The 72,089-nt window shown below is 31.2% G+C and overlaps 6 protein-coding genes across 13 annotated transcripts in view; 2 read left to right on the top strand and 4 right to left on the bottom strand.

The window, feature by feature from the left end:
* The window catches only part of LOC108731252 (uncharacterized), a 304,231-nt gene extending 297,615 nt beyond the window's left edge, over positions 1–6,616 (bottom strand). The window contains exon 1 of one of the 2 annotated variants that reach the window (XM_018461481.1): positions 6,112–6,616. In XM_018461481.1, coding sequence (XP_018316983.1) covers positions 6,112–6,183 — 72 coding nt within the window. In that variant the 5' untranslated portion in view covers positions 6,184–6,616. The remainder of the gene's footprint in view (positions 1–6,111) is intronic. The other variant, XM_018461483.1, reaches the window with a different exon arrangement.
* A 17,971-nt stretch (positions 6,617–24,587) lies between these two features.
* Positions 24,588–33,295, bottom strand: LOC108731250 (transcriptional repressor CTCFL). Its single transcript, XM_018461480.1, has 13 exons — positions 33,221–33,295; positions 31,901–32,071; positions 30,521–30,744; positions 30,028–30,428; positions 29,569–29,738; positions 29,139–29,275; positions 28,526–28,676; positions 26,612–26,753; positions 26,210–26,482; positions 25,954–26,090; positions 25,598–25,719; positions 25,242–25,467; positions 24,588–25,087 (listed from the first exon to the last, which is right to left on the bottom strand). The coding sequence occupies exons 2-13, from the start codon at positions 32,025–32,027 to the stop codon at positions 25,032–25,034; spliced, it is 2,166 nt and encodes a 721-aa protein (XP_018316982.1). The 5' UTR covers positions 32,028–32,071; positions 33,221–33,295; the 3' UTR covers positions 24,588–25,031.
* LOC108731201 (uncharacterized) lies at positions 32,466–33,317 on the top strand. Its single transcript, XM_018461400.1, has 2 exons — positions 32,466–32,896; positions 33,042–33,317. Exons 1-2 carry the CDS (start codon positions 32,600–32,602, stop codon positions 33,315–33,317), a joined length of 573 nt encoding a protein of 190 aa, XP_018316902.1. The 5' UTR covers positions 32,466–32,599.
* A 1,610-nt stretch (positions 33,318–34,927) lies between these two features.
* LOC108731248 (motile sperm domain-containing protein 2) lies at positions 34,928–38,101 on the bottom strand. The gene is made up of 9 exons (XM_018461476.1): positions 37,811–38,101; positions 37,362–37,508; positions 36,859–37,036; positions 36,367–36,736; positions 35,967–36,042; positions 35,775–35,884; positions 35,487–35,690; positions 35,225–35,359; positions 34,928–35,137 (listed from the first exon to the last, which is right to left on the bottom strand). Exons 1-9 carry the CDS (start codon positions 37,890–37,892, stop codon positions 34,955–34,957), a joined length of 1,485 nt encoding a protein of 494 aa, XP_018316978.1. The 5' UTR covers positions 37,893–38,101; the 3' UTR covers positions 34,928–34,954.
* Positions 36,475–44,345, top strand: LOC108731249 (uncharacterized). 3 transcript variants are annotated; one of them, XM_018461478.1, is made up of 4 exons: positions 38,110–38,288; positions 38,887–38,946; positions 39,409–39,580; positions 44,291–44,345. In XM_018461478.1, exons 2-4 carry the CDS (start codon positions 38,924–38,926, stop codon positions 44,330–44,332), a joined length of 237 nt encoding a protein of 78 aa, XP_018316980.1. In that variant the 5' UTR covers positions 38,110–38,288; positions 38,887–38,923; the 3' UTR covers positions 44,333–44,345. The 3 variants fall into 3 exon arrangements, with proteins under 3 accessions (XP_018316981.1, XP_018316980.1, XP_018316979.1); XM_018461479.1 differs by lacking the exons at positions 38,110–38,288; positions 44,291–44,345 and adding an exon at positions 36,475–36,542 and having other exon boundaries at positions 39,409–39,778; XM_018461477.1 differs by lacking the exon at positions 44,291–44,345 and having other exon boundaries at positions 39,409–39,778.
* On the bottom strand, positions 41,113–66,780 carry whd (carnitine O-palmitoyltransferase whd). 5 transcript variants are annotated; one of them, XM_018461472.1, is made up of 15 exons: positions 66,397–66,780; positions 46,131–46,286; positions 45,871–46,007; positions 45,496–45,772; positions 44,963–45,286; positions 44,545–44,744; positions 44,274–44,478; positions 44,071–44,178; positions 43,945–43,970; positions 43,674–43,739; positions 42,547–42,658; positions 42,172–42,441; positions 41,944–42,093; positions 41,644–41,853; positions 41,113–41,465 (listed from the first exon to the last, which is right to left on the bottom strand). In XM_018461472.1, exons 2-15 carry the CDS (start codon positions 46,269–46,271, stop codon positions 41,367–41,369), a joined length of 2,325 nt encoding a protein of 774 aa, XP_018316974.1. In that variant the 5' UTR covers positions 46,272–46,286; positions 66,397–66,780; the 3' UTR covers positions 41,113–41,366. The 5 variants fall into 5 exon arrangements, with proteins under 5 accessions (XP_018316974.1, XP_018316972.1, XP_018316977.1 ...); XM_018461470.1 differs by having other exon boundaries at positions 66,401–66,780; XM_018461475.1 differs by lacking the exon at positions 43,674–43,739 and adding an exon at positions 43,227–43,289 and having other exon boundaries at positions 66,401–66,780.
* Positions 66,781–72,089: the final 5,309 nt, after the last annotated feature.

The raw sequence follows: 72,089 nt of genomic DNA, 5'->3' as shown, positions 1-72,089 counted from the left end.
AATGAGTGGCAGCTTAAAGGAAACTCGGGAACGACTCATTTTTAATTTGGCAGGCCTTAATTCTAGGACGTCGTTTTTCGATTAAATTTGCATGTTGCTCTCGTCACGCAAACTCGGTCGTCTGAAAATGCGCTCGTTCTATCAACGGCGAAAGTGAATGAAATTCCGCGCGGCGCATTATAATATAAGATAGGAATCATCAAGCTATGAAATAATACGGCAAATATCCATATTTATGATACATAAAAATATATAAATAATCATTTAAAATCCGTCAAATAAAAAATTTATAAACTTTGCACAAATAAATATTCAATACAATATAATATAAATCATATTATTTTAATAAAATAATGATCTATTAGAAGATCTATTAAAAACTGAGAATTTAAAATAATAATATATGCATTCATTCATGTCTCTTAAAAATATTTTATATCTATCAAATTTATTAAAAATATTTTATATCTATCAAATTTATTCAAAAAGTACAATTTCAATTTAGATAATTTTAATTTTTTGTCATCACACGTTAAGTGAAAATGACAAGAAAAAGAAAAAACGAAATACCATTGCATGTGTTATATGAATCATAAGATAAATTCCGGTTTCAGTAAATTGGATATCGGAATAGATCAGCCTCCTACGTGTCGATGTAAATCGTCGATGTAAAATCACGGAGCACAATTGTGCTCTTTCAAGAGAAGAGAACCGATAAAAGCGGGATACGGTTTACATCGCCAGTTTCACGCTGGACCAAAGAGAGGGAGAGCGTGAAAAATGAAATTTAAAGGATAAGGATAGAGCGGAAGAGGAGGAGAGGGTGGCCACGGTTGTATTTATCACTCGGAGATCCCGTAGACTGCACAATGCGAAACACGAGAGAGAGCCAAGCGAGCGATCCGTAGAAACGAGACGCGATGTGGTGCAGGTAGATTTATGGGTAGCAACGGCGAAGGGGACAAGACGGAAAGGGGGATGGAACCGCGGAGGAGGCAAAGGGGTCCAGTCGAGAAGAGAGACCGTGTTTGTGTCGCAGGTCAGCCGCACGGTTCACGGTCACGGGGACCGATCGGCGACCGGACTAGCCTAACGTAACCCGACTCGAGCAACCGCAAACTAAATTGCACCCTCGCATCTCCCTTCTTTCATTCTTTTCCTAAACTCCCCCACTGTTCATACCTCCTTTCCTCTTGCTACCGCTGACGGAACCCCGGTGGACTCCGACGTCACGCGAACACGCAGCATTAAAATTTATTAAGCTGCTCTGACAAAACGCCTGCTGGCTGACGATCGTACAGTAACTTTATCTTCCACGTCAATTAATTAGGCAATAGCCTGTGCAAATTCGCGATTTTTCATATATTTCGAGGATATACAGCACTATAATTACATATGTAACTAATAGTTACATATATAATACAACTGTAAAATATTTTTATAGAAAAAAGCATAGAAACAACAATTCCTTATATTAAGTTAGAGGAACTTAAGATCGCGTATCTTTTGACGATTACTATATTTGTCACTTCCTTCATTAAACATTCGGAATCTTTAAAAGTCATTAGTTTCTAGTACCAAACAGTTTTGCTCTGTACAGCCATCTGCTCTGCATATTTATAATCACAGTAACTGCTTATACCATCGCTCTGTTAGCACTATCTTGTCAGGAGATTCAACAAAGATACTGTCAACGTTCAAGAGATACAATCTAAACAGTCGGCAATTACAGACTGTGCGAAGGCGTGTTTGTCGCGAGCCCGTTGCGACACGATGATGAAGTCATCCGCCGATTGCAAATAGGGGATTACACTCGCTTCTCTTACTTTCAATTATCTAACACCTCATATACCTTTCCGTTGGTATGCTCACATAACGATGGCGTACATAAAATAAAATAGTACAAAATAATATCTACCTATTGTTAATATGTTAAAATGTAACTGGATACAATTAAATTTATCTTTCCATTTAATTTTGTACAAATATACAACAATTAAAAAATTAACACATATTATTGTTGCCGTCATGTTTGGTCTAAAGAAGACGATTTTTTTTTATTACTAAAGATTTGATAATGCATTCTAAAATATTTTCGCGTTTATGCAAATTGAAATTCGTTGACTATTCAATGATATATTGACAGGAACGAAAGATAAAACATATGTATCTTTTACTGTGCTATTGCAATAGTAACGGGCTGTAATAGCATATTGAGAAACACACAAAAGATAAGTAACAGAAGCGAGAAATAATACCAGGTGTCCGGTGTGCAAAACGTGACTGCTCGATGTTTATTTAATATTTCATTTCTGCGAAACCTCATTTATTACGACGAAAACGTCATAATCACCTAATCTGAGTAAGTGAACGCATCGTAAATTGAAGTCTAACATTTCTCCCCTATCTATTGGTCTGAGTCTTTCCTTCCGTGAAATTTATTGGCCGGGTGTGTCTCATTAAACGTTGACCGAAATGAAATACTATTCGTCGATCGATCAAACGCATACGAAAGTCAACGTAGAACCGTGTGTTAAAACAACAGAACAAAGAAAAAGCAGCTAGAATACACAAACGATAAAAATACTATCGTTATCGATGTAAAAAAAACAACAGAATATAAATCGCAAAGATAAATGTAAATATATGTATCTAATATTATAATTTAAAACAGTATGTTAATTACATAGTACAAATAGAAACGTCAATACATATACTTTCTTTATGACAACTGACACTTTTATCAATTGTTATTGTAGTGTTTTAATTTGATTGATCATCCAATTATGTTTGATTAATTTTTAATTGTTACTGGAACGACTAGCTATCTAATGAAGCAATCAGTTCTTTTTCTGATTATACGTTTTTAGTGATTCTAGTAATATAACATATAAATATTTAAAAAATTATGGGTAAAACGTAACCAGACATAAGCGTTCTATAAAAAAATTCAAAAGAGACAAAGATTTTTAAGATAAAGAAAGAACATGATTAATGGAAAATAATTATCAATATGATGTATATAAAATAGAAGATTAAAAAAAAACAGTAGTAATAACTTTCTCAAAATTTGTACAAAAATAATAAATAAGAACATTCAAGAAAGCTATACATGTTTTAAACACCGTTATTATTTCGATTACTTAGAAATCTTATAAATTAACCACTACAATTCTTATACATTTCTCACGAATGCTTTCCACTTTGTTATGTCAAATATATATAAATTATGTAAACGTTTTCAAATATCTATTTATCTGGAGCGATTATCGGTCGTACAATATGCATCGTGCGGTTGTTTTACGAAATTCAGTATATCGTGGCGTGATACACAATTATTGGAATGCAACTACAGTTAATACCAATGTGATAATAATAATTGGATAATTATGGGTAAGCAACCGCGTCGCTGTATCTTTTCCAACTTTTATACCATTATCGTAATTCAATTTATCATGCGACCAAATGGTAACGCATTTCTCAATCACTTCGAAAGCATAAAGCTCGCAACAAAAATGTTTTATACATTTATGTACTACACAAAATAATCTCATCTTTGGCCTTTAGATCTGCTGCTTTTTTTCTCAATCATAATCCGTATTATAACAAGATGTAAAGCAAATACGATAAATTAAGAGAAAAATGAAACAATAATACGGCAAGCATTATGTTATTTTAATATTATTAATTATAATAAAAAGTATTAATAATTAATTAAATGTATTGATGTCTCAAGTTTTCGAATATAATTTTTATAGAATGTAGTATTACTGCTTACTGAAATTATACAACGAAACAATTATATTCATTCGTGAATAAGTAAAGTTATTCACACACATTTAATTTTAATTAATAAATAATCAAAACGCCATAAAAGATTTTTAAAAATCATTCATGAAAAGTAATTGGCAGAGCAATTTTCTGATATTCTTTTTTAGTTTATTGGTGAGAGAATCAAACATGTACGTGAGAAATAAATGAAATCCAAGTATGATAAATGTATACATATATCCCAACTGCGGAAAATACTGCTAACGACGGTAATTATCAATTGAAAGCGAGTTTCCGCCGGGCAGGAGCGATGCCTAATTGCATAATCTGTATACTGCGGTTATCCGGCATGAGAGTCTGGCCATAAAATGCCAACCTTGACGAGGATGCACACTTGCATACACAGCATCTCGCGTTCATCTCCGGCCGTTCGCATTTGTATTTGCGCGATATCGAGCTGACCGGATCACCAACTGAATAAACTAAAAAAATTATACATTTACAAGATCCTTTTTCGATGTAATAAAGGAAGGAAAAATAAAAAGATCAAACAAACTGAGCATCAAAAAATAGAGAAAAATAAAAAATTCACTTATTAATCACTTTATTCATTTATTAATTGCTTAAATGGACTAATATTTCCGTTTAAATTCACTATTTTTAATGAAGTTATTAATCATGATATTAATGTAAATAAAACTATTATATTCATTTTTGAATAAATTATATGTTATATTATTTATTTCGCGATTAAATAATAAACGCTATAAAAGATAATAGTTATCTTAATAATATGATATTAATGATAATATTCTGATTAATATTAATAACTAATTACTATATGTAATTTTCTATATAAGAATATTATATTGAATATTATAAGACCATTATATTGAAAAATAAATAACTTTTATGATAAAACGTTAGATATTGCAAATTTTCAAGTGTATCATTTTCCAAATAAAATACAGCTTGTGAATAACATTCTTTTTCTTCGAGCTTCTGTGTATGAGAACTTAATCACGGCCTTCTCTCTGATGTACATCCATTTATATCTATCCCATGAAAAATAATAGTTATAGCTGAAACGAAGAAAGCTAATAAACGCGAAGACCGTTCATCCTCTCTACGATCTCCAACAAATCTGTGCCTCGTGCGTGCCTATTTCAAACCGCGCTCGTAGCATTATTATTATTATTCATTCTTTTAAGCCCATTTATTTCAGGTTTGCAGAGAGTACTTATTACGCTCCCCCCTGCAATTAAAGGGTTATAATCTACGATGTCGAGCTCTTGAAAATTCAGCGCCGTGGGCTCGAAAGAAAGTCAGTACGATGCTGCGTATATACGCACAATAGGTGCCCGCTTTCGTCACTTTCTACATTTTTTTGCATTCGAAGTGAAGCAAACGTAATTTACTGTAAGAACAGGAAGGGGGGAAGAGGAAGAGACAAAACTATTGTGGAAATAGACAAGACGTTTGTTCGCGTCGCAGGCTGCAACATACTCCAACATGTTCCATCATGCTCCAATATACTCTACTGGAGCATGCCACGCGAATAAATCTAAAGTGTTGTGTTCCTGAAGATGTGTAGCAGCAGAATAACCCAGGTAGAACGGAGTCTTAATTAAGTCATAATGATATCACAGAACGTCATCATGACGTCATTTGATACTTAAAAATTAACTTGTAAGGAACGAATGAAGTTATGATGTTCTCACGATATTATTGTGACTTCTATGTTCTACTTGGGAATAACGTTTACATCCAGGACCGATTTTTACCAATTTTTTATTAGTCTTCCTCCTATATCATTCGCAGTCCACCTTATCTAATTCCACTATGGACGAAAGTGCGGAGTGCGTCCAGAATGCTTGTAAACGTCATTTGTCCTTCCCAGTAAACGAGAATGGATCGAAATGAATTCAGATTTTCAGAAATATGAATTCACGAATGTTAAAATGAATGCTTTTCAATCCTGAATGCATTTTTATTCGTTTATAGGAATTGCATGGAGCATATCTTTATGCCTTTCAATCCAAAAATAATATCAGATTTTTCTGTGCATTGTGAATACTGTTCAATTCAAAATTTTGAATAGGAAAGTTTGTCAATCCATTTACATCCAATTGAATCCAAAAAAAAAAGTATTCGCTATTTAAAATATGCATTCGGATAGAAAAAATTTCAATCCATTTTAAACTACTCTCGTTTACTCTTGTTTAATATTTGATAAAACAAAGATAATATGATGCTAACAGCATGTGAGCGTGAAAATGGAAAGCATTCGTGGAGACACGATGTACGTAATAGATGCATGTAATACGAAATTGGACTCACCGGCAGATTTCTGATGCCCAGCCGCACCTTGGAGTACTTCTTCATAAACACTCGCCAGAGCACGTAGGCCATGGCGACGGCGACGATGACGAGGATCGGCGCCGTTTTCGAGGCCGGTGATGCTTCTCCCTCGATGAAATCGTCGTCAAAGACAACGTCCGTCGCACCACACGCGAGTCGTTCGATCGTCAGGAATTCGCGACATCGCGGACGATTCGCGATACGATTACACGCGACACGAATTCGCGAACCGGAGTCACGATTGTCACGAAGGGCGCCAACTTCCGCGCGAACGTTGGCACGAATCGTCGCGAACGCGTCCTGCGGACTTTGAGATTACGTCACACAATTACATCGCACGATTTGCGGACGCCGACAAGATGGCGGATGCGCGATCCGAAGCACCGAACTTCTAAAAGTCTGCTTTCTGTGGCAGAATGCACTTTTGGAACTTAAAGTGAGTTAGTGTTTGATATTTGGCGAAAAGCGAGAAAGAGAATTCTAGTATTTGATAGCTTTTAAAGCGTACTTCTGCGAATTCTTGAATCGGAAGTCCGATTCAATTTGGACTTGGAAGACGGCGAAAAACGTACCAAATTTGAACGGCAGGACGAACGGTTAGTTCGGTGATAATCTCGTCCCGCCGCGCTTCGAACTCACCACACGAGATCGTCGTTACGAATCACAAGTTACGCGCGATGACCTCCGTTCACGTCACGCGTCGCCAGCTCGGTCTTTTGAATCGGCGACGAACTTCACACGGCCGACCGAAAGCGGAACGGTTACGAAACAGTTGCGCGCCGACATCGCGAAATTCGCTCCGCTCGTGTCAACCTTCGCGTCCTTCGCTGCGCGTCGGTCGCGCTCGCGGGCAACTTCACGCCGGTCACGTGCCTCGCGATACGAACGATGCGCAACGGAAAAAATTCAAACGGAAATCACGAACGAAGGTCAACCACCGCTGTTTGCACGAATATTATCTATGAGTAAGTAATGCTTACTCCTTTATAAACAAGATTCTTGCAACTTGCAGTAAAAGAAGAGTCACCGAGTGCGGACAATAGATTTATAAAGTTTCTGGCGGAACTAACCGCCTTTAGTAATCACTTCACAAATATCTGTATTCACTTGAACCGTCCATTCGATTTATACTTGTGGAAAGTCGGAGTCGGAAAAGATTTGCGACTGGATATGTCATCTCCGAATACGAAGTCGAGACTATTCTTCAAAAGAACAAAAAAACAGGCTATTCCTTCTATTCGATGGATTACGTCATTCGATTCCGCGATCGCGGTAGCTCAAAGCGATCACGTCACTCGCGTTGATCGATGTCCAAAGAAGTTTCGTACTCGCGGCGTTGCCGAACAGTCGTGTCTCGCGTAATCCGACGCGCGTCTCTCACAATTATTCACAAAAAAAGAAACACACACGTACAAAATGCCACAGCGCGAATTAAACGCGTTATACCTACGTTAGTCAAAGGCGCACGTGATAATCACGGCGAACAACACCTCGCTCCTGCAACTCACGAGTCGCTCGCGTCCAGACGCGCTTCTCGGCAACCACCTCTCGCCGTTCATACTGGCGCGAAAAATCGTCCGGACCGGCGTAGCGTCGTCGGCACGATAGAGCGGTTATCACGGATCGCATAGATCGAAAGTACACGCCATACGCCCGCCGGCGTCCGCTGCCGCGATGTAACTGACACGCGACGCGACACACGCAACCGTCGGCGCGCGCTCTCGCGACCGGAGTTGCCACGAGCCGCCGGCGAACGCCGCTTGCTTTCGTGGAACGCGACGAAACAGAATATCTTGAATGAAACGCGTCGGCGGAGCGCCGCGCATCCCGTTTTATCGGTTAAAATCTTTCAGACTACCTGGTATAAATATTACTGGCTCTTATTGTTTCTCTATTGTATGGAGAAATTAACGCGGAGCGCACTACTTTCTGCGCCTGATTCAAGATTCACGGCTTCCGACATGGCCGATGTACGCCAATATTGGTAAATATTACACGCACACACATGATGTACAATTATTCGTATGAATATAGGGCAATGTTTAATGAATGTACGTAAAGCGGCGTCTACAATGAAATTTTTTAATGTAAAACTTAAGCTTTAAACCCTGAACCGTAAAATATTGACCAATCACAATCGAATGTGAGGAGAATAATTGATTATGATTAGTCAATTTCTTATTATACAGCTTGAGGCTTAATGGATCAATTCTAAACAGAATCGTAAGACTCGTAACATGTTCTCGTAAAACTTGTAAGAACTTATGACTAGTATTCTAATTTTATGTATATTCTAATTTTATGTACCGCAAGACGTACGATTATTCATAAATATTTACGGTTTTTTGTAAATTATATGGCTAGTAAGAAGCTGTCTGTAAAAATAATGCATAAAGGTATAAGCACTTAAAAATGCTTACAAGTCTTACAAGAATATGTTACGATCGAGCCTTATGATTCTATTTAGAATTTAGACATAAATACCAGGGTTGGGTAAGTTAACATTTTTTCTTAACTAAGTTAAGTTAAAGTTAACAGCCTTGAAAATTTAACTTATTTAAAATACAAGTTAATCCATAATGAAATTAATTGAATTAAAAGTTAAGTTAATAAAAAAAGTAATTGAAAAGTTAAAAGTTAAATTTATTCTCGATTTGGTCCGAACGAACAACCAAAAAAAAAAAGAAGAAAGAAAAAGTTTGACTATTTTACATAATTTTTCGTATTTTTCCTTTCTCACAGCATATTTATTAAAGAATCTGGTTTGTTCACAAATAATGATTATACAATATATAATTACTAAATTATATACTCATTATCCTCTCGCATTGTGTCTGAGGATTAACTTCAAAAAATCAAATTAAAAGTTAATAGTTACCGATAAAATGTAACTAAATTAAGTTAAAAAGTTAAGAGTCTAAAATGTAACTAAGTTAAGTTAAAATTAATTAACTTTTTAACTTAGCACTACCCAACCCTGATAAATATACCTTAAAATTTCATTGTAACCGCCGCTTAAAGTGACGCGACTTACAATGACGTTGTTTATTTTAGTGTGGATTCGTCATCTGAAATATTGGCAAGTATTTATGAATCTGTACATCACGATCTGATAATTAATTATTATCGAATATAAAAATATTAATACAGAAAAGAACGGATTTCAGTGAGACATGAAGATTCTCCTGTTTTTCGAAACGTCTTATAACGTCAACATTTTTTTAAAACTTTGTTTGGATCACATGAAGTATTTAATTGCTGTGTATATGCGTATGTTTATTTTCTGTGGACGTATTCGATGTAACGATATTCATTTTGACTTGTAACATGTTCATATACTCGAGAAAGGAATCGAATACTGCCTTTTGTTAATCAAATTATACCATTAAATTTTATGGACTGTCGGAAAGATAATAGCACATTGCCTGCACATAAAACATGAACTCCTGAGAACGAAATAAAAACTGCTGCCAAGGATCGATTTTCGTCACGCAACACATTTGTATAACGTTTGGTTCCGACAAAACAGAAACGAAGTGACAACGTGACAAAATGTTTCTCGTACTTCGCAATTAGCATCAATGCTATTCCACGCTTTCGCTTCACCGCGTACTATGTGTAATCGTATGTTATCTTTCATTTGCTCGTTTTTTTTTTTTTTAATATTAGCCGCCATTATTGCAACCTGCGTTACGTCGCTAATTCATACGTGCATTACGAAGAGACTAAAATGCTTGTTATATACAAGTACACACCTTCACCCCCACGGGAGACAATGGGTGTGTCTGCTTCACGTGACGGCCACGTGAGCACCCTCGAAAAGGGCTTTCCCGTTCTCCGGACGTTCATTCATTCAGCAGGTCGGCCTGTGTCGTGGGCGGCGGTGATGACCCTAAACTTCTCCGACCAAAAACCGAAAAGAACCGAGACTGGTTACGAAAAAAGGGCAGAGAAAACGTACAATCAGCTTGATGTACCGTTCAACGGAATTAAAAGAGATTGCCTCATCATTTTGTGCCATTTCCAAATTTGTCCGACGAGATAGTATCCAAGATTGCGGATCTAATTATTTCTCGTAAATATACATACATGTCTTCCGCGTAAAGGTAAAAATGTAATGAGGGAACATTTGCGAGAGAGAGAAACTTTCTATTTAAAAACATAAAAGATGTCTCAAATATAAATACAAGCTCAACAAAATCTCAATAAAGATATCTATACTTTCTCACATCAAATAAAAAAGAATATTTATCTTTTTTTTTTTAAATATAATAAATATAATTTTTTTTCCATTTATTTTTGTCTACTATAAATTTTGTTTAAATAAATCTTCATAAATATAAATGATCGTGCCTATCTCGTCTGTATATTTATTTTCCTGTTTTCTTTAATCAAAGTCTCATAAAATCTCTCTTTATCATGGCGCAACGTTGTTACTTATATCGTTACAATCTTATCCCATCTCACGAGACACACGATTCAGAATGTTCTTAAGATTACGATATCGGGCGATGCGATCGTGCATTCTTAATAGCTGAACAATCGTTTTTTGCCCTCCTTTTTATGATCGAGAATCTGTAATCGGGCAATTACTTAATCGTCAATTTATTTCGATAGCGACAAGCTGGATCCACGATGTGGCGCGGCAATTATTTTACTTTCCGCTTTCGTGGCGAGCGTGATCACGCACGGCGCGCAATTGCTGCCCGAGATCGCTGCGCTGCATTAATCGATCTTTCTGTCGGACACAGCATGCGCGCATGAGGTACACTCTGACAGAATTAAGTAGATGTCAATGCGTTCCCACGTGTCCGTGTCTCGTCCGGCGGCCATTTTCGTGCCCGGGATAGATACTTATAAAAGAAAACACAGACGTCTGTCATTTCGCAACGCTGTGCGCTGCCTTTCCTTATAGCAACGCCTCGGTCAGTCGACCGATCCTCGCAAGTCGTAATTACTGTCCAATGAACGTTACGCCTCTGGCAGTCCTACGAACCATAAAATACTTCGCATTCTACTCCACATTAAGAATTTCAAGATGTCTTCGTATCTTTTCGCGAGTTGCAAATGTCCCTTTACAAAAAAGTGCATATAAACTAGAAATCTTTATTTCTATGGTTATACGTGAAGAAATATGATGATCTTTATCACGCTTTGTCGGAAGAAAAATGAGAGTAATTAGAAAGTGAATTGAAATGTATATCACAAGAAAGACGTATCTTATAGTATCATGTATGTGTATCTATGTTTGTGTATCGCGTTGAAATCGTAACGAATCGTGAATCATTGACCAAGTTCGTTGAGTAAGAGGGAGGGTAACGCCGCGAACGTATACCACCACGAATTGACGATAGATAATGCGAGAGAAAGAGATCGTATTTATCGCGATCTCGCGATGGACACGGTCGGGTTACTCGGAGGTTAATCGAACAGCGTGGTGTGTGTAACGACAACAATTATTATCCGATCTAGCAAAATTGTGACATGCATATTGTTATCTTGCGAAAGCATTTTCGCGCTTAGAAGATTGCTCATCATTAAATAAGTACGTCAATATATACATATACCATACACCCATATTAATTCTGGAGAGTCACGATTGTTTCACTTCAAATCGACACTTAATATGTAGTTTATATTTTTCTGTTTCACTGTTTTACATAATATATGTCAAGTATCATGTAAATCATTGTAATTAAAAAAAGCCAATTTATATATATATATAATATCTATATTAAATCTTAAAGTTTCATAAGTATTATGAAATATTGAGAATAAAATGTCATACCTTAACTTTTGGCATTAATAAAGAAAAAAATATACCTATCATATATTCTTTATGGAGGGATTTATTAATCAGATTAAATAATATAAATTCATTTTTTTTTAATATCATAATTCATTAAACATTCAAATTCAACAATGAAAAATATTAAGACAAATAGAGAGAATACAGTTCATTGACAATGCTTTGTGCCTAATTTTAACACTCGATGTGCGACAAGAACTTGTTTGAACATGGTTCAACGCGAGGCTCAAGCGCATAGATGAACACAATGAAATCAATTTTCGATCCCACACATACAAAATACACTCACATATATACACGTACATGTATTGTAAACCTATAAAAAGTTTTAGTTCTACAAATTTACGATTCTTGCTTTGAGCCTTCAGAGTTATGACTATTCTCTACCACATTTGCAAACCCGTGGTGTATGCTACACACACCGTGCGCAGGTTTTGCACACGTTACACTTTATACATGTTCAAAGTCCACGGCCACGATACTTACCCCTAGTATAAGGTTACAACAAAAATAACGAAGAAACGTTCGATGCAGACGTACAGTCGGTCTAACAATTAGGATTTACTGTTCGCCTCGTTCTCGTAACGTAAATCTCTCCGAAAATGCGGAGAAACGACGCGCAGGCTGTAAAATCGTCTTTATCGAATCTTTCGTAAATGTTATCCCTTTTTCAGCGCATCAAAACGCAGAGCGGTGCTAAAAATCAAATGTGCTCAATGATATGTGTGACTTAAATAAAAATGAGATTTTTTCATTTTACTTTATACATTACTGAATGCGTTTCTTCTTTTCTTTGCGTTTGATTTATGTTATTTTCTTCTTAAGACATGAGATACACTAATATTGGTTTACATTAAAGCCGAACATAGAATAGCAATCAATGTTGAGTCTGCGTTAAAAAATCTAAATGTAATTTGTCAGAATTCAGAATAGAATTCTATTTATATTTTTATGTGGAATATCGCACAATATATGCAATATTTGAAAAAATACAGCACACATATAAAAATAAATATATTAAAAAAAAAATACATGAATACATTTACAAAATATCCGGTTTAAAATTTTATAAGTAAAATTTTATTTTAAAATCTAAGGTACTATTTATGAATTGTATGTAATATTTAAAATATTATGATTAAATTAAAGACTATCTTTACATGGGATGAATAAAATTCAAGATTAAGAGAAAATATATTTTTGAAAAAGAGTCAATTGTTCGCATTCAGCATATACGTAAATCCGTATAACAAATCAAACTAACATATACATAAAATTATGATGTAAGCATAAATAAAACTTTAGTTTTTTTTAAACCCGTCACGCTTACTAGAAGTTTACCCGGGTCAAATATACGACATAAAAAAGAACATTTCCTCAATTTACAGTTGCATCCGGAGAGTCACGAGTACCAGTTTACCAACGCACTTACGCGTTACCAAGGACTGCATGCGCGGAGAAGCACGGATAGTTTTACATAGTTTTACGCATCCACGAGCCGCGATTATCCGCGGTAACATCTGTGTCTTCATAAATGAAGGATCAAGATGAGTGTCACGTTTATAGTAATCTAAGGTTATTGACATAAGCTTGCGGTTCATGGTCACTGTAGGAGAATTTTTTATGAGAATTTTATATTAGACTTATAAATTATTTAATTATGGAATTGCTCATTTTTATTTAGGTAATAATTTGGGTAAGAATAAATCCTACATTGTACTTGGATAAAAATAAATCTTATATCGTGACTTAAGTTTTACGATTGCCTATCAAGATGCAACTTTCTGAATAGTTTCAAATTGTTATATGCATATATGAATAAAAGATCAAGTAATTTGGACAACGGTATTGTGATATATTATCCATTTATTAATAATTAACTTGTGATGCATTAATAAAAGACAAATAATCTATTTGTCTTTTATTTTATTACATTAAATATTTCGTACCTATTATGTATTTTTCTATGTTTAACGAAATTCGGAGTTTATTTCTTGAATGACTCATTACAAAAAGAAAGTCTTTAATTCACCATTTCAATACAGATAACTGTCGTAATATATTAAGTTCCTATGTACCATAATGTGAAACTATATTTTAACAAGTTGGGATTAAAAAACCAAAGGATATTCACAAAAGAGGAACAGAAGCGCGTTGAAAAATTAAATTTAACGAAACATGTTTCCTAAGATTTTTCTTTATAAAAACATAGATACCTACGAACACTGTTATGCGAGAATGCCACAATTCTAACCATCGTAGAATGAATTAGCGTCGCGGATGCTGTACGAATTTTGTTGTGCGGTATTCTTTGTAAGAATTTTTAAGAATTTGAATACTACAATTTTTAGTAACGTAAATGCTAGTATAATTTAAAGACAAAATTTTTTTGAACTGTGGAATATCAATCGCAGTTTTACGTAAATTAAAATTGTACAGATGGCCATCGGCATTGCACGAACTACGTTGTTGATATAGATGACGGGGATGAATTATAGAACAAGGCACTCTTTCATAACTGTAATGAAACAGAAAAATTTTTCTAAATTTTCATAAACTGTTTATTAATCTATCCTTTTTTTCAAATTTAAACAGTAAAACTGTTATCTAATAGATAGATACTTTATGATATTTTTATAATCTCATATTATCACAATTCGAAGTTTCAAGATTACTAACGTATTTATATATTTTTAGAATAGAGGAAGAAATAATAGATTTCTCTTTATGAATTATTCCGCGTTGATATATGCATCATATTTCTAAGAAGATTGTAATCATGTATATGATAACGTAACTGGTAGCATATTAAGCGCGTGTGGAATAAACCCGAGAACAACATAAAGAATGTTAGTTGAAAATTGTGATAATATAAGATTATAAAAATATCATAAAGTATCTATCTATTAGATAACAGTTTTACTGTTTAAATTTGAAAAAAGGATAGATTAATAAACAGTTTATGAAAATTTAGAAAAATTTTTCTGTTTCATTACAGTTATGAATTATTAATTATTATTATTTTTACATTATTATTATTACATTTATAAATTATTGCTAAGCTGACTACAACTTTCGTTTAAAATACATTTTGTAATAGTATAAAGTCATTTTTCTTTTGCTCGAAGGTTGAAAAATATTCACACTGACCTATACTTGAGTCACACTTTCGGTTTCGTTTCGCCGATTTTATTGAATTTTTTTATGAACCTGTAGGCGAAGTGGACGCGTATGTATCACAGGATGTAAATTATCGTGCAACGGGATAAAGTTTAATGTCTTTGTCCTTGTGAATCTTGTTGAACGATGCCACGCCCTTATCGCAAATTGGTGTTTGCTTTTTACTTACAGATATATGCATACACATGTGTATACATATATGTGCAGCTATATTGGCCGATAAAGACGTAATGTTGCACTCGTGATTATGGAGTTGCTCGTGGGTGCGATAATGCTCCATACACCACAGGCGAATTCATTCCGCTTGAGCTGAGACAACGAATGTCGCGTCGCTCGGTTCTTATAAGGACCGAAGAAAAAAAATACTTGCTATCCTATCTCGAATTTCACGATAATAAATGATGAAACATTGACAGCTTTAGTCTTGAATGGTCGAATGACGACACAAGAATTTTTGCTTGATTTTATTATAAGATAAAACACTTGAAAAGTACAAATAACTAAATGCAAATTTATTGATTTTTACTTATATTAAAAATATAAGTTGTATACGTTAATGTTAAATTAAAGTAAATAAATAACGATTAAATGTTAATGGCATAATGCAAGAAATTTACGTACAAAATAAAAAAAAACTAATTAATAGTCCTCCCTATCAATATTACTCCACATAAATCACATAAAAATTTTGCCACATTAAATTTATTTATACTTCTATAAATTATTTAAAAAATGGTATTTATCTTGGAAGTGTCGTAAATTAAAATATTGCAAAATTTTTATGAGAAAATAAGTTTTCGGTCTTTAAATATATTTTTGTTTCTGGACTGTGTGTATTCGAAAAACTATGAGTTTACTGTACTGCTTATATTTTTCATCAATTGAACAACTGTTTTGTATATACGTATTCTCACACATCATTAATTAGAAGGATATTTTAATAGAAAATCAAGTATAATAGCGTCATTAAAATACAAAGAACTATAACCCGTTAATGTTCCATCCATAATGATAGATTTCTAAACAATAGACATTACTGCCACAATACGGAGGTAAAACATCTAGGTCTTTTTTCAAACAACCGCATGAAGAAGTCATTATTTTCATGTGTCTTATAATTATTACAATATACATAACAGTATTTGCCAACTTTATTGTAGATTAAAATTTATAGAAAATTAGTTCATTATGACCATATAAGAAGCCTCTGTAAGTGATATTAATATATGTGTTATTGTTTTAATGTGTCTAAAAAAATGTACGATAACTTTTACAATGTAAAGATCATATTGTAAGAATGCTTTTCTCTCAATTTTTAAGTATTTAAATATTTTAGTGTATTTAAGTATTTATAAAGTTGCATCAATAGAGCATATTAAGTACAGAAAATTAGAAAAATTTCGTTATTGATATTGAAATTCGCTATGCATTTAAATATTCGCTTGATCATATTGACTGATATACATACAAATATACTACAACTACTACAAACGTATTGTTATGCGCGTAGTGTGTCATATTAATTGATGTATACGTCTGCGCTGAAAGAGAGCTTATCAAAATTAACAAGAGATCATTGTTCTCGGATAATATTCAGGAAATGCACGTTTCCAACAGCTGACGCGATCTCACGTGTCTCAGCTTTGCGTAATATGTTACGCAATAATCGCGGCAGCAACATGGTAGAACCATGGACCGTATTTGTCATCATTGTCTCGCGTAAAACATTAATTCGAATTATTATTTGCGCAACCGTTTATTACCATATTCAAGAATTTTACAACAGTTGCAATACTACTTTTTCTGCTGAACGCAGCCATTATGTCCATTCAGAACAACAATCGCTCACTGAGCGCTTAGTAAGCACTTTCGTTCGATTGGTATAGGATTCTGTTAGATCCTAAAATACAGACAATCGGATGAGAGAGCTCATCAGCTCATTGAGCATTCAGTGAGCGATTGTCGTTCTGAATTTTCATTTTATCCTTGTTGTTTCATCAAATATTAAAGAAAGATAAAATGATACATCATGCGCATCATGCGTGAAACAAAATGCACTATAGGTCTTATCGTCATGTTACAAATGCGTTCCTGTTTCATTTGCAAAACACGGTGGACACAATGACGAACCGACTCCAGACGAGTAATATCGCGATTCGATCAAACGGTAATCGAAATATATCAATCCTCTATATTTATTGCATATTTCAATGTTATAACTATCGCCTAATATAGATTTAACGTTTTGTATATTGATGATATGTTAATGAAGTGCATATTTTGCGATATTTGTGCGATCGAAAATCTATCGTACGAATAAAGCAACGACCATATTTTCGAGTAATACGAATATCACAGGTACAACTTATAATATTAAATGTCTGTTATGTCGTTATAATTCATAATAATTACTATTATAAAAATAAGCTATTTATCGCTCGATAAATAGAAAATGCACGAACGCGATATTCAAAAGTAAGGCGCGTAGCGCGCCACGTATCGCTTTTGGCGCGCAAAGTTAACCGCGCGCGCAAACAGTGATGCCAACTCGCTGCCCCTCAATATGCTATTCACAACGTAGTGCCGTTAGAGGGAGATAAGTAGGGACAGTTTGGCAGCAGTGTCCCGCGTCGCGCAACCCACCAAGCGGCAGTGTATTTCTGTCGTCTTTCTGTAACTCCAAATGATGATATTGGTATCGCCATATTATTGTAACACAGGTACTCTACATGATAAAAAAGTTGCGCAATATAATGATAACGAATTGTTGATAATTACAGAATACAGACACGGTAATCATAACTCAATCGGTGTCCGGCGCGCCTTTTTCAAGCTATCGCCTTTTCACATACTGCGGCGTACTATAAGCGGACGAGATTTGGCATCGCTGCGCAGGAAATGCGGCCGCTTCGCTGTTTTATGTTCCTGTTTGATTTGCAGAGCACGGTGGACAATGTGGACACAAGATGAACGCTCCGCGGGACGAGTAACATCGTTATGATTCAATCAAGTACGTGGTAATCGCAGCTTATACTTTGTATCGCTTATTGCAATATCTTATATCTATCGTTGAATATAGAATATCGCTTATATCGATGATCGACAGCACGGATTTTGCGATACTTGTTCGGCCAAAAAAGTATCGAGCGAAAAATTGACAAAACGACGATCATATTTTTTGAATGATTGAAAAGTACCAAAAACGAAATGCGTTAATCTTTTGTTAAAAATATTACGTACATTGCGCGGATTTCGTATATAAGAAAGTAATTACTAATTAATAATCGCTTATTTTAACACAATTTGAAATATCTAAGATATAGATGAATTGTGTGAGTAACGAATTCAAGAAATATAGCAAAAATCGTGCAATAAAGCCCATTCATGAAAGAATATTAAAAATGAACGAATAGAATATTTTACTGATTTTGTAATATGCGTTAATATCGACAGTTAGATGATCGGCACACGACCTTAAGGTTTGTTTTGGCGCGGTCGGGCGGGCGGGTAGATGGCACGTCACAATTGTACGTAGTTACCGCGCGCAATCATTCCCTTATCGAGGCTCGTATAGACGTATACTGTGAGTATTCATAAAATACAACGTTTCGTATTATATCTAGCATTTTTCGCGATTACGTTTCAAATAGAAATGTGAAGAAGAGCGGCGCGCGATACGATTACCTGTTTGTACGAACGGTAGTCACGCGAGTCATAAAAAAGCAACGTTAATATTCTCACGCAAATAACGCAATTTCTGCTTTCACAATTAATATATAGTTCATAATGTAATTAATAATTTAATTAATTTTTTGTTTTCGTGCCCCTTTCGTTATACGATCCGTATAAAAAATTAAACGTAACTTTGGTACTATTTGTCGATAATAAAAGAAACACATTTCTCTTTTTTATTATAAACTCTAGCCTATATTCCGTTGATTCTAATCATATCTTACAGACATCGTCTATAAATAAAAGATATTCAGCCCTTTTATCTGCTCTGAATTTATTTCGCAATGGTGACGAATTGCAGACGTGTGTTTCATATTCGTTTCTAAAAGTTAACCGATAATTGCATAGCAATATAGATAATAGCTGTGTATATTACATTTTTCAGGTGATATCTTCCCTCTCATGGGTACGACCTTGACGTGGTGGGAGGGCTCAGTACCCGAAGGATATACACGTAAAAAACGGTTTTTCTCAAGTAACTAAAAATTTTCGGATCTATCTGAACGATATATCTAGATAAATTTTTAGACACTTGAGTAAAATCGTTGTTTTCGTGTAAAAATCCAACGACGGGGAAGCTAACGTCCCCTTGTCGCCGATTTAATTGAAAGTGAACGAACCGCAGCCGGTTCGTCGCGTCGCGCGTGTGCTTCGGGAGTGCCGTTCAAGTTATCGGACTAATGGACATTTATAATTATAATTAGTCCGCGCGCGATTATAGTGTATTATTCGCGAGTGTTTTACGCGAGTGTCCTGTGTGAGAGGATGTCAACCCGATTCTGAGAGGAGGAAGAGGTCTAAGAGAGACATCGAGCACCGGCGAAGTAACCTCGCGGTAAATATCATTTTTTACTTATACAAAATCAGTATTTTTCTTCTGTTCATTCTTTAATCGTTTTATTTTACAATGATTTAAAATATTAGATAATTAGAAAAGAGGATTATTTTAAAATTATTTTGAAATTTTATAAATATGTATTTTTAAGATCTTTTTTAGAAAATGTATAATTATTTTTACAAATGTCTAACTGAATGATGAATTAAAAAATTCGGGGGGTGCTTATAAAAATTATATATTTTAAAAATTATATGGTTATTACATGCCTATTCAAGAGAACTTTGCGTTTAGTAAATATTTTTTAAAATTTCTCAACTTTTACTCAAATTTTTATAAATATTAACTGATTTTTTTCTGCTCTGTTTTAATTGGGATTTCATATTCTTTTTGTTACAGAATCATCGTAGCGACGTTGCAGATGTACCTCTACTGTTGCGCATCTAATTGGTGAGTGATAAATTAATGTTTTTATTGATGTAACAGATATGTGGTAATTTTATTAATTACTAATATTACTATATATCTAGATGCATATACGCATCAATTTAACTGATTGTTCATTGAACATTTTATTCTGCTAAACGCAGTGCATATTTATAATAATGCATAGTAAATTTGAAAAATGTATACAGTAATTATAAAAGTAACTATTAAATTAGTTACTAAATATAAAAGTGTGACTAAATTATAGTTACTAAAAAGAGTAACTCTAATTATAACTTTATTACATAAGTAACGAGTGTTACTTCTTGTTATTCAATAAGTAATATATATATATATTTTATTATTTCTTCGACGTTTATCTTTTACGACGTTCATTAAGGCCCGTATTCAGAACGCGCTTTTATCTCTGAAATTCTATAATATGCGTGACATAAAGTATAGTATGTTAGCGCGCTAACGTTATATGCGTGTTCTGAATACGTCTATATTCAGTTGAACTGAATAAATCTATATTTAGTTCAACACACACAGTTTGCTTTAATTTTGCATACGAGGGACAAATTTTATACGAAGTGTATGAGTAAAGCGAAGAATGAAATCAAACTGTAGTGGAAGATTCTTTAAATAATCAACAGGTTCCAAGTAAAAATTATGTACCAAAGAAACTATCATTGCTTTCATTTCCAACATAGCAAATCGTTGATCTAAAATTTAATATGTTCCGCAAACTAATTATACAAGAGAATATAAAAATATATAGAAGTATTGTTTACTGATGCAATTACGTGGTCCAGCACTGAATGGTATATATGAGTAACAGTGATGATTTCGGTTTGTCTCAGGCAAAAATCTATCTGGAGATCAAATACTTCTAGATTTGGCCAGAGATTGGGATCTCTATTGGCTCTATAAATATTGATTTGTATAATTGTCCCAGCAGGTACTGAATATGATTCTGAAAAGCATATTGTAAAATGATATAAATAACAATATTTATATAATATAATTTATAAATAATAATTACACAAGCTTTGTTAAAATTTTAAAATTGAATATTTATCTAATACAAGACGGGAATGGATGCCTACAGTTATATACATAGCTTAATATACAATATTATTTAGTAATTATTTAAATTTACTGAATAACATTATTTTCTGAAAATATTGGATGTCATATTATATGTAGCTTTATAATTTAAATACTAGTAAAATAATTTAAATACTATACAAATTAACATTATTACTGGTAATACAAATATAGAAATCTTAGAATCTTTGAAATGGGAATCTTGCATTTCATACAGATTATATACAGAAAGAACTTTTACAATCGATAATGCTCCAAATAGCAAGATCATGTTCTTGTGTTTTTCTTGGTGATAAAACGTCAAAAATGTTATATTGATATCAACGACAAATACAGTAGAACCCGGATTATTCGACACCATATTTTTCGATTCCCGCAGGTTATCTGATCCGAGGGGGTAATATATGGCCTCAGTATCATTTTAATAATCTAATTTTTCTATGACTTTTATTATACATATGTATAATATTGATTACACTGAGAATTGAAATTGTACTTAGATTGTAAATTATATATATATATATATATACAACATAATTTATAATTTTATATAAATGTAAGAAATAGTTTTTGTTTACATTACTTCCAATCGTTTCAACTCATTTCTTTCTGCTGATGTATCATTATTAAAACCTTTTAAATATTGACCATTAGTGCGTTCATGATAACGTCTTCTTTCTACAATAATCTACATCAATACAACTTTAAGATTTCTTCTACGATTTGTATGAATGCGTCAACGATATGTTAATGAGTTAATCAATCAAATAAAAAAACATCAAATAAATTTCAAAATATAACCTCGACCATATTTAACGTTTCTTTTAAAAATTCATAAAAAAATATAATATTTTAGTCCCCTTCAAACTATATGCCAAACATAGTCGATCTTTATGTGAGTGCGTAACGAATCTATAAGAAATAAAGCCTAATTGTTTTTGCTAAATTAAACCTTAAATTAACGATATATGATTGGAACAGTTTGAAGTGTATTCAAAGTCTCTATAATTGCTAGTAATTATTTCCAAAGTTTTTAATGCTGAAAACGATGTCCTCAAAATATGCCTATGACGTTACATTTCGAAAAAAACTGGGATAATGTAGGTCACAAATGACGATTTTAGTCACATTTAAAATGGTATTGCGGTTAAAGAACTTTTATTTTTCCAATTTTATCTACACTGTTTTAAAGTGCTATTTTTTTACCTTTAAAATGAATTTTTTTTGTTTCTGTATAATCTTTTAAGATTAAATTACATAGATTTGAAGTTAGGTATATTGTGTATAGCTAGTAAGTGTGATCTCGATGTTGAGCAATTATTAAATAAATAGTTTTAAAAAATTTTTACATACGTATGCAGAATACTTTAATTCACGTTTTGATGGATGGGTTGCGTCGCCAATATCGAGTATTAACATTTACTTTTTATTAGATTGTTTGTTTACGCCTTCCTTATTTTATAAATTTATCGTTTGACATGATCCGTTTGCACGTATTATGATTGAAACATGACATTTCTACGCTTTGAATGTTTATCTGAATAACACAATAAAAAATTTAATTAGATATGTGTAATTGTTCTCGATCTCATTAAGATAAATCACTCTTTAACTTTTGTAATTTGATGTGTTGAAGACCAAAGAAAATTAAAACGTTTAATTGATGTGAAGATGTCATATTTTAATAAACCAGTTAATAAAATTTGTATACTATTATCTGAGCATTTTTAACTGTGCGCTGTACTCTCATTCACCTTGTTCTTGCTGTTTCTAATGAGGACGCAAATATACATCGGTAAACACATTTATTGACAAAACTGAATAAAAAAATATCTACAAGAAAAAAAGATCAATTCGGACCACATTTTTGCATAAATGACATGTAAAATTTCGATTTCATAAAATCTAAATAAACTTAAAAAATAGAAAGAAAAATTAAAAATGTAAGTACGAACGAGTAAATATGAACAAGCATATCGAATGGCTGAAACAAATATATTGTAATATATTGTCGACAAGGTAATGTTTATTATCGAGAGAATATTACACCGTTTGTTTTTTCTTTGGAATAATGTAAGAAAGTGCAGAATTTTAAGTGCATACAATAATTGATCACTAAATTACAATTGTACAATTTGTGTATGTAAAAAAAAATTGTACATATTTTTTACAATGATTATTTCGCCTATATAAGCGGAATAACTTATTTCATGAGCAACATTGTACGAGCATTAATTATACACTTTTCTTCATTCCGATGTATTCGTAAAAATACATATGTCATGCCGCCTTAATATAGCAATATAATCGATTTCATTAGAGAAATATTACTTTTCAAGTTTGTAATAAAAAGGCATGAGCATATGATTTTATACAAAAAAATTTTAATGCCTCATTAATTCAACAATTTCGTTCCCATATGACTTATTCTAAAATGACAGAAATATTCAAGACATTTATTAAGTAAATACACATAAAATTGTTTACGTTTACAATGTACGCTTTATGTTTCGAATACCATCATGCCCGAAATTAAACGGGAAACACTACGTGCGCGAGATTGTGATTAAACATTTATATGTATTTAGTATATATCAAAAATTGCTTAGTACAAGATGTGAAATAACTTTCGACAATTTTATAATAGTACTATTAGAAAACACGAACAGTGCTATTATAAAACATTTTAAGTTAAATTGTAATATAATTATAAGTTTCAATAATTATAAATATTTAATATACTATTGTAAAAATAATATTATCATTCTATGCGTATTACTGCACATAGAAGTTGGTAAAAAATATTATACATAAGCTATTTTCGAATTTCGAATTATTTGCAAAGCAAAAGAATATTAAGATCAAAGAATAAAAAAATTACATTGTTCTCTCTTTTAACAAAATGTTATTTTTAGCACTATTATAAAACCAACATATAGCTTACAATTCGCACCTCTCTATTACTTCCTGATATTTTAACATAAGAAAAAGTGTGACTATGATAAACAATATAAAATACTTTTGAGATATAAATTACTTTCCTCCTGATATTTCTTGTTTATATTGAAACTTAAAAATGATCTCTAAATCAATATATATATATATATCTATATATATATATATATAGGAAGTAATAAACATTTATTTACATTGCAACCTCCGTTTTAATATCATTCTTATTAGTTTCATGAACTAATTTTAACTCTTCAGAACTGGTTAGTTACACACATCTAATAAGACATAACGAGCTTCTACATTAAAAGTTATAAATAAATTTGTTTAAAAATATTATGCCAAGATATTAATATATTTCCTTACAGTTAACATATATAATTTTATCTAACTTTGTCATTATTAAGAAGTTTTCTTGTTGACAATAACGTAAATCATATTTTACAGTATCCATAATTGTACATTTGCTTGATATTTTGCTATAGACCAAAACTACGATATTTTCATAAATTATTACGTGTACCTAGTAACGGCAAAAAAAGTTCTTGTACCATGCATGTAAATCACACTGCAGCTCCCTATTAGAGCTATGCAAAGTATTTTTAGATGATAATACACTGCATCAGTTTTATTATACACAATATATATATATATATATATAGTTTCCTTGACTTTAATAATTTTTGTTTTAAAACTAGTTATAATAGATTTACAATCTAAATAAGGAAAATTGTCAAGTGCGCTTTGGCTCTTATTGTCTAATTTTCCTTATTTTTTCAAGGATATTACACTAACACTGGGACAGAAGTGAAACATTGGACTATTGAATAGGTACATCTTCCTTTATATTTGTTATTACGAAATTGTTTGTAACATGTTTATATTATTACCACTTTCTTCTTCTTCTTCTTCTTCTTCTTCTTCTTCTTCTTCTTCTTCTTCCTAAAAAATATAATTTATTATGTATTAATATCCAATGTTATCTAAATAAATTCATATTATTTTTCTTTTTCTTATAATTTGAATGTTATTTTAAAAAAATAACTTTGTTAAAAAAAAAGTTACTCACCTCATCAAATCCGAAACAGGTTTCCATTTCCTTTTGCAATTTAGGATCATGTTGTGAATTCTGTGTTGATGATTTTGATGGAGTAGGGGGTTCTATCTTTAGGTCATGCAACTCCATATCTTCTTCTACTTCATCAATTTCTTCTCCTGTTACTATGCTATTTTCTTGAGTTAAAGGATCTTGCATTACTAATTCTCCATCTTCACTTGCGACAACAGCCATCTAATTATCATCATAAATGATATTATAAGTATAATGATTTCAGATTATACATGATGTATTTAATTACATAATTTGCTTCACAAAAGAGATAAATAAATCCTTTAAAATATTTTATTTAAGGAGCAAATACCTGATCAGTTCCTTGAGTATCCGCTAATTGAATCACTTCTAACACAACGTATTGCTGGCCATCACTACCTTGAACCGCCATCATGTCGTCTTCATCTTCCTCTTCTTCTTCATCTTCATAACCTTTAAGTTTAGAAGCTAAATCACCTGTTGTTACAATATAACACATGGATATTAGTCAATGATCCATATTTCAGATCATATCGTAAGTGTCCCTGTGAGAATGAACGATTTCATATGCTATGAAGCAACGTAAAGAATTCACGTTTATAAATGACAATGCATGCAGATTCTAAATTTGTTGCGATTTCTTTACAACTTCCTATAAAATTTTAAGGTCATAGTTTTAAAATTTACCTGTCATTACTTCAACACGTTGACCGTCAATGATTTGTATCTTCTTCTGTCTACCGATTTTCAAAGCTTGCTGTTTTTCTTGCAGAGACGATTCTGGATCGTGTACGGCCATATGACGAATAAGATTACCTTTATGTCTGCGTAATAGAAAATTTCATGTTAATAAATCGTTTATTATTAAAAAATTGTACTAATAATTAGTTTTATCGTCATTAATCGTTTCAAATAACGTTTTAAATTGATTACATATACATACCTAAATGCTCTTTCGCATTCAGGACATTGATGCGTTTTTTCTTGTGGCGCTGGAGGAATATAGTTAGGATTATGATAGAGATTGCAATGCCGTTTGAGTAATTGTTTTTGTCTAAATGATTGAAAGCAGTGATCACACTGATATGGTTTCTGATCGGTATGAATAAGCATATGACTTTCCAAATGACGTGCCGATATAGATGCATACGGACATAGGTCGCACTTGTAACATTTTTCTCCTTCGTGAGTTTTGCTGTGCAACTTATAGCTATATCTGAAATTTAATATACATATTAAAAATATAGTTTGTTAAGGTGCGCATTACAATTTTTGTATCTAATACATGACTATTTCAACATTGTAATAATGTTTCTTAATATAATTAAAAAAATTGCTTACGTACCTGTCCGGGAATGTCTTTCCGCAACGTTTGCATTTTAGTGGTTTATCTGAAGTATGCAACTTTTGCACATGAATTCTAAGATCTGTTTTTCTGCCACATGTAGCGGGGCATAACTCGCATTGAAATACTGGTTTATCACCTACTGCAATACATATATTGTGACGATAAGAAAATAAATTTATATAAATAATACATAATTAATGTCAGATATAAAACAAAACATACATATAATATATATCATACTGAGTGAGACAAAAATACCGGAATTCCTGAACATCTTGGAAAATATAAATTTTACAGAAAAGTATTTCAGACAAAAGTTGTAGGGTTTAAAAATATCTATTTACTGATCTTATATATATATATCAGTTTAATCTTGAGTGGCGTCGCCAAGGTTAAGTCCAGGTTAAATCGATTTTTTTTTAATGGAAACTTTTATTTTTCATTACTTATTCTTGTAGCTTATCTCGAGAGCTTTTCAAAACACTATAACAAAATATTTTTCCATTAATTACTTTTATTCTTACACTAAAAATGAAAATAACAGGAACTATCTCCTAACGCCTTGACATAATTGGACACCATCAATTGAACACTACAGATAATGCTAATGCCGGTGGTACTGTAACTTTCGAGTCTTATAACTCAAAAAGACTGAGTTCAGCAGAAAAAATAGTTTTGCAACTGTTGTAAAATTCTTTAATATGATTAATTTATACATTTAGATTCAATGAAAAATTAATGGCAAAACCAATCATATTAAAAAATTTTACAACAATTGCAAAGCTGCTTTTTTTGCTGAACACAGCTAAAATAGTTAATAGAAAAATATTTTGTCTATAGTATTTTGAAAAGTTCTCGAGATAAGACAAGATTATGTAATGAAAATTGGGGTTTTCCATTTTTAAAAAATCGATTTAACCTTGATCTTGGCGACGCCACTCCAAACTGATAAGATCAATAAAAAGATCAACTTTTGTCTGAAATACTTTTCTGTAAAACTTATATTTTCCGAGGTATTCAGGGATTCTGGTACTTTTGCCTCACTCTGTGTAAATAAAAGAAGCCAATAAGAGTCAACTGGATATCCGAGTGTATAACAAATTATTTATTACAACAAAATATTAACAATAACTTAGTTTTGACACGTTTTGACACCGTAATTTGGATCATCCTCAGTAAATACAGACTAAACGTAGAGAAATTACATGTGTTTCAAACATTGAACGCAGTTACATAAAAACCGAACACGTGTCAATTTTTTAAAAAGTTCCTCTTTTTGCATGTGTAATGGAACTACGTCAAATGGAGGTTGAATCCGTATTATCTTACATACAATAAAAAATATATATTATATTTGTATAGTTTTTTCTACCAAGTTTTAAAAGTAATACTAATACAATGCGCGAATGCCATAATTTCTGAATACAATGTTTGAATGCCATACATTTAATTTTTATTACAGTTTTTAAAGTAAAATTAATCTTTATGTCACCTAAATACAAAAAGCGCAAACTTTCGGTCGAGAGAGAATTTAAGAGAATCAAAGTTAAAGATATTAAACTAATACATGTATATGTATTCTTTAAATGAATTTATTATATTATCTCAGAATATTTGTTACTATCGAACTTCCAACACAATCAATCTAAAACATTATTCCCCTAAATTTAATCTTAAAATCTGTAAATTGCGAAAAATATTACCTCAGCTGGGGATCGAACCCAGATTTTTAGCATTCCATGCAAGATAAATTTTTATGTTTAACATGTGCGAATTATACCATATTAAATTATAAATAACATTATTTTAAATTTCCTTATAGAGCCTATTAGAGTCATTATTATTTTACTCAATTGATCATGAAGCTTCGACTTCCTGGAAGCAATATGTGTTTTTCTATATAAAACTTACCATTATGTATTAATTTATGCGCTTTCAAACTGTTAGATTGAGTAAATCTTGCTTGACAAAAATCACATTCATATGGTTTTTCTCCAGTGTGAATGCGAAGATGACGTTTTAGTTTAAATGTATCCGGACTTGCATATGTACAATGTGGACACTAAAAAAATTATTAAATGTTATATTACTACAACATTCTTAAGAATAAAACATATTTTTTACGTCAAATATCATAAAAATATCATAAAAATTATATATATAATATTTTAAATAAGAACTCACACAGAGTCAAAAACACTATAAAGAAATACATAAATTATACACATATTATGTAAAAGAACTATAATTCTAGAAAGAAGAATAAACCTAATAGACTTTCAGTTTTTCTGTGTTCATTCAACTTATTCTTCATACATACATATGTACATATAAACTATGTTCCACTTAGGACTCGCAAAACTCTTAGAATCATTTCAGCCTTATTGTTTATCAAATGTTAAACAAGAATGATACAAGCATTAGGAGCAACAAATGGAACGCAGTCTATAGTGCGTTTATAAAGTTTTTATATATATATTTTTCACATGTATGATAAATTATATTAAGAAAAAATAATATATACCTGATAGGGTCGTTCACCAGTATGGCATCTAATATGTCTCTTCAGTTTTGATAATTCGACAGATGCATAATCGCACTCATGACATTTATGTGGTTTTTCATGGGTGTGTCTGTAGCGAACATGTCTTACAAGTTCACCTGCAAGCATATGAAAATAGGAATTACATATATTATACAACTTCTACTTTTGCAAACATTTATATTTGATAAATCAAAAATTCATAACTTAAAAGCAAAATTTAGCAATATCAGTAAAGTTTTAAATAATTATATTTAATGTATAATAAAAAATATTATTAATTAATTATAACTAAAGCAAAATAAAATAATTCTGAAATTTATCAAATAATCTTATATATTTTTACATTTTTTTCACATAATTCAATGTACGATACATGAATAGAAAAAGTAATCAGGATCAAATTACATACCAGAAGTCGTAAATGCACTCTCGCAATATTTGCAATGATGAGGTTTGGTCCCAGTATGAGTGTTAACATGATTCTGAAGTGAAGCTAGTGTTTTAAATCCTCGCTCACAAACACTACATTTATGTGGTCTTTCTTCTGAGTGCGATTTCATATGCCGTGACAAAAGGTATCTGTTTATGTAAATATAAAAAAATAGTTTATTACTTTTCTAATTTAGCATACTGTTTCTTTAGATACATATGCGATAATAAATTAAAAAATAAATTAGATCATATAAGTCTACGTTCGGAAACATCTGAGAGCTCTTCTGTAAATTATTTTATATCCTTGTTATTAAACATCCGAATGTTAAACAAAAATAAAATAATACACGGAATCATTTGAATAGTATTTCCGAACGTACCTTGATAAGCATAAAGAACATTACGGAAAGATAATTATGCAAGCTAAAAGTAATACCGTTTTGGGCTAGTATAGTTGCAGTAGTTGCACATATGAGCTTGAGTTACAGTTTGAGATTTCTTTGGGAGGAACTTAATAATTTTAGTTTTGTCATCTTCTGCCTCAGATTCAACTGGAGCCTCATTGTCTTCATTGTCTTCAAAATCATATACAGTGAGATCTTGTTCACCTTCTGCTTCTTCTCCCTCAGCTGGTGCAGCAGCTGCTGCTGCTGCTGCTGCCACTGTCGTTGCATCATCTTCCACAGGTTTACTTTCTTTCTCTTCGGTTTCAGGTTGTTGAACTATCAAAACGTAACTAACTTCTCCAGGATTTGTATCGGATGGTACAATCGTGACAGTTTGATATGCATCGCCAGAGTTAATTACAACTTGATTGTTTTCACCGTTGACTTGTCCCTATCATTTATATTTGTATGTACTTATAGCTGCATTTTTGTGTTTTGTAAATTACAATCGCTGACAACAATTATAATTTTATCAGTACTTACATCTTCATCACCTTCAGCATTTTCAAGTTCTTCAATCTCTTGAAATTGTTCATCTTGAGTTGCATCACCTTCGTTTTGTACATCGGTCTCTTCTACTTCTTGTATTTGTACCTGTGTCATTACAGGCGGTTCGTCACTATTTGCCTGGTAATAATATTGACCAGACTGATCGACAAAGTATGTCCCACCTTCTTCTCCACCAGATAATCCTTCCACTTGTTGCACTATAATAAATATATATAAAGAACAAATACATAGATATATAGATAAAACAAATTTTCTTTCCAATACTTCACTCGTGAGCTAAACGATTTGACCCCTCCATTGTTTTGTTGAGTGAGAGAGAAAGTAAAAAAGAATAGTAGCAGCCAATCACTAAGCAGAGCTCCTTTTGTTTTCTCTCTCTCTCTCTCTCTGTTTTGCTTAGCAAAATGATAGAGAGGTGAAAGCATAGGCTGTGTTCAGCAGAGAAAGCAGCTTTGCAACTGTTGTAAAATTCTTGAATATGATTGGTTTATACATTTAGATCCAATGAGGAATTAAGGGCAAGATCAATCATATTAAAGAATTTTGCAACAGTTGCAAAGCTGCTTTTTCTGCTGAATACAGCCATAGTTGGAATGCAAAGAGTTGGACAGAGGCCATATTCCTATACATATATATATATATATGTGTGTGTACATATATATAATTACTACCATTTTAATTTACCACCTCCAAAAACTTTTATTTTTTATTTTAGAAAAAATGTTTTAGACAAAATTGAATGATTTCGAGGGTCATGTTTTTTTTCTTAGTGGTGATGTCAAAGAAGAAATAAAGATCACCTGTACCCTTTTAAATAGAATTATGATTTTTTTTACATAGTAATTCCTTTAATTATGCTGCATATAAACATATTAAAATAGAAATATAAAAAAACCAATAGTTTACGAAATATTTTATATTCTATTCTAGCACATATTGACATAAAATATTAAATATCTCGTAAATTTTAGTTTTTTGTATCTCTAACTTAATTCTTTTATATACAGAATAATTAAAGCAATCATACTATTTTTTAAAAATCATATAATTTTATATCAAAAAGTAGAGATGATCTTGATATCTTTTTGATCTGTCCATTTAGAACAAAAACGTGACCAAAATGCGTGAACCTTGAAATTCCATCTTCTGTTTACATCATTTCTTCTAAAATAAAAAATTTTGGGGGATGGTAAATTAGAAGAGGTCACTATATATATATATATATAAATTTTTAATTCACGTTGTGTATACTATAAGTTCTCAATACTGGCAATGTATCTCAAAACAGACCTGAGATAGAATATTGAACGACGTAATATAAATTGTAGAAAAACTGCTATATGAGATACTAACATTGCACATGTTGCAGCTGTTCGCCTTGCCCACCCTCAATCTCTTTATTAAACGTCTCCAAGTAAGTTTGTATCTCAGTGACAGATTCTTGTCCCTCTTCCAATTTTATAGTAGCTACGTTACTCATGATTGAAGCATACAGCTCAAACAATGGTAGCTATGTTCATCAGTCTGAAACATTATATCATTAATATATATTGGAAGTCCAAATAACTTAGAAATATATATGTTGAGTTGTTACTACTACTGTAAATATAATCTCTAATATCAATAACACTTATATCAACAATTCTAAAAATAAGCATAAAGCCGTGTTGAATATATGCACTATATACAAATGTAAATTCACATTTTTCTCACAAATTTCTCTTCACACACGTCTTATTCCCGTTTATAAGGCAAAACGAGTAGCAATTAGTAAAAAGATTTTTAAAACAAAGCAACAATTTCCTAATTTAGCTTTACTACTTTTATTAGTCATCGAAAGCCAGCTTAAAAAGCCGTGAGTCTACATTGCGAGGAAGGAAAACACGAGCGAGCTTGAGAAATAAACCTGACCGTCATTGAAACCGAAAACATCTTTGTAGGTCAGGATGCGGGCTGTCGTTCCTCTCGGAACGTCGCCCGAGGATACGACGAGCGGGTAGCAATTTCGACAGCGGGCATCGCCGTGATCAAATTAAACAACAGGAATCGATAATGCGACGGGGAAGAGAAATATGTGGTGCGCCGAAGGCCCAGCGCTCGTCGAACGAAGACGAACATCCCGGTTGTCGCGTCGCCCGCGACGACGGCGGGGCGCTCGCTTCTCGGCGTGCCTCGGCGCGCGCGATAATCAAGGGGGCAACGTGCGCCGCGGCGACACGCCGCCATCGGACGCGGCCAGCGGCGCTGGAGGTGGCCGATGTACGACGCCATAGGCAAGCGAGGGAAACCGAGCGCGCCATGACGGACAACGCCAGCGAGGCGAGGCGAGGCGAGGCGAGAAAGGAACGGGTGAGCAACGCCGTGGTGACGCGGGCGGGTACCTGGGGGAACACCGTATTTCACGGACTCTCGTAAAACACACGGCGGGGGCCCCACGAGGTCGCGCATTCTGTCGGGGAGCTTTTAAGACAAACGTGGGTGCTTTCGATTTCAGGACACAGGGGGCATTAACGACAAAAATTTCAGAAAATTATCACCGTCGGCGCTGTCATCAATATGGAGGACACCGTGCGACGATGCCGCCGTGCCGTTGCGCCGCGTGCCACCAGGAACCGAAGGATCGCCCGGCACGTTCCGGGGCTGTCCGCCTGCTCGAATATCGTGGAAACTCACCGAACGTCGCCGTAGAATACGATTGTCGACGCTATTCAGGCCAACGGGTCGATATGAAGCCACCAAATATACACGTAAACCCACGATCGTCGCGTGAGGGCGTTGTATAAGAGCAAATATGGCCGATCGAACTGCGATGGTTCAAATGCTGCGCTGTGCTGCGCGTTGGCAGCTGCGCACTAGGCACGTCACGCGTCATGCTCGCGTGTTTATACGCCGACCCTGATGGTCTGATCGTTCTTTCTGACACCTTCTAGGTGTCCGATAGATTCCGGAAGGTACGACCCTTGACCCTTTGAGGCCCGAATGCTCCAGATTCTCCAACTACAATGATTTCAAACCCATTTAAGCGAATTTCTATCGTACAATATGTACGCGCGAAAAAAGAAAACGATCTGTCGTCGAACGCTAAGAATAGCTATGTTACTGCGCTCTTTGTATCGGGCACACAATCGTTAAAGTACTTTTTATGTTTAATATAATTTATTTTTTATATGTTAATTTTTTTTATATAGTCAATTTAAATAAGCTTTTATCGCATCGAATTTGAATCTCACATTATTTCTCATATATGCGAAACGCATTTACACGCGTTCTACGCACGTGAGCTGACATGGCAACCAATCAACTTTTCGCTTTTTTCGGGAAGGGAGATATGTAAAAGGAGGCGATTGGCTATCGCGTCCACTTCTTGTTGTGCAGGATTGATTGGTTGATTTTTCTATGCGTTCGCATATTTCGCATCGTGCGAGTCTGTCTGGACAGACCTTAAAAGCCATTTAACAAACGGAAATTGCGCGAAACTCAGATTACCATTAATTCGTGTATGTATGTATGTATGTACAATAGTTATTTCCATTTCTACCAATGTAGATTAGCTTTAATCGGTTTAACTTTTCATCTTTTTCTTATTTTAAGAATTAAAAAAATAAAAAGTAAATTAAATCAACATTAAAATTAATCTACAATCTACATTATAAAAATGGATATTAACTGCCCATTTTTTTTTTTCGCTAGAAACTACTCGTATTTCTAATTCTAATGTACCGTCGTGTCAAAAGATCATGCTTCGTGCACTCGACTACTAATTTGTTGCAATATACTAATCGAAATTACTATTACTGAATGAAATTATAAAAAGAAATGAAATATATAGAAGTCATTGCAGGTACGAGTGATTAGTGAACTCTTCCACACAATTATATATTATGTATTTTCAAAATAATTTAATTATGGAATCATGTACAAGCCACATTAAAGCATGACTAATACAACAGTATTAAGAAAATAAAATCATTGAAGATAAAGAGATATATACAAAAATTTGCGCGTAATACATATGCTAATCTACATTCAAGTTTAATACAATGAGGATATTTCATAGAATATGTATAAAAATAGCAGTTTTAATATAGTTTACAATATACTGTACTTCCTCATGCCTTGTATTACAAAACACCACGTGGTAACTTACTAAATGACAATTACATATATATATAATGTATAAAAAATTAACGATATAAAATTAATTTAGAGAAATCACAAACAAACATTTATAGATCTTTTTTTGGAAGAACAGAAAAAAACGTATAAAAACTTTAACATGTTAAATATGTGTAATATAAGATATTCTTTATCTTTACATGATTGTAGATTCAATTTAAAGATTTTTTAAATATTTTTCTATAATATATCAAAATTGTTAGTATTGCAAATACGTGATTTAAATATATCTTAAGTATCACGAGGAATCCGGCAGGATTTTTGCTGATCGATCAAATTTTTAATATCCACTTGTAAAACGTAACCCAAGAATATTGCCATTAAAATCGTCAATGTTATCGAAATTAGAAGCATATATTTTACAATAACGATTTCACTGTATATGTTGTTATTGTGTTTTTCTAAATGGTTTATCTGAAATTATTACAATGCATTAGTACTTTTAAAAACATTTATTTTAATATATATTTAGAAAATTAAGACTGTAATTAAGTCACGTACCTTAGAAGAAAATGCATCAATATGATCATTTCCTGCTACTGCAGAAGTTAGCATAGAATGAGATTTTTGTGTCTCGCTATTTTCAGTAGCACCGTCGCAACATCGTAGTTTATGCATTTCTGTTGCCTTTTCAGTCTACAAAGAGACAATATTAGTACGTGAACGATTTTATCTAGCAATATTTTAAATTTGAAGTTATTGATATATTTTGATATATCTCAATATAAAAACAGATATTTAAATCAACGTAAAATTAATTTACCTTCCAGAGTAAATTCAGTTCCTGCGTTGTAGCAGTGTTTGTATTTTTTAATGGGAAGCACATGACTAGAAATCGATCGTTGTTTAATAGGCCACGTATATTATAGCCAGATTGTAATACAACCATAACAGTTCTTTGTTCAGATGGTTGCAAAACTCCTGAACTTGGCCGTACTCTAAATTTCTCAGGTGATGTTGTCTTTATCTACAAAATTACCACATCTACGTTAAGCTACATTTCTCAGTTGTTATTGTTATAATAATTAAATAACATAATGTCTATGTGTACCTTATAAGATAAAGATTTGTCAGTTGTAATATTCTTAAGTATAATTGTCCCAGTGACATCATTTCCATCTTTATTAAACGTAATTATTTCCGTGGGCTCTATAGATAACACTGAAGCAAACATAATTTATTTAAATGCTTTTTATATATTGTAATGTGATGTAACAAATTTGTATGTAAATTTTATATATACATTGTTCTTCATTGATCTGATCTCCAATACTAGTTGGACTTTGCTCCGTAAGTGGTGAATTGTCTACAAAGTGCACCTAGAAAATATACAGTATGATTAAAGAAATAATATATTAGACAGAGAGGTTTTTTAACAATATTATAAGTAACTTAATATACATCTTCTACATATTCCATTTTGTTCAATACTTTCTTTTTCGGGATAACTAATTTGAAGTATAGAAATGATGTTGAAAACAAATCAATGTAGTTAACAAAAGAACAATAACAAAAAAAAAGAATAGTGCAATAACATAAAAGCATAGTGAATTTGACATGTCAAGTAAAAGCAATATCTTGGTATTATTCGTTTCACATATAATTATAGCAATGCCATAAAAAAATATATGTAATATATACACCTTTTTATTATCCAGTTTGCCATTTAATACGCTATCTCCATTTGTTTGCTCTTCTGAGACGAATTTGAAGGTATAATCATTGTTACCTCCCCAACATTTCAGTGCATCATTTGGATTGACGTAATCTTTCAATGTGGTTTTGTTAACAAACTTAATTTTCGGAATAGCTTTTGCAGGTAACCATGATTTTATTATTTTAAAAGCTGCATTTAAAACCCAGGGCATTTCCAAAACTATGATATAGTTTAGAAAATTTGGATAATAAGATTTGAATAAACCAATGAGATATTTAATAAGCTCCATATCCATATTGGAAAGTCCAGCATCTACCATATCAAAGAAAAGTGATATTTGATTTCCATTTTCTTCTCTGAAAGTACAATAAATAAAAAATTATATCCATTATCCATAGAATATGAATACACAAGGTACAGATATATTAATGTCTTTGCATAAAAAAAAAGATAAGGAAACTAATAAGTATACCAATACCTTTCTAATCTTTCGAACCAATAAACTATACATCTCTGAAGCTCTGCAAAATCTTTTACTCCTTTAACATGCAACTTTGACTTAATTACAAAAAGTTTTTTGCCATCCTTATCCTTACTATAGCTAAAGATTACGCCATCTTCTAAATAATCTCTCCTCACATTATCTTCGGTAATATCTGTAATTTGATTTAAAATGAAAGAAGAGAAAGAAAGACACACTTTGTTTTACATTCTATTAACTTTAATTCTTTCAGTATTGAGTACTTTTCATTTCATGAATGAATAATTCAGCGCGCTGAAAAGTTTTATTTATTTACTATTAAGGATATTTACAAGCTTATATACTTATCGAAAGAATTAAACTTATATGCTATATTCAAATTAAGATATGTATAGATTTGTCAAACAACTTTTATCAATTTTAATCTAAAATATTAATGTCTCGTAGAGAATAATAAAAATAAAAAATGTCAAACATAAAATTCATAGGCATAGTTTTACCATTTGTTCCAAATTTTCTTCTCCAAGTACAAGTGTCCCAAAGCATGTTGAACGCATCCTGTTCATTAAGCTCATGATGTTCCAAAAATCGTTTCAGCCAATCGTCATTGATTTTTATCCTGGCTATATCAGCAGCGTGGAAACTTCCTACGAATGATTATTAATCAAATACAGACGCAAATAAGAATAGATTCTAGATGAAAAAACAACTACAATTTTCTTTTGCATTTTATCGTTCCATATAAATAATTAACATGGTCAAAGGTTTTCAAGCATCCATGCCTTTGTTACATCAATTGGACTGCCAATTATTTTTAATTGAATATACGATCGCGTCTGAATATGACCTTTGCACATGTTACATGAGCATCATTGTGGCACATCAATTAATGTTATAAAAATCATTTTTCATTGAAAAACAGAAAAGGACCTATATAATGTGTACGTACTGGAATCGGATGGTCCTTCCTCGTCCAACTTTTTGAAAAACTTCTCGCGAAGCTCCGCGATCATTTTCGTTGGTATTTCCATCTTTCTTTGTCAGGCTAACGACCAGGAGAATGACACTTTGACCGGCGCCGAGAACCCACCATATACGATAACCAGATGATAATTGTTTATTCACACGCCTAGTCTGTGGCATCCATACGTGTCGCGTCGTTCCTCTGCTGAGCAAAATTCCCTTCTACATATGTTCAAAGTCTGTGCCCACCTCGAAATCTTCGAACCTTGACGGTACAGTTCAATCTGTTCAACACGTCATGTCTTGAAAGTGAAATAAGGATACCTTCAAGTCTCAAAGAGAAAAGGAGAGAAGTGACCGCGCATTGACTGCACAAGCCGAATGAATTTTTCCTAATTTCTCATGACAATCTAATCCATGATCTAATTAAGAGATAATTTACAAACGACGTCATCAAATTGATGGTATTCCATTTCAAAGTGTCAATTTAACGGATTGCGATAATTAACGTTGGACGATTTAGCAAGCTCGACTAACTTTCCTTCGCGATTCCTGCCAATTCCTGCGTCATATAATGAGAAAGCAATAATTTATTATGATAATTTATTGTTTGTAATCGCATACGTCAGCGGCTAATAATCCCGAGTGTCATAGGCCGATATTCAACGTAGTTATTTTTTATCTTAAGACTGCCTTAAGTAATATCTTTAAATGCTAATACAGCTCTATTGGTTTGATATTTTAAAATTATAAAAAAAACGAATATCGGTCATAGTCCAAGCATTCCGTGATTCAATCAGCTGTGAAAAATGACCTTATGACCATCTTATCATCAGCTGTTGTGAACGTTATCCCAGATATCACCGATTTTATGCGAATCTGTATGACAAAGTATCTCCCTGACAAAATTGACAATCTTTGAGAAATTATGACTCGGTGCTACGTGACGTTTGATTAGAAAGACTGTAAATACACCAGGCATATATTGTCGTATTTGTTATAACGTAATCGACGTACGTGCAATCGCGGGTATTTTGTAATAATTTCGCTTGTTTCTTTCAGAGAATTTGAGACAATAACAATTTGCGACAGAACGAACATGGATGACGAAACGTTGAATAGGTAATTGTGTGATTTCATCAAGCATTATTACATTTATGTCATGATTTACAATGTGATATGTAGGAAAAATTACCGTTTGGAATGTACGAACGACTGATTTTTATTCTTGCTTTTAATAGATAAAATTTGGACACAAACAAACTTTTAAATATATCAAGTTATAAAAATAATATACATTTTATATTTGGATAGCAATAAATGTTTTGAAGTTTACATGAACACTACTATATTTTAATTTTTCTAAAGAATCAGACTCTTGAAATAGCTAATAAGTGAGGTCATTTAACTACATAAAAATTATATTATTGATCTACATTATTAGTGTCGTATATAAATAAGTAGAAATTTATAAACACAATTTATAAATACGAAAATTTAATATTACGGGAATAAGGAATCACAAAAATATGACTTTATCTTTTGTTGTGCAATAGCTATTACGAAATATATATATTTATTTAGGCTAGCAGCAGAAGCTTTACTGGAAGAAGCCAGACTTGGTGCACGAAGAGCCGAAATAATGGGTCCCAGTGGATGGGTGAAACCTAAAGAAACCGTTAACAAAAGATTCCTCCATTCAACATTACGAAATGCAGTAATATCAAACAAGCACCGATCTCTGAAGCAAGAAAAAGTAAAAGTTCAACCACGTAAAGACACTGTTAAAAAGTCTTAATGTAGTATTGTTTTTCGCGTATATATTTATATATGTTTCTAGTATACATTTTTAACAATTTCTCATTTCTTGTTAAGAGAGAGGGGAAGAGATGTGCAAAAGATGTTTAAATATTGTTACTAAAGTAAACGACTGTAGTTGTTTTTATTTATTCTATGACAGTACATTCATGTTATAATCAAAAATTACATATTTTTGTATGACATAAAAAAGAATATATAAATATACCAATAAACGGTATAAAATGAATTACTGATCGATTATCAATATTGTACAAAAATATTTCGAATACTCTGTAATTTTCTTTCCTGCCAATATTTAAATATTTTATATATTTTGTTCTTGATTAAGTATACTTTAAATCTTTCAAGCTGCCTTGTGCAAATTTCTAATTATAACTTCCATAAAAGTTTTACGTATAATGGATGTCGTACTAACTAACAGACGAAATCTATTGTAATATTTCATACCTAATCTTTACAATCATTATCAGAACTTTTATTAAATTTATAAAGATGAAATTAAGTGTACAAAAATGTTATAGATATTTCTATCTCATTATCTTGTATTTTACATCTTTCTTGCGCTTAAATATTTCAATAATAATGTTTAATTATAACACCACTGAATAATAATAACAAGATTTAAAAGCACCACTCTTTAAATATATCTGTAACAAATATATGCGGTAGGAGAATGTAATCGTATGCTTCTCTTCTAAGTATAAAATTGCTTACAGTTAGTAATTACTTACAGTTAAAACATTTTGCATTGATAAGTTGCACATATTATATATGGCATCGCTTAGATGTTTGCTTAAAAAAAAAAAAAAATCAGTAATCACATATTTGTAGTTGCACATCTCTATCTCATCAGATATTAAATTGATGAGATTCTAATACAGATCGAGATGTCTCTCCATATTACGATACAGACAATACTTGTCTATCATTCTACTCTATCATTCGTATATATTCATGGAGAAAAAAAATTTCTTATATGCATAAATTGCATTGCATACAAATCACTTCTCGATGTTAAATTATGATAGGATATAGTAATTATGATTAGGATAACATATGCATGATGAAATTAAATTGCTTCTACATTTGCAGTAGATATACAATGATATGATAGTGTACTTAATTGGTAAATTTTTCAAAATTTAGTTGTCGATATGTAAAATTTTTAACTTTAATAACATATTTTATAACATGTTTGAAAATTTTCAACAGTTTTAATAAGTAATGAAATTTGCTATCAATTTTTATGTTCTTCTCACATAATAATGTCAAATATTTCTTAAATTTGCAATTATGTACAGCAAGCAATAGAAATTTGGTACTTGTACTTTCGCATACACTTCTGCTGTGCAGTATTATTAATAAATCATGGATAAATTGTCATTTATAAATAATTATTTAATAATAAAAATTATATTTATGATATATAATGATATATGAGAGAGAGACAATGTGAAATGACTATAAAAATTTATTTCTATATGTGCAATGTCTATAACATAGTCTTGTGAATTTTGGGCCCGTTATTTTTTCCTATAACCTTTATCTGTTAAAAATAATTACCTACGAAAACACTCTGCCTTGAAAAAATTATGTTTTAAGCACTAAATTATATTATTAAATTCTTCCAAGTCAAGAAAAGTTGTCTGGAGCTATAGATTCCGCTTCATTGCGTAGTTTATAATTATTTTTCTCGACTGCGCTACAGGTAATTCAATAAGTTACGCAGATCCGTTCTGATGTATTTTCTTTTTTTGTTCTAGCAAATCTTTCATATCGGCAAGTGCTTTTTCGATTTGCTTTGCAAATTTGGCAGCATCCTATAGATATTGAAATAATTTTATTAGAAGATATTATTACGTTACATTACACTTTAATATAAACATTTATATACTATGGATCTATGAAATATATAATTAAAACAATAAAAATATTTAAAAAATAATAAATGTAAAGAGATAATTATAATAATGAAATTAAAAATATTAATTGTTTTACCGTTTTTGACGAAGATCGTTTACTGGAAACATGGAAAAATATAAGATCTTCTCCCGCAATTATATAAGAAACTCCGTAGCCATCATCGGCCACAGGACCAAACCCACCACCAGCTGAAATGCATTTAGGATACGTTTTCAAATCTAATCTCGAAGTTTGACCGTGTGGAGTTTGCGATGTCGACAACCTCCATGGCTCGCTTAGAACTTCCTACAATAGAATCATTCATCATGTTTAATAAAATCATATTTAATCAATTGTATATATCATATTTATAGTAGCGACGCGTAAAACAATTACCTTCAAAAATGGTGAATCTACTTCTAAGTACTTCGATACTACATATAAACAGAATAGGTGTCTATCTATTCCTTTACCACACATAGCATCTTGATAACTTTGTTGATGTCGTGTTGCTGCATCCATTAGCAACTTGATTTTTTCTATTACCTATATTGGAAGAAAGATCGATTAGAAATACACGGAGGAACAAATTTATGTGCTTTTTATTTATTAATTCGTTTTTACCGTTATTGTTTTATCCTCCATTGCTGTTACCCATTTAGAAGATTCAATAGTACACGGCCTGACCGTTTCTGTTCTACCTTCTCGAAATAACCTTGTCATGGAAGCTTCATAAGTTAAATTAAATTTGCCAGCATCACGGTAGTAAGCCAATTGCAATGCCATTTGTATATAGGCGTCTGGTGATATGGAATGAGCTTTCATCAAACCTTTACCATAAGCATCGTGCACATAAACACGTAATTCAACATCATTTAATATACTGTGCGCTACCTTTTGAATTAAAAATCAATTGTTATATAATCGTGATATTTGTTAAATGTAGTACATACATATGTACTATATTTAGGTAGAACATGAGATTATACTTATTATTACCTGATAAGATTGTTCAATTGCTTCAATACATTTGGTATTTAAATCCCATTGCAATCGAGTCGGAGCTGGAGGTGTAAATTCCGGATTGCCTACATTGTGTCCGTCTTTATATCTGAAAATAATATATATTTCTCAAATGATAGAAAATTCTAAACTATATTTTATTTTTTTGAAAAAATCAAATTTGTGAAAAAACCATATTATCATGCATTATTTGAAAAATAAAAACTGAATTTCCACGATTATTGTATTAAATTTCATTTTACATAATTTAAAGTGGATAAAAGATAAATTGGGTCAAGTGGCCCTTACTTTCCAGATAACCTTTTTATAATAGCATGCAAATCTATAAATACATTTTATTGTATGTAACTAATTTAAACTACAACAACTTTCATTCATTTATTTTAATTAAGCTATAATTTTTATTTAAAATAAACATTCTTAATCATACATTTATAATGCAATAACGATCAAGCAGATGATATTTTGACAGATTAAAAAGCATTACAGGCAAAAATTTACATGTAGAAACGCTTATAAGCATAGAAAGTTAATCATCGTATAATGATAATTATAATAAAAGTACAATTATTAGAAATGATATAGAGGAATGGTTAGTAATTTGCCCTATTACATTACACTATGTAACAATACACAACAATAAATAACCCGATTACCCGATTTCAACATCAGCAGTTATAATAAATTCCCATAGAGTTCCGAGCACTGGTGCATCAGCCCTAATAAGCATATGAGAAAGAAACATTAAAGACAAGATGCGAAAGAGAAACATGAAAAGCATTCATCATCAGTAATATAAATATCCGGTAGAAACAGATAACTTCCAGGAAATGTAATATTTAAGAAACTGAAACATAAGCATAGCATGAACTCCACAGAACTTTAAAGATGACTACTGTGAAGAGCGCTCCAAGACACTAAAAATTTGTTAAAAGAAGTATCTTAAATTAAAAAAACATATAGATACAACCCAAACTATTTCCATAAACGTTCTTAACATATAAGAAATAGATAGTAATGTACAACAGTAATCTTACATAAGCAGAAGAAGAGATGTATGCAAAATAAATAATATTCTACAAGCTATATATTGTAATTCTTACTGTCGGTTCAGGAACTCGGAACATAATATGTACTCCCACAAGTGTGACATGACTGCAGCATCTGCCCTGCTCATTACTTATCATTATATGCATTGTTTCAATATATACGCATAAATTTTGTATGAAGTGTCTTATTTTATATTAATAAAAATATAGATCTAATTGTTCATAGTATATTGTGCATAACAAATTCGAGCCTTATGTTTGTCTCTATTGAAAATAGGTGCACAATTTTTTTAAGTAAATATTTTTTCATAAAGTATATACTCACCAAGAATGTTCTGCGTTGAAGCCAATCTGTGAGAACAGAAATTATTTTTATGAAACACTGAAGCTAATGATAATCAATTCTAATATAAATGTAGATACAATAGATACAATAATATATATTACTTACTCTGCCATTATTTCCAATGCATAGTGTAAAAGATTTATCGAACCATCGATCATATCCTTTTCCGTATAATAGGTTCGTACCGTAATGATCTAATTTTTCTGGATGTTCCTAATGCATAAAATGAATAAGAATTACATTAATTTGCAAATATGATTAATATTTATATTGTTCAAAATGTTTTTATTTTATTATAAATAACGTACTGGATTGTATTCATAAGGTACATCGTCCAATGCTACTACAAATGCCGCCTTTTCAATAATATCCAAAGAAGCCTTATTTACACCTTTCGCGAAGAAATCTCTTCTGGTTTGCGCCCAAATGGTTCTTTCGCCAGCTGTTAAAGCAGCTAATTTCTCCTCTCCTTCCGAAGGTGTTGAATTGTCGTCCAAAATTTGTTGAACCTGACTGTAAGGCGATATTATAATACACGAGTATCAATGTAAAAATACATACCGATAAAAACAAACTTACAGTTCTATCTCGCAGGGTTGAAGAATCCTATTTCGGTAATAAATTAAAACTTTGAAATATCTGCCCTTATGATACACTACAATATGTTTAGAATCCTGATAATGCACAATTTTGTCAACTTCAATTCCTGGAATTCGTGTAGTATTGAATACTCTTTCATATTGCCAAGAACACAATGGTACCAATCCTTGAACTAAAATCTGAAAATTTGCATAGAATTTTTTAAATGTAAGTTTATCTACATTATGAACTTGTGTGTAATACAATATCAATTTGCAACTCTTCTTTTGTGTTTTATATAATTTTCTCTAAAAAAAATGAAATAAAGATATTATACATATGCGTTTCCTAAATGTACGAAAATCTCTTCATTTTTAAATATAATAATTAGAGATAATTAACAAAAAGAATAACTAACAGGTTCTAATTCTTGATGTTCGATAAGACGTCTATATTGTAAGCAGGAATATATTACAGCTCCGGCTCGGGCGGCTTGCAAGTTCGTGAAATGGGTGAGAATGGCATCCATTCCGTAGAAATTTGAGTTGACCATTAGAGGCGATCTTCCGCGTAAATAAACATATTCCTCCCACCAATCAGACACATAGTTGGTGGCCCACCAAGACTTCAGGATCAGGTAACGCTGCAGCTTGACTCCGATGCCATTCTGGAATTCCTTGGCCAGTTTTTCCATGCGAGCGTAATTTTCATCATCGAGTAACGGCCGTACGCTTTTCAGATACTATTTAAATGTACAATATATTTTGATTTTTTTTCAGTACAATATTAAAGAGAAATGCCTAGAGCTGTTATAGACTAAACTAGAAACTAAATTAAAATATCATTCATTATTCATCATTCATTAAACCAACAATAATTCTGAATTTAATTTATACAAAAAGTGTGTAGTCATTTCAACACAGAGATCATAAAATACGTTATTGAGCTAACCCGTTCCATAGTTTCAGGTACTGTCGGAAGTGGCAATCGTGGCAATGATCCTTGGAAACTGTACAGCATGGGCTTGTGCCAACCTGAAAATAATTTCACCAGCAACAGCCAAACTTGGGTCAACTTCGATGGCTTACGACCTTTGCCTCTTGCCTCATACATCCATCCTTTGTATAAAAGTAATAGCTTCAACGTGTATCGAATCGCGTATATGACTGCCAACCATAGGAACAGCCCGACTACAAAAGAACCTGCCAGGTGTGCGAGTACTGAGGAACTATTACGAAAAACAATGATTATCAATTACTGCTAATCCGCGTGCGTGTAACGAATAGAAATAATTTATAATCGAAACACGGAATTACATAGACTTACCCAGAAAGATATGGTGAAACTTTCCCAACAAGGTCATACGGGACCTTGTAACCAGCAAAGTGTATCGCCGTTACTAAAATTACAGTAACCCATAGACTTGTCAAAGAAGCCGGATAAACGCCGCTTTTCAGATTGTTCTGTGAACAGAATGCATGTAAAGATACATGTTAATAATATTCATTATTTTATATTAATATTCGATATTTGTTCAAATATTAGAACGTTCAAACATCGACGTTTACTAGAATACCGTGACTCACCTGAAACCGGAAAAATCTCTTTTTCCACGACCGCACACCAGAGAGCCAAACCAAATGGAGTACCTCTCGATCGAAGTTTACGTCCCATCCTTCGTGTGTTATTGAGAAGCTGAATGCTACGGCCGAATGGGCTTCCGCCATCCTGCGTTAGCCTTCCTGTAAAATGCGTATGTTGAAATTAATCCACATTGTATAACAATTAACATTTTTTTGCTGACTTAGACTCAGTTTCACAACTCACGATTAATTCTTAACCGAGGTTCAACTTGTTTCTCATTTCTTTCCAATTCTAGAATTGGAAAGAGGTAAGATATAAAAGTTAAACCTCGGTTAAGAGTTAACCATGAGTTGTGAAACTGAGTTTTAATTATAGCCAAGGCTTACATTGCCAGTGAAAAACAAAATAAGGCGTTTTAAATAATGTTAAAATAGATATCGAGATTATAAACTAAAATAAAGATATCAGGATGTACATATGCCAGTCAATATGTTAATCATACAAAAATAAAACTATAAGCTTAATATTTAAAATAAAAAAATTAGTTTTTACTGAATATAGTAATATAAGGTATCACGTTTATTAAATATCACGATTTTTTAAATTCCGAAAAAAGATTCATTAAGATATGGACTAGACGACAGAAAAAAAGAGCAATCTCGTGATGAGCTATAAGCGATCGCAGTGGTGATATAACGATGCAGGGTGAACACAGATGCACCAGTTGACCTTACTTAAAAACCATAATTGCGATGCGCACGAGTGCGTGCGTGAACGCATTTTAGACGTCGCCAAGCTGTAAATACGGACCATCATATGGCAACGAGTTCGGTGTACTTGCAAATCCCCATTTATGATATATATATATATATATATCATTCTTTAATATATACATATTTGAATTTCAAAAGAATGCCTGATAGATTGTATTCATTCTAAATCTTCGCATTTATCATTTTTCTCCCACTGTTCCCAATCTTGTTAGTGAAATTATAAGTTTCATTAAATATTTCGAAAATTTTTAAATTCTCTTGTTTTATGTATAATTACAATATAATATATGTATATCTATACACAATATATGTATATCTATAATTTAACAAATAAAATTCCGAAAAATATTAATATCTGTAAACTTCTGATGTTATAATTATAATTTATATTAATTTATCAAACTTTTAATTTGTAGATTAATATGATGTTATTTGATGCCAAGACACCATAAAATCGTTCTTCAAAATAAGTGTACTCTATTATATAAAAGCTTTTCATTTTTTCTATAGTAAATTAATATTATTATTTTAGAATTTCCGTCATCGTGGAGTGATAGTATTATGAGTTGACAGTTGTTGCGAAGTGAAAATTCTGCGCGAAAAATTCGTAAAAGTATACATAAATTCTGGTCACAGAACATGTATGTAATGCAAAGCGTTTAAAAAGATTAGAGGATGTTACGTGAACCGAGGATGTTGAGAGCCGAGGACGGTCTTCTTCCGTGTTACAATTTTGATGCGCTTTAAAAAGCGTACTGTATGCGAGATAGAAAGTCTATTTGCGTTTCACTCGATTTTCATTTGAGTCATGATGGAAAGGAATATCAGGAGAATGGAAGAAGAACATCGATGACGGTTTCTGACCAATACAAGATTCATAATTAATTTAACGATAAAAACTGTACGCGCACATTCGCGAATAAACTACAAATACAAAAATATTAGCAAATATGTCACTTAGACAGAGGGAAAATAAATGGACGATAATTCGCGAGGATGTCCGAACGTATGTGGACAGTCCGTCACGCTTTCAAATCAGAGATTTTTTTAGCGAGAATCATTTTCCTCTTGATTTCACCAGAAAAGCTAGTTTATTATCAATGAACAAATATCAGGTACTGTGTGTTATTTAACAAAAACTATGCAATGTCTTTTTTTCAAATTTTGTACGTTCAAAATAATTGAAATATTCGTAGAAAAAAATGAACTAATACATTATACATTCGTATACTTTTACGGAATGCTGTACCAACTTTTGTACAATTTTACATAATATTATATACTTTTGTATGTAAGTGTTAATTTCGTACAAATATTGTTTAATCTTTTTCAGAGGAAAATATTCAGAAAAAAATCGACGCGAAGAAATCATTCTCGGATCATAGATTATTACTGCTCCCATACAATTCGCAAGTATATAGTAACTATACCCATTTGTGAATGTGACTAATAACCTTGGACTTTGAACAACGACTCATCCGGTTAGAAGAGCTGTCTATATAAACTTAACGAATAATTGCGCACGATCTCTTGACGCGGTCAGATCTAACCACGCTACATCGTATTCATTGATCATGAAAATATGTTTGCGATGGCTAATCAGTTCGATAATCTTAATAAAGACGTCATAATCAATCTGCATCTGTTTTCGGTAGGCGTAAGTCAGCTTAACAATTTTATTGGGCGCCTGTTATCATAACTCTTCAGAATACAATAGTCGTTCTTCAAGTGTTAAACTGATAATTTTTTGATAAATCGCAGATTGAAGAAAAATATCATTCTTGAAGGGTTTTTATCGCTTTTTATGCGTTCTTTTAAACCAAGAAATTATACTCGATGACTGTATATATGTCGGTATCATCTAGATCTAATCTGAGTGCGAGCCGCATTTTGTATACAAGGCCTTTAATTTTAGCAAAATTACACAAAAAAGAACATACATTTACTTACTATTTCTTTCTTTTTTGTTCTATCTTTTTCTTCTCTCTCTCTCTCTCTCTCTCTCTCTCTCTCTTCATTTTCATTTTCATTTCCATTTTCATTTACTGCTTATCTTTTTATTTAATCATTGTTCATTTTTTATTTTTATCTTTTGTATATTTCATTTTTATCTTCATCTCTACTGCTTATCTTTTTTTTTATTTAATCATTGTTTATTTATATCTTTTATATATTTTATTTTGCAATATCAAAATCCAATCATCATTTATCTCTTAAATATAATTGTTAGTTATATTCTTCATTATATATGTTATTTACTGTAACTTCTGTACGCATAGTTCTTAGAGGGTTTACCCTAGAACTGCAATGAACATTTAATTAATTAATCAATCAATCTCTCTCAGAAGTTGTTAAAACATAATGGACCAATCGAAAGTGACTTGTCTCTGATTAGAAGGTCTCTAGATGTCATTGCAGTGGCAAATAAATTACATTGAGCAAGTTCTACGCCATAAGTATTATAGGTCATGAGCATTTCATTTGTTTGTGACATGTACTCGTATGTGTATTCCGTTCTATCTAACATATTTAATTGGTTTATAAAATTTTTCACAAAAAGTATCAAGAGAAGACAAAATCCACTGTTAATTAACGATAATTAATATTTCAAAATTAATGACAAATGCAATTATGCGGAAATATATATAACATTTCTCTCTCCCTCCCCCTCTCTCTCTTTCTTTCTGCTAGACAGATTTACATAACAGATAATAGAAATTTGAAAGCAAAATTACTCAGTGAATAAATATAGTTTTTTAAACAAAACCAAATTAAGTCTACGTAATTATAAAATTTTATACAACATTATACAACATAAATTAATCCATAAGGTAGTAAATTAAATTTAAATTGCCCAAAGTTTCACAACTGCGAATATAACTCATTCTTAATTTCTAAGTTAAATGACTATTATATACAGACAGAGTGCTTTCCATTTAGTGGAAACAAGTCGACATAAATGTTGTTCTATCTTTCTTTACATTTCATGAATAATAGTGGCAGAACGATACTTGTGTCGATTTGTATCACCAAATGGAAAGCACCCTATAAAAAGAAACTATTCTGAAATATATACAATACATTAAACATACATTGTGAAATAAAATATATATTTGAAGCGTTCATATAGGCTGATATTTATATTCATAGTCTCCATAACAAAATAATAATAATAATAATTTTAATAGTCAAGTAAGTCTGTAGAAGTTCAATTTCGATGTTCTCTCTCTCTCTCTCTCTCTCTCTCTCAAATCGCAGACATAAACAATCACCTATCGTATAACCCCGATAAATAAAAAGGATGAGCGCATTATTCAAATAATCTGATTCACTTTTTAAGCCTATTCTCATCGTCTTACATACAGATAATATATTATATGTGCATTTATATATAGATATATGTATATGAATGATAAATTGAATCTTAATGATAGATAGATTTACTTTTTGTCAAAAATGCGATACATGATTTCATATATATGTATATATATGTAATCATGTATATATATTTTTGGCAAAAAATAAATCCGTCATTAAAATTCAATTTTGTTATAATAAATTTTAAAATATAAATCAATCAGATCTTAATAACATCTGCTATTTTCAGATGTACAATTTTCAATATTTTGAGATTGAGGTATCAGCTTCATTTTTAATTTCTGAATATTTTTACTATTATATAAAAATAACTAAATAAAAATAATTAAACTAAAGGAGCTCACCAACGAAAAAAAGTGATTGTCAATGAAAATAAATTATGATTAATACTACTCATGCTTTTTTTTGCGAATTTTATGCTTTTGCTGCTATGAATTCTCATGCATGGTTCAAAATTCTAAAAATGAAAGTTTTTCTATCATATATATATTTTGTATCAAACTTTACTACACAAACAGATGTTTCGTCTGAGGAACAAAATAAAAAAACAATAATAAAAAACTTAAATTAGAAAAAAGGACGATTCATGTGCTGTTTATTTTAAAAATGTATTTACTTCGAACTGCGTTAGTTCGAAGTAAACACATTTCTCAGCTCCTAAAAAGTCGAAGACAAAGTTCATAATTTTATTAATCGTATACAAGCATGATAAATTCACCAGTGATTTATATATTTATCTCATAAATTACAATGAAAATTGTGCATTATACTTTGATCTTTGATAATGTTTGTACAAAAAATAAGCACTGAAATGTAGTATTACTCGTTGACGTCAATTAGTTACAATTATGATACGCTAATACTGACGTCTGTCGTAAAGTTTCCGCTTCTACTAGTGTTGATCTTTATGAAAAAAATAATTGCTATCTCATATCTTTTATTAATCTAATAACACTTATAAACATTACTGTGTACATATTTATACAGTCAATGACTTAACTGTTTATGTATTAATTAACACTGACATATTCATATCGTTGTTAACGTCGCGATGTAAAAAAAATTAAATTAATCTAATGCATTATCTTTAATTTCTTTATGTCTTACTATAATATGATATTTTTAAATTTTTTATATAAGTAGAAAATATTTAAAAAATCTATTTTTTCCCCCCGTACATTACCCCCTTAACCCGGATATAAAGAATTTGTTGATAAAAGCTTAATCAATGTGAAATATCTTATGTGTGAGAAAAAATACGTCAAGATATCTTCTTATAAGTGTGACTTCTGTCTGGATGATAATGTGTAATATTACTAACAGAGACTTTATCATTTAAATGCGAGACGTATCTATTGCATTTTTAATTGATTATGAACGTTAAACATATATATGTTTATTTAGTCACGAGTACCGCGATAAGGACATTAATTTTGTAATCATTCAACAATGTCTGAAAGAAATAAAAAATTTACAATTTTTTAATACAATCACTTTTTTCCGATATTTGTTTTTCCTTACATAATTTCTTGTTAGTGAGTAGGATAGAGCGGGGCTAGTTGTGGCACTTTTTCTTTAAATTATTATAAATCTTCATACAATTATGATAGACTAATGGTAAATGCTTTAAAACGTTGCATGTTCATTTAGCTCAATAATTAAGTACTTATAAATCCTCAATATATCTCGTAAATAAGAAAAAAATTACGTTAATTACAAGGATGCAAAGTGGACCAATATGCGCTACCTATGGGGCATGTTGAGCACTTATCCTCGAAGGATAAGTTGAGCCATGAAGATAATCGTTTAATGAGGTTATATATTATTAAAAACATGAAATTATGTGTATATTAATTAAATTTTTATTATTTTCATCTTAAGTATAATATAATAATTTGTAATATTCTTTCTTTTTAAATGTTTTAATTAACAAAATTAGAAAAACTAAAATCTTTAATCTTTATAATAATTAAACGTAAAATGTATGTTTAATCGTTAACATAGAATAAAAAGCATTGATATATAAAGACAGATTTCATTTAAGCAACTGAGTTTACAAGATTAGTTAGAAGATACTGGCCCAACAAGCTCCATATCGGTGTTGACTGAAATATTTTTTCATAACTGAAAAACTGTAAATAAAATAGCAACTTGAACATTAAAGTTAAAAAATACGATAATAACTTATATTTAAAAAATACATTTGATTGTTATTAATCACTTTAATTACCATGTAGACCAAAAAGAATACTCACCTAATAATTTTACTTTTGATATACGAAAACGAAAAAGCGCACGTATTTGGCTGTTGATTACAGCCAGACACAGATTATTGTATAATATTAAGGCACAGTAATCTCTATTTTTGTGCTACATTACGCAAGTATAGATGTATCTATATGTATTTTGGTTATTTATTTTAGATTAGGTTATTTTAGATATTTGCATTTGACCAACTTGCCCCTACAATTTAAATCTATGGTGTCAAATTTAACCTAACGTGAGTTGCCATTGCTCCTACTAAATATATCATTATTTTTTACCAAAACGATAGTTAAATTTGAGTTACTATATTGTGTCAATTTGACACTATGACTCATGTTAAGTTAAATTTGACACTACAGATTTAACAGTGTATGCTCAAATAGCCCCGCTCTACCCTACTACATAACTTCTAATATTTCAATAATATATGAGTAACATGCAATAAAATATAATACACAGAACAATACAAAACTAACAAAATAACAATTTTGAAATAATGATTCACTTTTTGTAAATCATTATTTATAAAGATTTAGCAATATTAATCGCTATTTCTTCTCTATTTTCTATTTTTTCCGCATTGTTGTCTTATTTAACTGTAATATTTTATTTAAAAGAAATATTGTAATTTTCTCGAAGTCTCAAAAATAAATACAAAGTCTATAACTAATGGTAATTCACTTATGCTATACTTGCATTGCAAATTAAATAATTATATTTCCCGAGGTTGATTAAGTTTCTCGGAGAGAATTTTAATAAATTCCGAGTTATATACATACATGCAAATCTTGAGTCATTAAAAGACTGTAGAATTAAATATAATTATATTCTTTAACATTTATGTTTAATAAGAAGATGACGGTATTAAAATATTTTATAAACAAATAAAAATCAAATTATAAAAAATCACATATAAGATTAAATTTTACAGATTTTGTTAAAAATCAGTCACGGATATATCGAATGTATTTTAAGGGGTTACATCTTTTTAAGCTTACAATATTATTCTGCGAATATTAATTTGTATAGATATAATATAAATATTCTTTATTCATCGATGCATAACTACATTTATTTTATACAGAAACGCTTATATTTATTTATTAACTTCCTGTTAGATATACGAAAATTATATAAATAATATTATAGATGTAGATAATAATATTGAAATATATTATTTATTTCTACATAGAATTTAAATTTAAATACAACATAATGCAGCAAAATATGTAAGATTGCATGTATTTATATTTCGGTTCACCGTTATTTATAATAATGACATTAATATGTATATATATATATATACACACCATATGTATGTGTGTGTGTGTGTGTGTGTGTGTATGTATAGTATATGCCTAAGATATAGCAAGTTATATCTTGTAAAAAATTAATTTACATTTTTTTACAATTTTTTTACATCTGAATTGGATCAGTGGTTAACCATTGACATCAGTTGTAAGTGTGCTGATAATCAATGAACGACACATCCCTAACAAATCTTGCTTTAGTGTATAAATTCAATGTACATATATGGTATTGGAAGATTGGAACTGACATGAAAATATCAGTATTTTAATTATATAATGCTCAAACTTTTTTTCTTTTTCAGTTGAATTTCACTGATTATCCAATGCTAAAGTATAATGCCATTGAGTAATCAGTGATTATCCTCTAATTCAGATTTAGAGAGACTGGAACCCGTTTCATATGCTAGCATATTATAACACATTATTATAAAAGTAAAATGTACCTATTATTACATTCTTAAATTATTCTAAAGTATCCCTCACATCATTTGTAAACAGCTAAAATGCTAAAAATAAAAATATTTATTTAGCAATACAATTAAATTTTACAAATAGATAGATATTTAAAAAAATAAAATAAAGAAGACAAGGTCTCTTTTTATTTATAATTAATATTTAACGTTAAATGGAAGGGAATGTTTATGAAATTTGATTATACATAATAATCTAAAAACTAATTACTTTTTATTACGTACGATTCTTGAGATACATAAATGATGTAGTATAGTCATTAGTGTTCGATATTAAATGCATTAAATATAGAAACGATCTTCGTACCAGCCGCGATCAAGACGCGCGTTAAAATATGCACAACGCAGTGATGGATATTATTTCCTACAATATCATTCTTTATCAAAGAGTAACAATACGTAACGATTACCTCTTCATTTACGAGTTTATTCCAAATTCATCTTGCCAGCGTGACGGCCTCGAGATTAAACAACAAACAAATCATAAATATCCGCTTTTGTTGTAACGTTCACGCCTAATTTATTGGCAATTTATTCATCGTTGTTCATGATTTTAAATTTAAATCACTCGAGCACTCAATATATCAGAAAAAAAATACATTACACGTGCACATTTTTAATTATCTGAGCACATTAATCAACAAGAATGCAACGATGAAACGTGTATTTTTATTTACCTTATTCCAACGTAAATTCACTTCGCGAATTAATTTTTTGCCGGAACCACGACACAAATATTTCCCGAGTGAGCGCGATTCTTAATAGCGAGATGATTACTTATATAATCTATACTTTATGAAGAAATGTGATGTAATTTCTGCCAGAACTATGCACGTTTAATGCTAAATACGATGTTAAACGATGTTAAATGACTTAATAAGTACATTCGGTATAACACTTGGAATTATTCCAGCAAGAAAGCTTGAGCAATTCAAATTTGAATTCTTTTAGATCTTTGGGGACTGTAATTTGCATTATAAATTAAACTGAGTTAAAAAAAGTATCAATGTAGATATACATGATCGCTTTAACATCATTCGAAGAGTCCAGATAGCAGAAGTGCCAATTAAACATTTCTTAATAGAGAATCTTATATTTTTTTTATTAAATATGATATATTTTATATAAAACAAAATTATTATATTAGAAATTATGATAGTATCCGCAATTTAAAAGTAATTTCAAAGTGTATTACTATTTTGTGTAATTAATGTAAAGCATTACCAATATCATCTTAGCAAGACGAAATAAAAGAAAAATATCATATTGACGTCATCGCAATGAAATCTATTCACAATGACGACGGAAATGTACGCTCGCTTATCGCGCATACTTAATATATAATCAACATAATATCGTGCATCTGACGTTGCTCGCTCGGAAACAACATATATTCCTATAATTAACATATATTCTTATAATTAACATAATTAGACTTCGTAATTAACCGCGAAATGCCGGATTATCTCATTACGTAACGATCTTAAAATCTTCGCGCTATCAAGAATTAAAATAAAATTTCTATAAGGATCAAGCAAGATCAATAAAATAACAAATAGAAGATCAATACATTGTACAAGGATTAAAGATAATTATCCTGCGAGAAAAAAGATCATAGTGACAGTTGAGCGGTTTGCTTCCATTATTTTATGTAATTTTAATTTGACGTCTTAACCGACATCTGTAAGGCCGAAATCAGACTACGCATTGAAGATTGAGGTTGAAGATTGAAGATTGAAATTTGACCAATAAGGACAAAGAAATTTTAGCTCCTTTCGTTTCGATTGGTCAAATTTGAATTTTTCAATCTTCAATCTCAATCTTCAATGCGTAGTCTGATTCCGGCCTAAGACTAAGCGATTTTAATTTTTGTAAACAATTATCCAGTTTTTTTATGTCATTTGTATATAGAATAATGAAGAAGCCCTGATCAAGGTCGAAACGTTTATATTTTATTCTTACAGATTGTCAAAATATAATTATAATCTCGCTACTAAGAACCTGCGTTGTGGTGTATGTCTTTTATTTCATATTAAAATTTCTATTGTTTATCGAAAATTTGAATTTAAACAACAAAAATTCTGAATCGAAACAGAAGACAAATGTTTTTTCTAAAATACAATATTAATTTAATCCTTAAATATGAAAACATATTTAACTGCCGATATGTATTCTCTTCAGTTGACTTGTGAACTATATTTTGCATTACAAATACACTGAACTTTATAAGTGAAATGAATGCCAAATTTTCCATTTTTTTCTATAATTTATAATTAATATCTTATAATTACTCAATTTATTTTTATTAATTTCCTAGATATTTTATTTTACATTGCATATATTATATATCAATAGAAATTTCAAATCATTTCAATAAAGCCTTATTACTATTATTATTTATATTATTATTATTTATGTACACTAAATTCGCTCAAAATCGATTATTTTGATGATTAATTCATTGAATATTCGTTTGCATGAATAACTCGCGCACAAATACGTTATTACTCGAATTTATACATACAACATACTGGAAAGTTGATACTGCGTTGTGCAGTTAGGTACTAAATTACTATCTATAATAACCAGTATAGAATTAGCACATATATTTTCGGTCGGTGGTCTGAATCACGATTAAATCGAAATGCATTGTATAATACGGCCTTCAAGCTTATTACACAAGTGGCGAATGGAGGTGTATAAGAGAAGTATGGCGAAGTTACTTTCTACGCGATAACGTAAGACTCTTTGCAACTCTTTGCACCCATCATACTGTATGATGATTTTCGTAGTAGAATTTCGTTAATAGAAACATAATGAAATTATAATGAAAACGTGAATTAAAAATATAATATCACAGTATCTACCATAATTGCAAGTGCAGATAATTGCCAGCGGTAATATTAGCATTACGCAAATAATCATATACAATTAGAAATTTTGCGGTTTATTCGAAATAAAAAGCCATGTAAATTGTAGAGAAATCATGTAGAATACGGAGTATTATTAAAAATACTTCAATATAGATACAGAGAAATTTACATTTAAATACAAATATAATATAAGCTACTGCGTAATTTCTTTATAAAAATACAACGAAATATGGTGAAAGATATTGATTAATATAATTTTATTTTTTTTTAATTAGCAAAACATCAGTGAAAAAAGTTACAGTAGTTTCGAAACGTAATTAAATTTGAAAACACCTGTCTAAGACTAAATTCTACATTATAACTGGTATTTCAGCACTTCTGCTGCTACGTTGGACTTTGACCGTCGCATGGATGTGACGCATGTGTTAATCATGTGAGCATAGAACCAGACTCCGTCGTACTTCACTTAGAAAGATGTAGTTTTAGTGCAGACATATAACTGAGCACTTATCATAAGTCCATGTATGGAACAAGTTGGAATGGATTCCGCTCAGAATTATTTAATTATTTCCTCGATTTTTATTATGTTTTCTGCGGGAAAACGGATTAATTTCCGATTGAAATCCATTCCAAATAATTTCATAAAACACCACGTTATAATACAAGTTACAAAAAATCATAGAAAAAATAGTTGATAGAATTTAATCATCTCTTACATCGTCTCATATGCTTTTTTGTACATCTGCAATTTTGTATCTCAATTGGTTAAAGAGCTACATTTCATGTAGTCCACAAATCATGTTTGTTAAACAGATGTTATATTCATTCTGTGAACCACAATACAAAGAAATGATTATATTATAGTACATTTCCTCATGACAAATAAATTTATTTAGCATCTACTGAATAATATGTACACACAGGTTATTCAAAAAAATTGACCTATATAACAGTATTAAAATTGTTATTATTTTAATCACCAATATTATCGAGTTATAAATTTTCATTATAAAAATCGCTAACTTATTTATAATAAATAAATGCCATTAATAATGAAAAGCTCTTAAAACTTAATTTGATGTTATTTAATATATTAATTAATTTATTTATTAACTATACAATTCATATAAAAATCATGTATTTTTCCTTTGCTTAAAAAAATTGTTTCCAATCATTATTTATTAATAATTTGCTTATGCTATAGCAATTAAATCTTCAAGATATTAAACTAAACAAGCCGTATTGCATTCAAAAAATTATTTTAAAAAGCATACGATTTACTAATTTTTATAATTATTTTAAATAAGTAACGATTTACGCCATTTTTTAATTAAATCATACCTTTTTTACTTAAATCAAAATAGCAATTATTACACAATTTTTTACTTAAATCTTATTTATAAAATTATCGTTGATTTTCCGTGGTATGATTGGTATTAATCGGTATCTTCGGTATTTTTTATGTCAGAATTTTTTTCACATTTATATGTAGGTCAAAGTATTATTTTTGTTCTCATGTTATCGATTAAATGTTAAATTAAATGTTAATCAATTTTTTATTCTTTGGTTATTAAAAGGTAAAAAATAAATGAAATATAGATATATGAAACTTACAGTATTATGTATAATTTGTTGCACATAGTTAAAATAGAAACATTTCGTAAACTGCATGGAAAATAATTTACTGCTACACGAAGCTGATTATTTTTATCCGCGGACTTTCATTTGGCATATTTATTTAGAATAAAACAAAATATTTACATTAAATTAAATGTTAAGTCAATTATTAAACGCCGATTCTTACAAATTAATAAAAGACAATAATATACAATCAATCTGGAGCATTGAAGTTTCACACAAATCAAAAATCATTAAGCATTAAATGGACGACATAAAATAACTCAAAGTAGCCTTTAAAATTCAATTAAAGTCACATTTCTTTAACACTGGAAATAATTACGATCTATTCAGTAGGTTAATGTTCATACTTACAATAGCAGCAGTAAAATCATATGTCAAAGAGTCTTCTAATATTAATGATATTTAAAAGAAGATTTCATTAATCATATTAACATTAATCGCGTATTAACAAGAATAACTTTTTGTAACATGCAAGCTTCCGTGCGATTTTTAATAAACTAGAATAATCGTCCTTCTATTATCAACGTTTTCACCTAATATCAAGGATTATATATATATTTTACTTTATGTACTTTGTTTTACGTAACGTCAATAAGTAAGTCAATCTAAAGTATCTATATCCTTGACATTTAATTGGTATCTGGAACGCAAATAATCACGATGAAGGAAAATAGAATTCGTTTGAAAATTATAGAATAAGTTCGAGATAAATATATCTCAAAGAAGGAACTTGCATGTGAGATTTATATAACTGTAAGGTGTTTCATTATTTTCCACACGCGAAATTTCTACACTATACATTGATAATGCCTACTATGTATTTATCGTCATCTTTTATCATGAAAAGGCATTCTCCAAGCGTGCTAAGGTATAAAAAAATGAACGTCCAAGTTTCGAATGTAACAGTTATTTCATTAAGATTCAATGTTATAATGATGGATTATTACAAAATATAAAACGCACAAAGTCTTCGAAACGTGTCATGCGCTTTCAAAATGTATATATATAGACTTATTATTTCTTTTTTTCATAATTCTCATATAATTTATTAATTTTGTGAAACTATGATATGTTAATTATTATTATTATAAAATTAATAATAGTAATATTATTTATTAATTTTATTATTAATAATTAATATAATTAAATTATTATTATTAAAAACTAATATATTAATTATTAAAAATTGAATATATACTAAAATCTTGTTGCTTAAAAGCTTTAAAAAAGAAAATTTACAGTTGCTATCTCCTTTAAATAAATATTTAACTTTCTCTAGGTATTTTATCTATATAATTAATTGCAAAATTCGAACAGTTACTCTTTAAATTTAAAACTAAAATTTATAAAATATTCAGTTGTTTGTCGTTATAATAAAATTTACCACTATAAATACTTGGCCAACTCAATCAAATAAATCGCAAGTACGAAGTAATAATGTTTGGAGGTCGATATCAGTAATTGTCTTGCAATCGCGGAGGGGGAAACTTATTATGTTGCATTATCGTGCATTCCGATACGTTGCGAGCTACTGTCTCAGACTAAATGTTTGCTTAAGCAAGATTCAACAAAACAATCTATAAAAATTCTAAAGATATTAAATATCTAAAATGATGTGTATTTATATAATAGGTATACAATCATACCGAAAATAATAAGCAACAATATTCAATAAATTTTAATATCTTCTATTATTGCAACACCAAGTACATTATCTTAATCTAGAGACTTTTGTTTACTGTTCTATATAATTTCTACATAATTTCTTCGAATTTCTTTGTACACCATTCTGGAAGTTTGAAAATTTTCCGGCGATAGAATTCTGTTCCAGCTGTTCGATTGACGTACTATTTATTTTGTGGATTATCTTTAGTGTTTGATAATGTTGACATTTAGTTCTTCGTAAATAAAAAAAAATTATAATCAAAGCGCTAGATCGGAATTGTAGGAAGAATAAGGAATAGTTTTTTATCTCATTTTCTCCGAGGTGAAGTGAGCGGGATGCATCATGCTGCACAGAATAATCTTTTTTTTAAGAGAATGTGATGAAGCCAACATTACGAGACATAGGCAGTCAGTAGTAAATCACTGTCTTCGAACGGAATTTTATCACAAGATAATGTTCAAATTACCATAACGATAAAAAAAAATGTGTACAAAAAATAGGAACTATGTAGAAAAATGAACAAAAGTTTCAAAAGGACAAAAAGTTTGTCAATTAACATAACATACTTGATTTTTCAATAATGTAAAATCTTAATTTAAAAAAATTGTTGCTTATTACTTTTGGTATGATACCTTGTATATTATATACTTATTTTTACGATTCCTTGACGCTATAAACGTTATTACACTGCGCAATTTACGAGGGGGTAACCACTTAATGTAATCGTGGGACAGAGTCCTCGAAATCATTATAAAATTCATGAAATCTCTATGTATAATCCGATAATTACATATGTAATCACGAGAACTCATTGTATAATATAATATTAAATAAAATCGTATATTTTACCAAATTACTTTATATGTAGTGAAAAAAATTATTTGTAATCAGATGAAATCGTATGAAATCATGTAATCTTTTAACAATATTTCAGCTGGTGGTTATCTCCTCGGCAATTTAATATCTAATAAAGATTAAATTAGACAATTAATAATATATAACTAATAAATGCATTCAGGTATTTATTTCAATTTTTTAAAGTAATAAAGATTTTTTAAATTTCCTTTTACTTCTTCGTTTACGTATGTAACTGTAAATGTAACTTTTACTATAATTTTTTATAATAAATATTACGTCATATCTCTCTTCTTTTTCTTTGTCCAAGTGGCCACCCTATTTAACTGTACGACATGACACTGTCTGGATAGTCGCAAAAGTGCAATCGCCTTTCGCATGCGTAAACATGCGCACGTGTGTCGTTGATCACGTTCTAACAAGAAAATCTTGTTTCGAGAGGTGAACTTTGATCTAGAAAAAAATAACTAGCGCATATTTGCCACCTCTCCGATTCTTTATCTAAAACCAGTTTTTCGACAGATAGAAAAATTTCCGGTTCTAACCGCACTAATGTTTTTTTAATGTGGATTGGCGATTTTCTGGTTTTGAAAAGCACGAGGGGCAAATCTGATTTTTAAAGAGACAGAGATAATATAGAGCACGGCAAGACAGTATAAGAATCTTCGGCAGGATAGTCATCGAAACATTATAAGTCAAAGGATCGCAAATATGATCGAGATCTAGCGTTGGATATTTTCATTCGGTTTATTATATATATAAGATATTAAATAAAAAATTTTGTTATGAAAAGCTATACACACACCATGGTTTTATTCATGTACATAAAAATGTAACTGTCATTATATGATGAGAATAACTCTTCAAACGATTCCCTTTCCCTCCATATTTTCTGTCTCTTTTGAGAATAATTCACAGAGAAAATATTTTTCACAGTATGTTACATATTATTATAATATAAACATTTCGATTTATATATAACAATTTTCGATTTTTTAACATGTCTACAAATTGCAACAATGATTCTCTTTCGCTCCGTATTTGCTTCCGAGAACATTCCACTCACAAAAAAGAGAAAGAGAGAGATATCATCTTTCATAGAATGTCATATCATATTATAAACATTTTAATATAACTGACGTAGCTTTATAATGAATTAGCATAGCTGTACTTTGCTTTGTGGAGCGGCTATGACTAATACGCTGTTTACATTTCAAATGCATAGTCAACAGTATTACGTAATAATATAATGTGCATTTACGTTTCTATCGGATTATCGTAGCCTTTGTTTTACCTTCTTTTCTTCGAATCGATCGGATCCTTTCATGTTTCAAACACGTGTGATTTAACATACGGGAAAAAATATCATGGGAATTCATACATAATTAAAGAAAAGTTTAACAAAGGCGAAAAGAAGCTGAATTAGCAGTCAAATTCACATTTATGAGTATGTAAATTTGAGCCTTTGTTAAATACGCTTAAAACCACTTCTCACATGCTCTCGAGTCTATAAATTCGGTCCATTAGCTAAGGATAACACTATCCGACACTGATTTTGCCTTTGGCTTGCGAAGTATCATTTCCAAAACCTTCCTTGATGCTGAAAACGATGTTATCCTCAGAATATCCCTATAACGTTACATTCCAAAAAAACTAGGATAATATAGGCCACAAATGATGACTTTGGTCATATTTAAAATGATATTGCGGTTAAAGAACTTTTATTTTTCCAATTTTATCTACTAATTTATTCTATCTGTCTTAAACTATTTTTTACCTTCAAAATGAATTTTTTTTGTTTCTGTATAATCTTTTAAGATATTAAATTACATAGGTTTGAATATTATGTATATAGCATATTATGTATAGCTAGTAAGTGTCATATTCTTAATTCGCGCGCAATTTAATTTTTACAATTACATGATTTGTCTTTCTTGAACTTGGAAGTAATTAAAAAATTAAATAAAAAAGACGTGTAACAAAGATCGCCTCCACGTGATGTATTCTGGAAATACACATTGTGATTAAATGATCTTCTAGAGATTATCATGCTACTCAAGAAATATCAGTCCAAGAAACACAAATTATGTAACCATAAAAAATAAAATGCGCACTAACCAATTATAAGATATGACACTAAGTATACATGATATGTCCATTCAAACTCATGTAACTTAGTTTTGCACTAAAAAATCGTGCAAGAACAAAAAAAATTATTTTGGTTTGGTAAAAGATAGCATTTTAAGATAGTGTAGACGAAATATATATTAAAAAAATTAAATTCTTTTAAACGAGATGTCATTCTAAGTATGATAAAAATTATCATTTTTTGCCCATATTACCTCATTTTCCTCGAACATGTGACACGTGACAGAATATTTTTGAACATAGATTCAAATTCAGCGATAAAAAATCTTCGAGAAATAACATTCCACAAGTCAAAGACAAAAAAGTCAAATTTTGACGGAAAGTGTAATAAAAAGGATTTTTTCTCGTTCAAACTTCAGCTTGGAATTTTGAAATTCTAATTAAATGTTCAAAGAATTTTAAAATTTGATAATAAAGTTATTCACTACCACTTTACTAGCTTGAAAATCACCAATGGTAATTTTTAACATTAACATTGAACCTGTATGTTGCGTCATCAGTTGATAAACAATCCTACCTTACACGTTTTGCTGATAGGAATGTACGATTAACTTTGTAATTTTTCTTTTTTATATTTGATTTAATAATATTTAAACGTTCCTGTTGCTAGAATAAAAACAAGAAACAACAGATGGGAAGTATAAAATGCCCTTCTTCGCGAGAAATGATAACAAAATGTGCTTTTGTCCAATTTATTAGAGGTCCGATTCGAATTACCGCGAGCAATATGTTGACACATCGTAAATTGTGCAGACGTCAAGATTGGAAAGCGATGTACGCATGACACGGAAGAGTGCATTCAACAACAAAACGCTTATTTAAATCACCGTGAATCTCATGAAGTCTCATATTTCTCTGCATTCGACTCGACGGCTGACATTTTCTACGATGTGTACACGTGACACGAAACTGTGACTGGTGTATGTACATACACTGCAAGAACCGCGGAGTCGAAGAAACAACAAATCTGCTCTCTTTAAAATATACTTTCTACACATTCTTTTCCCGTCATCTTCCCTCTCTCAACCTGCAATCTGTCGTTTCTCGCGTTAAGACTTATGCGTTGAAAAAAAACCAGCTGTAGAACAGGTCTAACGATGCAATATGTCACTCGGATATTCGGGAAGCACCGTTAAAGTATTTGCCAAACTGAGACAAATGAAAATTCTACAGTATCAATTTGGTTCCAAACGGGTAAAAATTTACATGGTTCTTTTAAAAACTCGAAAAAATCCGCCTTTATAATTACTTTGTATAATTAGATGATAAAAAGAGGAATGTAAATGTCTAAGACGAAAGTTGGAAGCCCTCTCCTCAATTGAAAAAAAAAACGGAGTTTTTAAAAGACTGGAAATCTATATAATCTCAAACTTTTAGAGTAAATCTCACTTTGGAGAGTAAAATCTCACTGGGTGCTTTTCATTTAGTGACTCAAATCAACACAAACATTTCACCTTTCTTAACATTCAGAGAGTAACAAAGATAGAACATTTGTGTCGACTTGTATCACCATGAAAAACTATCTACTCTTAAAGATTGAAAATTAAGCCACTCATTTTCAAAACTGACTCAATTTTCACTCTTTACTCTCTAAATTTCTTGGAGTGAAATCTCACTCCAAAACAATGAAAATACTGCCATTATTGAAAAGAGTACAAATATTTTCTCTCTTTTTCAATAGTATTTTCATTCTTTTGAAGTGAGATTTCATTCCAAGAGATTCCACTTCAAAGAATTTAGAGACTAATGGAATCCTAAAAATATATTTAATTTATTGTCATGTATGTATAATGGTTATTTATTTATTTATTTATTTATTTATGAGAACACAAAAAGGCATTATAATAAACAAATTCGACTGAACTGGTGCACATTAAAGCCGTCGTATATAAATTAACGTAAAGACATGTTTATTATAAACATATATATAGAAACCAGTTAAATCGTGAAATACTTTATTGTGTTGTTAGGTAAAATAAATATTTTATTACAAAAATAAACATAAATAATTCTATAGGTATTCGATATTATATTCATTAGGTATTATATGTATAAATAAATATAATTTTATGACTGATATATTCACGTAATTCGTTCTTATTTTAGGTCTTAAGTAATGCCAATACAGCTCTGTGACTGACTTATAACATCTTAAGATCATACTTAAGATAGATTTAAATATAAGAATGGACTATGAACACCAGTCTAAAATTGAGGACAAGAACTAAAGATATCACACTTTAAGAAGCGACGTGTATCGAAAGTGTGTACGTGGAAAACAGCTTATCTCGATATCTTGAGATATTTCCTTATTTTCTTTCTGCGTTATCATTTTTCTATTAGTTTCATGTTGATGAATATGTACGTTGGCGTAACCGTTCTTGGCTAATCAAATATTACATATTTGCTTATTGCGTCGCAGCGTATAATCACAATGGAATTCGAATCCCACACAAATATATCCAGATGTATATGCTACATATCAATTTCATAGACGAGAAAATGTGATCCTCCCGATTCAAACGGATGGAATAATCGCTTCAAAGGTCAAATCTCCATATCCTAGGGTCCATTTAAATTTATCTTCCCCTGAGTGAAGAAAAAGATTATAGAAAGGAGAGAGAAAAAATGTTATGTGTTCCTGAAGAACAGGCTCTCTTTCTCTCTCTCTCTCTCTCTCTATAACATCTGTGTCTGTAAACGGAGAAGCTAAAGCTCGCAAGCGATTGGTTGGAGCGCGAAGGCGTGCGGCCGCGCCTCCAAGCCGAAATGTAAGCCACGCTCTCTCTTTCTCTCTCTCTTTTTCCCTGTTCCTCTCTTTCTCTCTACAGTCCCTAATAATAGAACAGTCCTGTTATGTGGACGTGATGCGATTTGACTGCGTAATACTTACTGGCGTATACACGCGTGCTGTTTCTAGGTTTACGTGGAGACGATGGGACGTTGCAGCTGGACTACCACGAGGTTTTTTTGCCTGCGGTGAAGTCCGACGCTACGAAACCGTCGCACCGAGTCGTCGAATTTGACGAAACACACTTTCTATTACGCGCTACTGTGTTGAATTGTCGTTTCATGCACCTCACCCGACAAAAACACGGACGTATGAATCAGAAACCTACTGCAGACTGCTGCGAACAGTGCAATGGACTGGCCAGGAAGCAGGACTAATCATGGACTCAGGAGTCTCAGGACTGGCATGGACTCAACTGACTGACTTGAAATTGTGGATTCCGGTGGATTCCCACTACGCTTGAAACACTTGGACCGACTGAGACTGACTGAGGCCAACTGAAGCGCGCACGCAACAAAATGGGACGGCAACGCTAAAATTCTGTACGCACGCGCGATGTATATACTTCGGTGAATGTCGACTAGTGTTCTAGGTAATCTAGGTTCCGCGTTCGGGTTCCCACCCGACCGAATGCTTCCAAGGTATCATGTTATCCTTGTTTAACATTCGGTGAGCAACAAGGATACCTGAGATTGCCGCGTCGCATGCTCCAACATGTTCCAATATGCTCCTACCATAACTCTTACTCACTCCAACGCGTTTGATAGAGTGAGTAGGAGCATGTTGGAGCTTGCGACGCGAACAAACCTCTAGATTGCACTCGGGTGGAAATCTAAACAAAGCCCCAAGGCCTCCAGGTGATGAAGGAATAAGTCGTGCGCGTGCGCGGTAATCAAGATTTCTCGTGGAAAATTGTCGTAGATTACTTTGGGAAATACAGAAAATAATCTCATGAAAAATTTGGCTCGCTATGGATAATTATATTAATAATAAAAGTTATATCAAAATTATGACTGCTTTCCTTTTAAGCGACACAATTCGCACACGTTCTATTTTTGTTATTCATTGATGTCTAACAAGATTAGAACGACATTTGTGTCGAATATGTCCTCTAAAAGGAAAGCAGTTTATAATAACAAAGTTGATAAATAATGATACATTCGTATATGATATCGTGCGTTAATTTTGTAATGGATTTACCGATCGTACACTGACGTCACAGTCACATGAGTCTTGTGAAGTTGACGAGAGATGTCGCTACTGTGACGTTAAAGAAGCGGCATCACATTTATGTGCGTTTGATGAGAAACAGACCAGTTCCATGAACATTCGAAGAAAGGCGGAAGTAAGATATGCCAGATATCTAATCTACAAAGAATAAGAATAAAAAGAAGTTCATACTACGCATTTAATATAAAGTAAGATATCGAACTCACTTGTTTTTTCTATGTTCTTTGAAGAAAAACTTCGAAGTTTTTCTACTACGCTTCGAGAAATAGTAGGATGTAATTAATTCGATCAGAGATGATATAAAAATATCTTTGTATTTAGGTCGCGAACGTGCAAATAACAGGCTATTTATTATCTGGGTTTTAATATTGAAAAGTATCACATAACGAAAATACTAGGAAAATTTATAATATACATAACTTATTATACTATATATAGTATTTTTATATATTTTTATGCGATATTTTTCAGAATACAGTTTAATGACCAACTGTTCTAAATTAGAAGCGACAGTCTCAAATTTTAATTTTTCGACCCGCTTTATAACGCATCCCGAATTTTGTTTCTAATCAAGAGCCTGATTATAAGTTGTCCCTCGCATAAAAATAATAAATGTGGAATAATTTAGCCGGTATTCGTAGTTCGCTCTTATTTCAAAACTGTCTAAATATATAAAATATATTTTTCAACTAATATGTGAAGAACGTTATGATTTTTTATTTAAAAACTCAGATATTATTCATAAAATACATTCAGTAAAAAAGTACAATTTTAAAAAATAAAGTGCAATTCCATAACTTGACGTAATTTATTTTGTTGTGATGTTATACATCATGTGATATTATCATTTCAAATCATAAAATGCATCACAATGTTAGATCATTTTTTTAAAGGTGTAATATTGTATACATCTTTGTTAAAAGAAAGAAGAATATGAAGAAAGAAAAGAAGAAAAGAAAGAAAGAAAAAAAAGAAAACGAAGATGAGAGAGAAGAGAAAGAGGAAGAAGGAAGAAGAATCTCTTTTGCTGCGCACATTGATGACATCACGACAATAAAAACAGTGTTGATCAATCATCAAAGGTATGTAAAACTGCGTTTATTTATACGATATTTTAATACATAAATATGCAGCGTACATAGAATATTTTATATAGAAAAGAAAACGAAATTTTCATTGAATTATAACAATTTATTAGGAACGTATATAGTAAACATGTTGATTAAAGCGTCACGAGTTATTGAATGTTTGGCGTTGAAAAAGCGTTAGATTTGTACGTAAGATAAAAGAATGTAAAAACACATCTTTTACGAGATAAATTTAAATTACAATACACTTAAATGTTTATTGTAATATATAGTTTTATGCGACAATTGGTTTCTATGCGAGATTTGATTAAGATATATATTTATGAAAATATTTTACAACCATATATATAATATTATCAAATATTTATTATATTTATATATATACATTTTATATGTATTAATTATATATATTATTTATATTTTTATATATAAAATGCTTATATTAATATATAAAAAAATAATTTAGAATCTTTTGAGAGTAACTTCAAAACATTACAATTCCACTAAATATAACTTCTCAAGAAAAGATTCTTTATAATTTTTGCTTCGGAAGGATTTTGCTCGCGCGCGCGCGAGAGCTAAATAAATAGATAATAACATAGCATTCAAACATCGTTCATGCAATACGTTTAGGTATTTAGCATTGAGAAACAGAATCGGCATTTCCTGATTCCGAGTTAAATGTGAATGTCGGCGACATGAATCTTTGTAAAGCACTCGTAATATTTAAACCACCATTATCTCCCAATCTCGTGGGATCATCCTATAATTTCCTTTTACAGACACGGTATTCTCGGAGAAATCTTTCGATCTATATTCAAAGCAAACAGAGTAAAATGTTTTGTACGCGGATCAAATGGCTCATATCTCATTGATAGTGTCCTCGAGTAGAATTAGTAGCGGAAATGACGGATTCTGCCGAGCCCTGTATTGTCTCTTCACGACTTTCCTGCGAGAACGTTACGGGAATGGTGAAAGCAAAAGCGGAAATATATTAGCGATAACAATTCTGGGAGAAACGTTGCCGATAAGCGCGAATCGCATCAATCGATAGAAATAGAAATTGTTCGTTCCGGCAGTTCGATTTTCTGCGGGCAGCTGAGAATTCGTTTCACGCGAAAGAAAAGTACGACGTTTTGCTAATGCCTGACAATACCGGGACGAGCGTGGGAAACAGATGAGGTTCGATTGCGATCTCGTTATTTCTTATTATCTAGTCATTCTCCAGACACTTAACGTATAATCGTGTGTTTTATAATGAAGTCTCGATCTCTCAAGGTTTCGTGGATATAATCCCCTCAGAGAACTTTGTCTTTCTCATCGGAGAAAAGCCTTAGGCATGAAGTGGACACATGCGAAATTATCTTGAAGTAACGCGATGATTCTTAATGCGATTCTCATTAGATACAAATTAAGAATCAGATTTACGATTTACGAAAATATTTACGGCAAAGATTTGCCCTTGAATTAGCGAGATAATGAAAGTATGTTTTATTAGATTTTATCTAAAATGAACAACCAGGAATTAGGAAGCTACTTATAAATAATAGATTCATATTATCGATCAATCAACGATGCATTATTTTACAACGAATTTTATCTTGAAAATGTATAAATATATATATATATTATGTAATATAAAAAAAATAATACGAGTGTATTTGAACGAGTGGATTTGTAATATTTGGCTTCGGAGAAATTTTTAATTTATAATATTAAATTTTATTTTTAAATGATTATACAAATAGACTTTATTACAGCAGAATTATAATTAAAACTTATTAATTATTAATATTTAGTATTGATAAATTTTAATTATAATTCTGCTAAAATGAAGTTTGATCATAATGTTAATATCATTTTTTTTTTAAGTTTTTGCATTAAATATTATGGAAAGAGCAATATCAAGAGTCAAGCAAAAATTATTTTTATTCAAAAATACTTCATTTTTATAATAGATATAATTTTTTCTGTTATATACTACATATATTTTCCACGAAAAAAATCTATTATTATTGCAAGCAATGTTTTAATAATTAAAAAACCAATTAATGATGTGTGTGTCAAATATATCTCGCAATCTAAAGGTCCAAAGGGAAAATTATAATGCAGATTGATCGATCAAATATTTTCAGAGTTTGATAATTTATTACTGATCTATCCATTTATTGATTCTAAAATAAAATGAGCTACGTTTGCAGTCTTTGCACCTCTGATATTATTATATTTATTATATTTATCACTATATTATTACTGTGATATCGCAATCATGTTCTACAGCTATTATTTCGTCGTGTTTGATGTCATCTGATTGAGAGTGAATAAACGATTTAGATATAAGACTGATGAAAGATTGATGAAAGAAAATCCAATTTGCCAAGAAAAATAATTCTTAATCATTCTCGACAATTAAATTGTGGAATTTATTATTTCATCACGACATGCAGAATATTAACGGTTACGCTTTTGTATACGGTATCATTACAAAAGCTCATTTTGTTTCTGTCGATCACTAGATGGGAGCCGACTCGAATGAGCACTAAATAGGATAATCCTACGGTGATTGTCGATTATACTGATTTGGTAACATCGCGGAGAGATGTAGTCGTATCTTGCGCCTTTCCGTCCGGTACGCAATCACCTGCGACTAATTGCGAGCGCGATGATCACGTATCTAATGGTAAATCTCAGGGATGACGTTCTTCCTCGGACCCTTTCCGAGGGGCAGAACTTTCACGGTGCGCTACATTCTTTGAACATTATCCCGTTTCGATCGATTTGATCGGCGCTCGGTTAATTTAACACGGTGAAACTACTTGCTGCATCGCCGTCGCCTCGAGTGTGTTCCTCTTCGCTAGGCGCCGATTTCGAAGTCAGTGACCAGTACTGCCTACCTGCCTAGCACTATAATGCCGCTGTTCAAATTAATCGAACGACATCTATGATAACAGAAAATTACGGTTTATAGGGTATTATAAAATAATTCTTCCTTGATCACGCTATACATGTATAATGAATTTCAATGATGAAGTCTATTGGTACTTACATAATAATTTATTAAACAAAATTTTTTTACGATTATGCATTAGCTGATATTTTGTTCCACATCTACAGACATTTCAAACTTATAAGTTAATGAACTTAGTAACATTTCTGTTGTCTTTTTTTTAAATTACAGTTTTATTTCTGCACTGTTTTTTTTTATAAAATTTAGAAATTCCTTTTTAGCCTGATTTTCTTGCAGTGCAAAATATCTTTTATTTATACATAAGTTGAGCCTTCAACTATTTCTATAAAATTATAAAATTATTTTGTTATGTATATAACCAAAAGCGATATAAGTGATACAATTATTTCTTGTCTCAGTACTTTCTCGTGACAATTTTTTCATTTTTTTAAATATTTCCTGATAGTTTATAATTTCTGAATTTTTCTTGACTTGTAATATAATATAAACAGAAAAGAAAAATACT

The sequence above is a fragment of the Mycetomoellerius zeteki genome, unplaced genomic scaffold (assembly GCF_001594055.1).
Source record: "Mycetomoellerius zeteki isolate Tzet28-1 unplaced genomic scaffold, Tzet1.0 scaffold122, whole genome shotgun sequence".
NCBI classification, from domain to species: Eukaryota; Metazoa; Arthropoda; class Insecta; order Hymenoptera; family Formicidae; genus Mycetomoellerius; species Mycetomoellerius zeteki.
This window is presented reverse-complemented; position numbering and strand designations above follow the sequence as displayed.

What these genes read in the sequence shown, in the direction of transcription:
- LOC108731250 (XM_018461480.1), bottom strand. Translation starts at nt 32,027, where the DNA reads ATGAGTAACGTAGCTACTATAAAATTGGAAGAGGGACAAGAATCTGTC. An exon ending in ACAGCTGCAACATGTGCAAT is followed by an intron (nt 30,745 to 31,900) that starts GTTAGTATCTCA and finishes TATTTATTATAG; the next exon opens with TGCAACAAGTGGAAGGATTA. An exon ending in AACTATACTAGCCCAAAACG is followed by an intron (nt 29,739 to 30,027) that starts GTATTACTTTTA and finishes TTACATAAACAG; the next exon opens with ATACCTTTTGTCACGGCATA.
- LOC108731201 (XM_018461400.1), top strand. Translation starts at nt 32,600, where the DNA reads ATGCGACGGGGAAGAGAAATATGTGGTGCGCCGAAGGCCCAGCGCTCG. An exon ending in GCGAGGCGAGAAAGGAACGG is followed by an intron (nt 32,897 to 33,041) that starts GTGAGCAACGCC and finishes TTTCGATTTCAG; the next exon opens with GACACAGGGGGCATTAACGA.
- LOC108731248 (XM_018461476.1), bottom strand. Translation starts at nt 37,892, where the DNA reads ATGGAAATACCAACGAAAATGATCGCGGAGCTTCGCGAGAAGTTTTTC. An exon ending in TGGTTCGAAAGATTAGAAAG is followed by an intron (nt 36,737 to 36,858) that starts GTATTGGTATAC and finishes TTGTACTTTCAG; the next exon opens with AGAAGAAAATGGAAATCAAA. An exon ending in AACTGAATTTACTCTGGAAG is followed by an intron (nt 35,360 to 35,486) that starts GTAAATTAATTT and finishes GTCTCTTTGTAG; the next exon opens with ACTGAAAAGGCAACAGAAAT.
- LOC108731249 (XM_018461478.1), top strand. Translation starts at nt 38,924, where the DNA reads ATGGATGACGAAACGTTGAATAG. An exon ending in GATGACGAAACGTTGAATAG is followed by an intron (nt 38,947 to 39,408) that starts GTAATTGTGTGA and finishes ATATTTATTTAG; the next exon opens with GCTAGCAGCAGAAGCTTTAC. An exon ending in GATCTCTGAAGCAAGAAAAA is followed by an intron (nt 39,581 to 44,290) that starts GTAAAAGTTCAA and finishes TGTATTCATAAG; the next exon opens with GTACATCGTCCAATGCTACT.
- whd (XM_018461472.1), bottom strand. Translation starts at nt 46,271, where the DNA reads ATGGCGGAAGCCCATTCGGCCGTAGCATTCAGCTTCTCAATAACACAC. An exon ending in AGAGATTTTTCCGGTTTCAG is followed by an intron (nt 46,008 to 46,130) that starts GTGAGTCACGGT and finishes TTCTGTTCACAG; the next exon opens with AACAATCTGAAAAGCGGCGT. An exon ending in TTCAACGCAGAACATTCTTG is followed by an intron (nt 43,740 to 43,944) that starts GTGAGTATATAC and finishes AGTAATGAGCAG; the next exon opens with GGCAGATGCTGCAGTCATGT.